The 57,656-nt window shown below is 39.5% G+C and overlaps 1 protein-coding gene across 2 annotated transcripts; it reads left to right on the top strand.

Annotated features, from left to right (window-relative positions):
• ANP32E (acidic nuclear phosphoprotein 32 family member E) lies at positions 19,535–33,802 on the top strand. 2 transcript variants are annotated; one of them, XM_005677690.3, is made up of 7 exons: positions 19,535–19,914; positions 22,880–23,029; positions 23,505–23,627; positions 24,366–24,525; positions 25,566–25,744; positions 30,210–30,270; positions 31,145–33,802. In XM_005677690.3, exons 1-7 carry the CDS (start codon positions 19,861–19,863, stop codon positions 31,213–31,215), a joined length of 798 nt encoding a protein of 265 aa, XP_005677747.1. In that variant the 5' UTR covers positions 19,535–19,860; the 3' UTR covers positions 31,216–33,802. The 2 variants fall into 2 exon arrangements, with proteins under 2 accessions (XP_005677747.1, XP_005677746.1); XM_005677689.3 differs by having other exon boundaries at positions 19,536–19,914; positions 24,366–24,531.

Here is a 57,656-nt window from a genome sequence, read left to right as displayed (position 1 = left end):
GAAAGATTGAAGGCAAGAGAAGGGGACGACAGAGGATGAGATAGTTGGATGGTATCAGTGACTTGATGGACATAAGTTTGAGCAAGCTTCGGGAGTTGGTGATGGACAGGGAAGCCTGGTGTGCTGCAGTCCATGGGGTCGCAAAGAGTCAGACATGACTGAGCGACTGAACTGAACTGGACTGTAGCCTGCCAGTTTCCTCTGTCCATGGGATTCTCCAGGCAAGAATACTGGAGTGGGTTGCCATTTCCTCCTCCATGGGATCTTCCCTCCTCCAGGGATTAAACCCAGGTATCTTATGTCTTCTGCATTGGTAAGCGTGTTCTTTACCGCTAGCGCCACCCTGGAAATTATAATAATTTTTTCCAGCTGCTCTGGTGGCCTCCTCATTCTGCCTGACTTTTCCCTTTTCTTTTTATTCTTTACCATTCATCTAATTCAAGTGAAGGTTGTGTGTGACAACCCATACAAAAGACACTAACACTTAAGCTGCTTCCCTTCAATAGTGAGAAGATTCTTGTTAAAGATATTTTTTCTTTGATTTTTAAAGAATTGTTATGTGCGAATTGCTGTAGGAATGGGAATCAGAGAATAATATAGCAAAATGAGATCTTGTGACCGCAGGTAGCTTATTACTGGCTTAGTGCTGTGCTCAATCGCTTCTGTCGTGTCTGACTGTTTGTGACCCTATGGAGTGTAGCCTGCCAGGTTCCTCTGTGGGATTCTCCATGCAAGAATACTGGAGTATGTTGCCATGCCCTCCTCCAGGGGATCTTCCAGACCTAGGGATGGAACCCTTGGTTCCTGCATCTCCTGCATTGCAGGCAAACTCTTTACCTCTGAGCCACTGGGATGCCCCTATTACTGGCTTAATCATTCCCCAGATGATTAGTCTGTTCTCAGATCAGATTGTGACAAATGATTTGGTTTTCTTTGAAACCTTAAAGCAAAAGAACAGGCTGTGCTTTCACTGACATTTTATTTGCTTCTAAATATCTATACTTTTTTTTTTTTTTAAAGCATGAGTTGAAGGGTAAAATGACTTGGCTGGGGTCATATAGAAATATTACTAGGACAAAGAATCAAGCTCTGACAGACTCACTGCTCAAAATGCATTGAGACTTTAAAAACAAAACCAAAAATTTTAAACACTGGTGACATTTTTGACTCTGGCTACTTCTTCGTATTCCTTGCAGCTGATGGGGAGGCATTGCTTTGAGGAGGAAATGCAAAATCAACAAACCTTTTTTTTTAAAGCTTCAAGTCATTTCTGGGCAACATCTGCAAACGTGAAATGCAGTTATTAATTCTCCCCTTTTTCCTCACTTTCTACTATCGAATATGCTTATTGTTTCATGTGTTTGATTTAAATAGCGCTGTCACAAGTTGGTTACAAATCCACACACATGGGGAAGAATTGACTGTTTACTCCTTTTTTAAAAAATGAAAAGGAAATGTTGGAGTTGACTCCAGAATGGTAGAGAATATCAGATCTTAGCAATGTCTTGTCTCTTTTCCTCTTAAATATTATTTTAAAAAATAATTCCTGATTATTTTAAGGAAAAGAGAAGATTCAAAATAGCAAAAAAGAAAAATAACGTCACTCAAAATTCTCCCAATTAGAGATAAGCCTATTACCATTCTGCTATCTTACAATTTTTTTCTGTGAAGCTATAACTAAATGCACATATTTTGTGTGTATACATTTTTGTTTTACAAAAATAGGACCAAACTATATACATAATTGTAACCTTTTCCCTTGACACTATTTGGTGAACACTTTTCTGTATCAGTAAGTGTATATTTCTGTCAGAAATTTAAACTGCAAAGTATTGTATAATAGAAACCTGTTTAAACAATCCTGTGGCTTTGGAGTGGTAGTGCTTGTTTTTTTTCTCAATTTTTACCTGTGACAAACAATACTTCAATTAGAGTATTTTTGTTCATATATATTTACACATTTGTTCAACTATTTTCTAGAAGTAAAATCAAAAGAGGGTGTATCCTTTAAAAAATTATGAAAATTTCACACTCATTTTTTTTTTGTTAAAGTCAGGTTTCTGGAGGTATAACTTATGTACAGTAAAATTCACTAAAAAGTGTAGAGTCCTATGAGTTTTGACAAATACATAAAGAAGTGTAAGCACCACCATAATCAAGACATTACCCTGTCCCTGACATAATTCTTGACCTGTTTCGGACCTTACATGTTTGCCTTTCCCAGATTGTCATATGGGTTAAATTATGGTGGCTCAGATGGTAAAGCGTCTGCCTGCCATGCGGGAGACCCGGGTTCGATTCCTGGGTTGGGAAGATCCCCTGGAGAAGGAAATGACAATCCACTCCAGCACTCTTGCCTGGAAAATCCCATGGACAGAGGAGCCTGATAGGCTACAGTCATGGGGTCACAAACAGTCGGACACGACTGAGCTACTTCACTTCACTTTGTAGCTTTTGACACTGGCTTCTTTCACTTAGCATTCATTCATGTTGCGTATTAGAAGTTTGCTTCATTTTACTGCTGAGTTTTTCCATTATATAGATATTCACAGTTGGCTTATCCATTTACTAGCTGAAGAATCTGTGGGTCGTTTTTAGTTTTCAGCAACTGCAGGTAAAACCATTCAAGTACAGGTTTTTGAGTGGACACATGTGTTTATTGTTCTTGACTAAATCCAGGGACCCCACAGTGACTGAGACAAAACTGTGTATGAGCATCTCCTGTGGAGGTACGGGTCAGCAGTGGACTGTCACACGGATAGGGGCCCTGGGTGCAGCAGACTTGGGTATGGCATAAGCCCTCTTGGAGGAGGTCGCGGTTAATCCCACCACAGAGCTGCCAGAACATACAGAGGACTGGGAAATAGACTCTGGGAGGGGACAAACAGAACCTTGTGAGCACTAGGACCCAGGAGAAAGGAGCAGTGACCCCACTGGAGACTGACCCAGACTCGTGAGTGTCCAGAAGCCTCTGGCGGAGGTGTGGGACGGTGGTGGCCTGCTGCAGGGCTGGGGGCACTGAGTGTAGCAGTACATGCTTGGGATCTTTTGAAGGAGGTCACCATCATCTTCATTACCTCCACCATAGTTTGGCCCCAGGTAAATAGCAGGGAGGGAACAAGCTCCACCCATCAACAGAAAATTGGATTAAAGATTTACTGAGCATGGCCCCGCCCATCAGACCAAACCCAGTTTTCCCCTCAGTCTCTCCCATCAGGAAGCTTCCATAAGCCTCTTATCCTTATCCATCAGAGGGCAGACAGACTGAAAACCACAATCACAGAAAACTAACCAATCTGATCACATGGACCAGAGCGTTGTCTAACTCAATGAAACTATGAGCGATGCCATGTAGGGCCACCCAAGATGGGCGGGTTATGGTGGAGAGTTCTGACAAAATGTGGTCCACAGGAGAAGTGAATGGCAAACCACTTCAGTATTCTTGCCTTGAGAACCCCATAAACAGAATGAAAAGGCAAAAAGATAGGACACTGAAAGATGAACTCCCCAGGTCGGTAGGTGCCCAAAATGCTACTGGAGATCAGTGGAGAAATAACTTCAGAAAGAATGAAGAGATGGAGCCAAAGCAAAAACAACACCCAGTTGTGGATATGACAGGTGATGGAAGCAAGATCTGATGCTGTAAAGAGCAATATTGCATAGGAACCTGGAATGTTAGGTCCATGAATCAAGGCAAATTGGAAGTGGTCAAACAGGAGATGGCAAGAGTGAACATCGACGCTTTAGGAATCAGTGAACTAAAATGGACTGGAATGGGTGAATTTAACTCAGATGACCATTATATTTACTACTGCGGGCAAGAATCCCTTTAAAGAAATGCAGTACTTGGATGCAATCTCAAAAATGACAGAATGATCTCTGTTCGTTTCCAAGGCAAACCATTCAATATCACGGCAATTCAAGTCTATGCCCGATTAGTAATACTGAAGAAGCTGAAGTTGAATGGTTCTATGAAGACCTACAAGACTTTCTAGAACTAACACCCAAATAAGATGTTCTTTTCCTTATAGGGGACTGGAATGAAAAGTAGAAAGTCAAGAAATACCTGGGGTAATAGGCAAATTTGGCTTAGGAGTACAGAATGAAGCAGGACAAATGCTACTAGAGTTTTGCCATGTGAGTGCACTGGTCATAGGAAACACCCTCTTCCAACAACACAAGAGAAGACTCTACACATGGACATCACCAGATGGTTGACACCGAAATCAGATTGATTATATTCTTTGCAGCCAAAGATGGAGAAGCTCTATACAGTCAGCAAAAACAAAACTGAGAGCAGACTATGGCTCAGATCATGAACTCCTTATTGCCAAATTCAGACTTAAATTGAAGAAAGTAAGGAAAACCACTGGACCATTCGGATATGACCTAAATCAAATCCCTTATGATTATACAGTGGAAGTGACAAATAGATTCAAGGGATTAGCTCTGATAGAGTGCCTGGAGAACTATGGATGGAGGTTCATGACATTGCACAGGAGGCAATGATCAAGACCATCTGCAAGAAAAATGCAGAAAAGCAAAATGGCTGTTTGAAGAGGCCTTACAAATAACTGTGAAAAGAAGAGAAGCGAAAAGCAAAGGAGAAAAGGAAAGACATAAACATCTGTATGCAGAGTTCCAAAGAATAGCAAGGAGAGATAAGAAAGCTTTCCTAAGTGAACAGTGCAAAGAAATAGAGGAAAACAATAGAATGGAAAAGACTAGAGATCTCTTCAAGAAAATTAGAGATACCAAGAAAACATTTCATGCAAAGATGGGCACAATAAAGGACAGAAATGGTATGGACCTAACAGAAGCAGAAGATATTAAGAAGAAGTGGCAAGAATACACAGAAGAACTAAACAAAAAGATCTTCACAACCCAGATAATCACAATGGTGTGATGACTCACCTAGAGCCAGACATCCTGGAATGTGAAGTCAAGTGGGCCTTAAAAAGCCTCACTACGAACAGAGGTAGTGGAGGTGATGGAATTCCAGTTGAGCTGATTCAAATCCTAAAAGATGATGCTGTGAAAGTGCTGCACTCAATATGCTAGCAAATTTGGAAAACTCAGCAGTGGCCACAGGACTGAAAAAGGTCAGTTTTCATTCCAATCCCAAAGGAAAGCAATGCCAAAGAATGCTCAGACCACCGCACAATTGCACTCATCTCACATGCTAGCAAAGTAATGCTCAAAATTCTCCAAGCCAGGCTTCAGCAATACATGAACCGTGAACTTCCAGATGTTCAAGCTGGTTTTGAAAAGGCAGAGGAACCAGAGCTCAAATTGCCAACATCCACTGGATCATCAAAAAAGCAAGAACGTTCCAGAAAAACATCTATTTCTTCTTTATTGACTATGCTAATGCCTTTGACTGTGTGGATCACAATAAACTGTGGAAAATTCTGAAAGAGATAGGAATACCAGACTACCTGACCTACCTCTTAAGAAAACTGTATGCAGGTCAGGAAGCAACAGTTAGAATTGGACATGGAACAACAGACTGATTCCAAATTGGGAAAGGAGTACATCAAGGCTGTATATTGTCACCCTGCTTATTTAACTTATATGCGGAGTACATCATGAGAAACACTGGGCTGGATGAAGCACAAGCTGGAATCAAGATTGCAGGGAGAAATATCAATAACCTCAGATATGCAGATGACACCACCTTTGTGGCAGAAAGTTAAGAAGAACTAAAGAGCCTCTTGATGAAAGAGGAGAGTGAAAAAGTTGGCTTAAAACTCAACATTCAGAAAATGAATATCATGGCATCCAGTCCCATCACTTCATGGGAAATAGATGGGGAAACAGTGGTAACAGTGAGAGACTTTATTTTCTTGGGCTGCAAAATCACTGCAGATGGTGACTGCAGCCATGAAATTAAAAGACACTTGCTTCTTGAAAGAAAAGTTATGACCAACCTAGATAGCGTATTAAAAAGCAGAGACATTACTTTGCCAACAAAGGTCCATCTAATCAAGGCTATGGTTTTTCCAGTGGTGATGTATAGATGTGAGAGTTGGACTATAAAGAAAGCTGAGCACCGAAGAATTGATGCTTTTGAACTGTGGTGTTGAAGAAGACTCTTGAGAGTCCCTTGGTCTGCAAGGAGATACAACCAGTCCATCTTTAAGCAAATCAGTCCTGAATATTCATTGGAAGGACTGATGTTGAAGCTGAAACTCCAATACTTTGGCCACCTGATGCGAAGTGCTGACTCATTTGAAAAGACCCTGATGCTGGGAAAGATTGAAGGCTGGAAGAGAAAGGAACAACAGAGGATGAGATGGTTGGATGGCATCACTGACTCAATGGACATGAGTTTGAGCAAACTCCGGGATTTGGTGATGGACAGGGAGGCCTGGCATGCTGCAGTCCATGGGGTGTCAAAGAGTCAGACACGACTGAGTGACTGAATTGAACTGAAATAGGTAGTTCTGGGTTGTGTGGTAACAGTATGTTTAGTTTGCAAAAACTGCCGAACTGTTCTTCCTAGTGGTTGTACTATTTTTCATTCCTGCCAGCAACGTATGAAAGCTCGTTACTCCAGCACTTGATATGTTGTTGTTGTTCAGCAGCTCAATTGTTTCCAGCTCTTTGTGACCCCATGGACTGCAGCACACCAGGCTTCTCTGTCCTTCACCACTCCCAGAGCTTGCTCAAACTCATGTCCATTGAGTTGGTGATGCCATCCAACCATCTGGCCCTCTGTCATCCCCTTCTCCTCCTGCCTTCAATCTTTCCCACACTAGGGTCATTTCCAATGAGTCAGTACTTCACCTCAGGTGGCCGAAGTATTGGAGATTCAGCGTCAGCATCAGTCCTTCCAATGAATATTCATGATTATTTTCTTATACTATTGACTTGTTTGATTTCCTTCCAGTCCAAGGGACTCTCAAGAGTCTTCTCCAACACCGCAGTTCAAAAGCATCAATTCTTTGGTGCTCAGTTTTGTTTATAGTCCAACTCTCACATCCATACATGCCTACTGGAAAAACCATAGCTTTGACTATACGGACCTTTTCTGGCAAAGTAATGTGTCTGCTTTTTAATACGTTGTCTCGGTTTGTCATAGCTTTCTTCCAAGAAGGAAGTGTCTTTTAATTTCATGGCTGTAGTCACCATCTGCAGTGATTTTGCAGCCCAAGAAAATAACGTCTGTCAGTGTTTCCATTGCACTTGATATAATCAATTGAAAAAAAAAGAGTAACCATTCTGGTAGGTGTGTAGTGATATTTCACTTTGGTTTTAATTTAGGGTGTGTACTTTTTAAGGATACTTGCTATATTTACTGCCATAGTGCCTTCATTAAAGTTATACTCCTCCAGAGATATAGACACAAATTGTCATTCTCTTTTTTTTTGGAGAGATAAACAAAGGACCCTGCAATTGGTTTTCCCCAACTAGGCAAAAATTCAGTATTTTTTCCCTCTCTTGTGACCTTTTAGCTATCACACAGACATAAATTTCACTTGTATCATGGCTAAATTTCTGTGCAGTGAATCTTATCTTCTTATGGACTTTGAGTATAAAGTGAGAGATGTGCTCATTTGGAGAAAATTTTAGCTTAAAGACGAGTAAAGTCTACATTAGTGAGTATAGCATGCTTTTCAAATACACATATTGAAAATACCCATCATGCTATAAGAAATCATAATACTATATAAATTTATACTAATGCAAACAGTGCTGGTCAAAATAGCAAGCAGGAGAAGGTGCTAATTAAATAAATCACATTCCACCGGTCACCCAGCTTCTATCATATTTCAATATATTTCAGTAGGATTGCATTCATCCTTTGATTAGTAAGATTTTGATATTTTGTGAAAGCCATGGGTTTGATGAGCTGAAGTTAAATAGAAACACAACCATAGCCTTGGCAAAAATTTAAACTGTATTAAAAAAATTAAGAAACAAAGGAACATAGTTTTTGAAACACATGGCAGAAGAGTATACCAGCATCCTGCCCACAGTTCTCTATCTTGTAACTGTAAGTTTAGATAAGGGAATCTAAACTTCTGCATAGCAAAATATGCCTATATTCTTTTTTCTCTTTTTTATTTTTTAAATTATGAAAGTATGATAACTCATTTACAGAACACTTGGAAAACACAGAACAAAGTTATGTATCAAAGTGAAAGTGTTAGTTGATCAGTTGTGTCTGACTCTCTGTGACCCCATGGACTGTAGCCTGCTAGGCTCCTTTGTCCATGGGATTTCCCAGGCACAAATGCTGGAGTGGATTGCCATTCCCTTCTCCAAGGGATCTTCCCAACCCAGGGATTGAACCTGGGTCTCTTGCATTTCAGGTGGATATTTTACCATCTGGGCTGTGGGGAATGCCCCCCAAGTTACATATGATTCTACTATATATTACAATTATTTTTTAAGTAGATAAATTGAGACTTTTAGTTGGAGTTTCAATATCAAACTCTCAAAAATTAATAGAAAGACAGAAAAGTAGAAGGATATATTAATAGTAGACCTGGAAAGCACTATGAACCTATTCAACATAATAAAGATTTATACAATTTTCACACAACAGCAGGATACAAATTCTATTCAAGTTCCCATACACTATAAACCAGGAGACACTAGAACATATCCAGGGATATAAAGCAAGGCACAAAAATTTAGTGGTCTGAAAGCACTGAAATAATCGATTCTGCTCTCTTATCACTGTCAAAATACACCTATATTCTTATCTTCTACCACATAATAAGAAAAGCAGATACTGGTTTGAAGATAGCTGATCTGCTCAATATGTTTTGTTGTGTTTCTAGATAGTTCACAAGTCAGTTCTTAGCTACCTTGTATTATTTGTAAATTTAGTTTTTATTTTTATCAGAATAGTAAGATACAGTTTTAAAAGTCAAATAGATCAGTAAAAGTCACAATAAAACATTGTTTCCCCATGTCCAATTCCTACTTCCTAGAGACAATCACTGCAACTTTTAAACTATTTCTTTTAGTTCACAACTCCAAATTTCCAAAAATACGTTTATAGAGCTATTTTTTGATTTTTCAGTTTTAGATATTATCTGTGCGCTTTCAACTATGAAAGATAAGGATTTACCTCTTTTACACAACACTCTCTCCCCTATACATTTTTTTTACCCTGTCCTCCTGATCCAATTATTAAACCACAGTTGTAGTTAAATCAGCATTTAGTGTTTAAATTATCATCAATAGTTACAGTTGTGTCAAGGAGTGTTTTATATTTCCTTTCTTGTACAACTTTTAATCTACCCTTGAATTGATAATGATTTTTTTTCCATTTAGTTTAGTTTCCTAGTTGCTTATTCATCTCGAAACTCACTGTTGAAAGTGTAACGCCTTTCTCATTATTCTCAAACATATAAGGTAATTTATCATAATGTTTTAAAAAGAATTTTCCTCTTTGAACCCTCTATTCTCCGGTTCTGAATTAGATTAGCTTCTCTTTCTTGGGAGCTTTTTAATTTCTTTCCTTTATCCTAGATTTTCTGTAATTTCATGTTAGCATATCTTGGTCTTTTTATTTCTTGGAAGGATACTCAAGAGGCTCATTTGTTTAAAAGTTTATATACTTAAGCTCTGGGACAGTTTCTCATATTATTTCTCTAACAATTTTGTTTTATATGTTCTCTATCTGAGGTGCCTGTCAATTGTATGTTGAATCTTCTGGACTGATCTCTAATACCCTTAACTATTTTCTTCTATTTTTCCATTTCTTTGCTCTTTGTTCTACTTTCAGGGAGATTTCCTTAACTTTATCTCTTCCTTTCTTTTGAATTATTACATTGTGTTCATATTTTTAATTTTTACAAGCTCTTCTAAGAATGTCGTTTTTTTTTTTTTTTTTAAAGATTTGCTTTTTGGATGTAGACTATTTTTTTTTAAGTCTTCATTGAATTTGTTACAATATCGCTTCTGTTTTACCTTTCGGTATTTTGGTCATGAGGCATGTGGGCTCTTAGCTCCTTGACGAGGGATCAAACCCATACCCTCTGCATTGGAAGGCAAAGTCTTAACTACTGGACCACCAGGGTAAGTCCCAAGAGTGTTTTTCCTACAGCAGTATTTTGTTTTATTTTCATGAATACATTATCTTTTATGATATTAACTTAAGCTTTCTTTTGAAAATTGGTTTCTTCTGTATCCTTTCCTATTTTCTTTGAGTTCTTTTTCCTGTTTGTTTATTTTTGTCTTTTTTTTCATGTTAAGGGGCTTTCTAAAATATCTGTGATCTTTACCTATCCATTCACATTTAAGAGTGAGGCACATTAAAAACACTTATAAGGCGTGTGTAATCATGTATGAAAGTTGGTAGACTGCATGGCGGTGAGGGGATGGAACAGGTAATTGGGCCATTTCCTACCATTTTGTCAGGATATCTGGACTTGTGTCTTAGGCTAATCAGTTTCTCCAGAGAGGAAATCTCTAACTTTTTTACCTGAAGTTGCATCCAATTGTAAGATGGAGAAAAGAAAGGGGTTGATTTTTCAAGGAGAGTTTTCATTGAAATATAGATTTTTCTTTTTTTTTTTTGCCAGTTTTCATTACATCTAACCTACCTTAGTTATGCCTGGTATCTCTGAGTTTAGAGTATTTTATTTTGACCTCTATGGGCCAGAGTCGGGAAGGGAATTTAGTTGTTTTTAACATGACCTTTTGCCATTTCTTCTGTTTTAGCCTTACATTCACTCTCATCTTCAAGTGTTCTTAGTGTCTCCAAATTCAGTATCTTTGTGGGGTTCTACAGTGTAAATCAGATTGTCTTTCAATTTCCTGCAGACAGTAAAGTTTCAACTTTCTCCTCTCTGCTAGGGCAATTACCTCTAGTCTAATGGGATTTCTAAGCGGAATCTCCATAATAGCATTCCTGGACATTCCTGAACAAGTTGAGAAATGAAGCAAGAAGTCAACATGGAGGTCAATTATTACTTTTAGAGGCCTTGTTACTGTCAGAGGCCAGATTGGCGGGTGCAGCTTGGTGTGAGAGTCTGAGGGCCTGCTAACTGTTTTCCAGAGCCAGGCAGCCTGGACTGGGGCAGACCTCAGTGTGGAGGAGCACAGCAGAATGGGTGTGTGCTGATGAACAGGCTCCCTCTCCCAGGAGAACAGAGGATGGGAGAAGTGGGACAGCCCACTGAGGGTGGATGAACAGAGGGCTGGGAGAGGCCCAGCTACACTAATTGAGCTCTTTTTGTCCTAAGAAGGAAAACTTCAGAAGTGAGGAAAATGCATTTCTGAACTACATGGTCCATCAGCTTTACAGATTCCAAAATTTTGTTGTGCTCTCTCATCAACTCTTTTCTCCTTGATCAGTCTTTTTGTTCTTTTGGGTTTAGGTTTATCCATCTAAAGTCATTTTAATAGGTTTGGGAAAGAATGGAGTTAAGCAGGTACTGTATTAAATTCTCCATGTTTAACAAGTTTAAAGTTATTTTTTAAATGTTACCTTGTTATTGAGGTTACATATTTTTTTTAAGGCAAATATTTATTTTCTATGCTACTGGAGAAAAGCAGTGATGTAATAATTCTTAGAGTGCAAGATCCCTAAATCATTTCTATTTGAAAATCTATTTACAATATGGATTTATTTCTAGGAGACTTACTCTCCTAACTTTGTTTGCCTTTGACTAATGTTAAAACTGATTTGTACTTTCTTAACATGTAAAGAGGTGACTCAAACTGGGAAATCTCAACCTAGAATTTTAATCTGTTGCAGATATTTCACAGAATTTGGTATTCACACACCAGTAGTCAAGAATTTATTGATATGTATGTTTCCCTCTTCTCCACTCACTGATAATCCCTACAGAGAAAAGAATCCTAAATTTAAAAAAGAAGGTGATTAGAAAAACCTAGAGAATGCATGGTAGTTCAAAGATTATATAGTACTCATGGTACCAATCAAAACCTCTTCTCAGAAAAGTCTGATAAATATCTTCAACTAAGTTTTAATAGAATGATTAACTATACTTATTAATTATCCTATAGTTTTTGCATTTCAACACGGGTCATAAGATTGAATATCTATGTGCGGCATTTTGAGCATCAATGGTGGGTAAGGATATCTTAGGGAACAGGATATTTGTGTACATGAATTAAACATGATTATAATGGTTGCCTTTGAAAATAGATTTGAAGTTTGATCAGAGGAACTGGGTTTGGGATTCGTCTTCATGAAGCGCTAATCATAAGACCTTGGGTATATCCCTAGTTTTAGTTATTTATTGCTATTATTTAGTTATCTATTGCTAATAAATCACCCTAAAACTGAGTATTTTTAAATAACAACCATGCTGAATTCCCTGGAGGTCCAGTGGTTAGAATGCCCTGCTTTCAATGCTGGGCCTGGGTTCGATCCCTGGTGGGGGAACTAAGATCCTGCAAGCTACATTCCGTGGCTGGAAAAAAAATAAAACTATAGCCATGTATTATTTACTCAAGATTTGGAAATTAGGGCAGGGCATGGCAGAATGGCTCATCTCTGGTCCATATGGTGTTGGCTTGACAAGGACTGAAGGATCCAAGATGGCTTCACTCACATGGCTGGGGCCTTCATTGGGCTGGGAGAGTTGAGGGATGTCTGGGCTCTTTCTCTTTATAATCTCTCTTTCTCTAGGGCCTGTCTCTATATATGGGCTCCCTCTCCGTCAGCATGGTTGAACTTCTTTATATATATAACAACTTACTTTGCCTTGGAGCGTGTTGACCTGGAAGCTTTCCATAGAATATCAAAACGCTGGGCATTGTAGAATTATGTTCTTTCAGTATTCATCATCTATGCTGTTGTCAAGAGGGGAAGTGGTGACCCTGTTGGATAGTTTTCTGAAAATTTTCAGAGGTATGGGCAGGAAAATTTTCTGGTGGTTCCAAATCAGTCTGAACTCTGGAGAAAATGCACTTGCAGTGGTTGTACCAGCTTAGTTTTGTCTTAAGGCTGCAAGTAAACTAGTTTGGAAAAAGGAAAGGGAAAAAGTTAAGAGAAAGTGAAGTTCGAAGTCTTCCTTAACTCCTTTCTACGCTGTCACCTATGCCCCAAGCAGGCATTAACCAAACTCTATTTTCTAATGGAAGTATGCATTTAAATTACCATCTGCGGGTTGAGACATGGTCAATTACTAAACATGTCTTGAGGACCCACCTTGTGCTCAGCCCTGTGCTAAGTCCTGTGAGTGATGCCAGAGGAAGCTGAGCTATTGACTTGTTTTCTCTCTGGAAAATTCCACTTTGGTTGGGCAAACCAGAATTAAATAACACCTATGAGTAAGAAATGGCAACCCACTCCAGTATTCTTGCCTGGAGAATCCCCATGGACAGAGGAGCCAGCAGGCTACAGTCCATGGGGTTGCAAAGAGTTGGACATGACTGAGCGGCTAAGCACAGCACATGGATAGGAAATGGCAACCCACTTTAGTATTCTTGTCTGGAAAGTTCCATGGACAGAGGAACCTGGCAGCCTATAGTCCATTGGGTTGCAAAGAGTCAGACATGACTTACAAGGCAGCATAGGATAAATGTTGAATAAGTAGTTTAATAAGTTCTAATGATTCAGGGGAGGTAAAAATCTTTTTGGTTAAAGTAGGAGAAAAGCCGGGTGGTTTAGTCACTAAGTCGTGTCTGACTCTTGCAACCCCATGGACTGTAGCCCACGAGGCCCCTCTGTCCATGAGATTCTCCAGGCAAGAATACTGGATTGGGTTGCCATTTCCTTCTCCAGGGGATCTTCCCCACCCAGGAATCAAACCCGGGTCTGCTGCATTGCAGGCAGATTCTTTTCCAACTGAGCTATAAGGGAAGCCCAGAAGATCAGCCTAAGCAAAACTAAAAAGAGAGAATGACTATCAGCTGCACAGAACAAAAGGATACTAGTGAGCCTTGATCAGAAAAATGTGATCTATGGGGTTATTCAGGGATTCCCAGGTGGCGCTGTGGTGAAGAACCCAGCTGCCGATCAAGGAGACGCAGGAGACGAGGGTTCAGTCCCTGGGTCGGGAAGATCCCCTGAAGAAGGAAATGGCCAACCACTCCAGTATTCTTGCTTGGGAAAACCCATGAACAGAGGAGCCTGGTGGGTTACAGTCCATGAGGCTGCAAAGAGTTGGACACAACTGAGCTAGAGCTAGAGAGGGGGTTGTTCAAGCCACTGTTGCTGTATGACAACTCCAAATTGGGAGGGTTAAAGCAGTAGTGATCATTTCATTATTTCTAATGGCTTTGTGGGACAGGAATTGGAGATGGGCTCAGCTGGGTGATTCTGGCTCAGGATTTCTTTTGTGACTGAAAATCAGACAGTGACTGGAGCTGGAAAAATAGGGTCCTGGAGAAGTTGAGGGCTGGCTGGGTACCTCTCACCTCTTCATGATGGCTGGAGGCTTCTCCATGTGATTTCTCTCATGGGTTAGTTTGGGCTTCCTCAGAGGCCCCAACTTCCAAAAAATACTTCAGTCTTACTTTCCTCCAGACTTTTGATTTCCTGCCAGCACCCCTCCCCCATGGACCAAATACAGGAAGTCATAGGACTTGATGCAGTTCATGCGGTTTTGGGTCACAGAGCAGTTGGAGAAGGGTGAAGAGTGGATCTGGAGAGGCCACAGAAAATATTCAGCAGCTGATAATTTTAGTTTTTGAACATTATAGACATACTGAGTTAGATAATATCCTGATGTATCGTTCTTATTGGTGGATTAAAGGAGTGTCTGAACCGCCCTCTCATTCATTCCACTCCTTTGCTCCTAAATACTTAGTCTCACTCTTCACTGGCCACTTAAACCCCACCTCTGAAGCTCAGTTGTTGCTCAGTTGTGTCTGACTCTTTGAGACCCCATGGACTGCAACACACCAGGCTTCCCTGTCCATCACCAACTCCTGAAGCTTGCTCAAACTCATGTCCATCAAGTCAGTGATACCATCCAACCATCTCATCCTCTGTCATCTCCTTCTCCTGCCTTCAATCTTTCCCAGTGCCAGAGTCTTTTCCAGTGAGTCAGTTCTTCACATCACGTAGCCAAAGTATCGGAGTTTCAGCTTCAGCATCAGTCTTTCTGATGAACCTTCAGGACTGACTTCCTTTAGGATGGACTAGTTGGATCTCCTTGCAGTCCAAGGGACTCTCAAGAGTCTTTCCCAACACCACAGTTTAAAGGCATCCATTCTTGGGCTCTCCACTTTCTTTATGGTGCAATTCGCACATCCATACATGACCACTGGAAAAACCATAGCTTTGACTAGACAGACCTTTGTTGGCAAAGTAATGTCTCTGATTTTTAATATGCTGTCTAGGTTGGTCATAACTTTTCTTTCAAGGAGGAAACATCTTTTAATTTCACCATCTGCAGTAATTTTGGAGCACAAGAAAATAAAATCTGTCACTGTTTCCGTTGTTTCCCCATCTATTTGCTATGAAGTGATGGGACTGGATGCCATGATCTTAGTTTTCTGATGTTGAGTTTTAATCCAGCTTTTAAAGCATTTTTTAAGTCACCATCTGCAGTAATTTTGGAGCACAAGAAAATAAAATCTGTCACTGTTTCCATTGTTTCTCCATCTATTTGCTATGAAGTGATGTGACTGGATGCCATGATCTTAGTTTTCTGAATGTTGAGTTTTAATCCAGCTTTTTCACTCTCCTCTTTCACTTTCACCATGAGGCTCTTTAGTTCTTCTTTGCTTTCTGCCACAAGGGTGGTGTCATCTGCATATTTGAGGTTATTGATATTTCTCCCTGCAATCTTGATTCCAGCTTGTGCTTCATCCAGCCCAGCATTTCGCATGATGTACTCTGCATATAAGTTAAATAAACAGTGTGACAATAGACAGCCTTGATGTATTCCTTTCCCAAATTGGAACCAGTCTGTTGTTCCATGTCCAGTTCTAACTGTTGCTTCTTGACCTGCATACAGATTTCTTAAGAGGCAGGTAAGGTGGTCTGGTATTCCCATCTCTTTCAGAATTTTCCACATTTGTTGTGATCCACACAGTCAAAGGCTTTGGGGTAATCAATAAAGCAGAAGTAGATGTTTTTCTGGAACTCTCTTCTTTTTTTTGATGATCCAACGGATGTTAGCAATTTGATCTCTGGTTCCTTTGCCTTTTCTAAATCCAGCTTGAACATTTGGAAGTTCACGGTTCATGTACTGTTGAAGCCTGGCTTGGAGAATTTTGAGCATTACTTTGGTAGCGTGTGAGATGAGTGCAATTGTGTGGTAGTCTGAACACTCTTTGGCATTGCCTTTCTTTGGGATTGGAATGAAAACTGACCCTTTCCAGTCCTGTGGCCACTGCTGAGTTTTCCAAATTTACTAGCATATTGAGTGCAGCACTTTCACACATCATCTTTTAGGATTTGAAACAGCTCAAATGGAATTCCATCACCTCCACTAGCTTTGTTCGTAGTGATGCTTCCTAAGGCCCACTTGACTTCACATTCCAGGAGGTCTGGCTCTAGGTGATATCTGCCTCATTATTTCAGCTTAAAATGTATTTCAGTTCATGAATTTGGCTTTTTCCTTAACTATATTCCTTAAAAAAAATTAATTAATTATATTTTTGGCTGTACTGGGTCTTTGTTGCTGTGCATGGACTTTCTCTAGTTGCAGTGAGGGAGGGCTACTTTTTGTTGAGATGTGCAGACTTCTCACTGTAGTGGCTTCTCTTGCTGTACAGCATGGATCCAGAGTTGTGGCTCAGTAGTTGTGGCACACCAGCTTAGTTGCCCTGTGACATGTGGGATCTTCCTGGACCAGGGATTGAACTTATGTCCCCTGCATTGGCACGTGGATTTTTAACCACTGGACCACCAGAGAAGTCCTTTTCTTCATTTTTTTAAAAATTAAAATTAAAAAAATAAAGTATGATTGATTTACAATGTTGTGTTAGTTTCTGGTATACCGCAAAGTGATTGTTATACTGTACATATATAAACATACTCTTTTTTAATATTCTTTTCCATTGTGATTTATTATAGGATATTGAGTATACAGTTTCCTGTGCTATACAATATGCCCTTGTTGTTTATTCATGCTGTATATAATAGTTTGCATCCCCTATTCCCGAACTCCCAATCGGTTCCTCCTCTGCGCTGCCTACCCCTTGGCAGCCACAAATCTGTTCTCTATTAGATATAGTCTGCTTTCGTTTTTTATATAATTTCATTTGTGTAATATTTTAGAGTCCACATAAAAGTGATATCATATGATATTTGTCTTTCTCTGTCTGATTTACTTCACTTAGTATGGTGATCTCTAGGTCCACCCATGTAGCTGCAAATGGCATTATGTCATTCTTTTTTTATGGCTGAGTAATATTCCATTATATTATATATACATAATATACATCTTTATCCATTCATCTTTTGATGGACATTTAGGTTGTTTCCATGTTTGACTGTATTTCATTCTTTTATCCTTCACTTAAGCTCCATGCACTTATCCGCCAGCTTGGTGGTATTCTTCATTCAGCCGCTTCCTAGGCACCTTTCTTTCTGTGCACCAGCCTTATGGGGAATCTTTCCTCTCCAGCATCTTGTTTATCCTAGCTTCTTGACTGAGTCTAGAAAGTTTCAAGGTATTGAGATATAAAGATGAAAGATGATATGAGGAAGGGGATAACAGGTATGGGGGTAAGGTCCACTTTCAGAATCCTTGTCTCGGCTTACCATGGCCTTTCCTCTCGTTCATTATTTCTAGCCCACTCTCCCATTCTATCTACTGTGTTCTGATAAAAAAGCCCTACTGTTTAACCCCAGTAATCATCTATCCCCTGAAACTCTTTGGCTTGCATACATTTCCCCCCTACAAATTCACCTCCTTCTTTTCTACTTGCTCCTTAGCTTCTCTGACAGCTTTGGTAGACAACTTAACGTCTGTCTCCTCAACCATGCTTTGTTCTCCTTTCCCTGATAAGTCTTATATACATTCTCTGTGGACATCTTATTTTGCTCTCATGCCCTCAGCTATCACTCATATATGGATGACTCCCTAATCTGACTCCTTCCCTGAACTGTCTTTGGGATTCCACTCAGAGTTTCAGATTGCAACGGCTAGTGGGATCAGAATACAGAACTTCCTAAGCTGGTACTAAAATGTGTTTCTTTATAGTCCCCTTTTTCCTTGTCTTGCTTTAGAAAAAAAAACAAACTCTTCTTGAACTGTTCCTCAGTTCATTTTGATTCATTCTTGTATCATCTTGACTTCCTTTGGCCTGGGTTCAAACAAACAAATAAAGACTAACTCCAAATACCTGCCCCTGTCATATCATTTTATAACAAAATCTCTCCCTCTTCCGCTGTTTTTATCTTCATAAAACCTCCTTTTCAGGGAATTCAAAGGGAACACTTGGCAAGGAAAAGGCAATCACTATTTTGTTTTCTTTTATTTAACGTGACAAATTCCAAATATTTACATTTTAAATGCAAGCCTGTTTCAGGAGCTGTGTGTCTTGTTAGGGAGAAGTATGGAAGGTGGGGCAATGTGGAGCGGTTAGAAATCTAATAGGAAATCCTAAGGTCTCTAACCTGAAAAGCTGGAAAAATAGTAAAGAAACAGTTCTGGAAGTTGGACTAAGTCACCTACTTCCTTCCCCAAAGTAGTGGGAATTTATCCTGAGAAAGGTGTAAGGGAATGGAAAGAACAGAATTTAAGCAAGAACTAAGAAAGGCTAAACTCTCAAGACAAAAGTTTAAAAAATCATTCTTATACCGCTTTTATATTCCGCATTGACAGACTTTTAAAAGCACATTTATACTACAGATTTCCTTGGAAATTGACCATAGGGATTTTAGAAAAGAGAGGTATTGCGGTACTATTTCTATGCGCATTAATGTCTGATTTTCGTTAGCCCAGCATTGTTTTCCCTCCAAGGTCTTAGTCTTTATTACAGCAACAATTACCTCAAGAACCTCTAGGGTAGTTTTGTTTAAAAGTGCCTAACTTATCATACTTCACCCAACTACTTTCAACTACTTTCAAAATCGTTTAGTCCTTCATGCTGAAAGTTAAAACTACTATCTTTATCCCTGTTCTGGTTCTGCACCAGAAGCCTGTCTCCTGCAGGACACTGCCACGAAGGCATGCTTTTTACGTGGTGAGCACGTTGCTGTTCACCTTGGCTGCAAAGCAAGAGCTGCGTTTTAAAATCGCCAGGAGCGGGTGGGTGCAGTGTGCTGAATTATCTGTCTTACAACTTCCGCCCGTAAGAATGATGTTTTCTTCCTTCCTTTAACATTAAAAACAGACAAAACAAAAACAAAAAGAAATCCAACAAGCTTCAGAACCGTCCGATCGCCTAGGGAAAGCGCGCCAATCACACAAAGAAAAGGAGGGGGGCTGCTGGGATTCAAAATCATTTCTCCGGGACGAACACCTTCCTGAACCTATCGGAGTTAACTGCGCGCTTGGTCGCAGCCAGTAAACACGCTGTTTCTGGTTCAGGTCCGCCCTAAAGACTGATCGACATTTATGTAACCCAATGGAGTAGTGAGATGCTGAGGAATCCACCAATACATTCGGGTGGTGGGTGGAGTGTAGGCCAGGGGGTTGGCGGTGCCGTGTCATGGAGGCTCAGTCTCCGAGCAGCCATTGAAGGGGAAGGAACTGAGGGTGTGTGTATGTGTGTGCGTGTGAGTGCGCGCGCGAGTGTGTGGACAAGGAGGTGGGGGCAGCCGAGTTAGAGTCCCAACTCCTTGGACTCCATTTGCGATTCTCTTCTTTCTTCCCCATACCTATCTGGTGGTGGTGGGCGTTTATATTTGCCTTTCTTTTCATTCATTTCCAAATCTTTTAAAAATTTAGGGTTGGGGGTAGTGGGAAAGGCAGGAAAAGGTAAGGGAGGAGAGTAGTAGCAGAAGAGCAGGAGGAGGACATGGAGATGAAGAAGAGGATTAACCTGGAGTTAAGGGACAGAGCCCCGGAGGAGGTGAGATGACTCAGCCCCCTCCCCTTCCTCACCAGCCCTGTATTCGGAGGATCGGGTTTCTGGGGGTCCTGGTGGGTGTGTGGGGAGGGGTAATGAATTAACCCCCATCTGGGTAGGGCTGGAGGGAAATATTCAATTTTAACTTTTAAATCATTAAAATCTTAAAATGGCGAAGGGTTTAAGTTTCTAGGGGGCGTTTTTGTGTGTGCTTGGCGGCTTAGCCCCTTCTCCCCTCGAGTCAGGCGTCGTGGCCTCGTGGGGGCGGGAAGCGGGGTGTTGGGGATGGTTCAGCGGCTTCGCTGCCCACGTTCCTGCTCCTTAGGGCCGGCGGCGTGGGCGCGACCCCCCAGTCCCATTCGCCTCTGCCGCAGCCATCGTCGCCTGAGAAGTTAGTCCAACTTTTCTGCAGTGCTGCCAACTCTTTTTTGGGGCCAGGGGGCGTCCCCGGCCTCGAGGCCCCTGGGCGTTCGACGACATCGCGCCGGGCGCTGGCTGGGGTCGCTTGCGTAGTCGGAAGGACCGCGGGCTGCCGGCGGCGCCCACTCCCCCGGGAAGCGGCGCGCGCCGACCGCCGCCAGGCGGAATCTGGGTCAGCGGCTGGTTCTCTGGCCGCGAGGAAGTTTTGGGACTCGTCGTAGTGACCGGAGGTGGGGAGGGGACACGAGACTTTATCCCCTTCGTCCTTCCGCGGTGTAACAAAATTCGGCTCTGCGTGTCTTGTCGTGGAGGCTGCAACTCCAGTTTTGATCCCGGGAGACCGTTTCACAAAACTAAACAAATGGGTCGTAGAAGTTTCGCGTCTTTAAGATAGGTTCGGCGAAACTAAATGATGCGCTCTCGCTGCTGTCGCCTTAGTTAAAGAGACAGGCTTGGGAGGGGCCACGTGAGGCGGGTCGCGGTCAACTTTTCGGGGGTCGGGCGGAAGGCGTTTCCGCCTCCTTTTTGGAGGGAGCCTTCTCGACTTCACCCAGTCCTCCCCGCCCGGGGCGGAGGCACTGGGGGCGTGCGGGCTGGGAGGCGACCCCTTTTTTCGTTGGGGAGTCCCCGCCCCTTCTGGGGTTTCCCGTCGGTCGGAGCGGCAGGTCGCGAAAGCGGGGCCCATGGCCAGCGAGGAACCTCGCGTTTCTGGTCGCAGTGGAAAACGTCTAGAGTCTTGCTAATTGCAGCCTTCGAAATAAACCCTAGAATTGCAATATAAGGGGTATATGTTTTTCGGGAGGGGTAAAGGGGGTGCTTGTGCGTACCAGCGTAGGGTCCTTTCGGTAGGCTGTAGCGGCGTGAGGAGTGGGAATCCGAGATCTTTTAAGTACTTTTTAGAAAATATCTTTCCATGAAATTGGTGGGGGGCAGGGAGGAGGGAAAAGAGTCACTACTATCATCCCACAGATAACTGGAAGTTTCCTAGGGCCTACTCTTTAAGGACTTAAGGAAAAAACAAAACCAAAGTTAAAAAGCTGTCTCGCAGAAGCACACATTTCGAATGCGCTTTTATGTCTTGGTTGGAAAAGTGGGTTTGCCCCTCCTCCCCCATTTTTATACCTGTCCTATCCCTAGTAATTTTCTCGCCAGTTTTGGGGAGTCCCGGATGTCACTTGTGCAGCCTCTCCTCCTTCCCCTGTGGTGTAATAACGGTCTCTTATATTTGAACAGCCCTTTACAGTTTACAGGGCGCTCTTCGTGTTTGTTATTTACTCTAGTACTTCCGACCAACTTGTAAGGTGGATGGTATTGTTTTAGAATCCAAATTAGCAAACGGAGTCTCAGGGCAGTGAAGTTACTTACTCAAGTGGAAAAACTGGTTTTCGGACACCAAATCTAGTGGCCCTTTCCTCCACTCAGCTAGACTAGGAGTCTGAGGCTTGACAGTGCCGCACAGCTCTGCCCCACCTGTGACTGGCTCCAGGCAGTCATGCTAACCTTCTAGGCCTTGACTTCTTCCGCTCTAACCAGATTATGATGCCTTCCTTTGCTTCCTGAAATACCATGTCATGTTCAAATAGAGAAGGTGGCATTCCTAGTTGCTAACATTTATTTCTCAAAATACCTCAGACATATTTTTGCATTGAGAGTAGAGGGCCAAGGTTTCCTGCCCCCCTTCTAGGTTTAAGTCCATTTAGGCCCACACCAGAAAGTTTTGTGCTCCAGCTCTGACCGGATAGAGGATCCAGCATCTGCCCTTCCGCGACTGGGGAGAAGTTACAGAAATTCTACCAGGGTGGCAGGGGAAAATAACATTTAGTCGAGGATGTGTTGTTCTGGGTGATACTGATACTAGAACAAAGACCATCTGAAAGCTGGGCTCTCTGAGAAGGAGCTTTCTAGTGTTTCTTCATGAAAGGTAACAAGGTATTTTTGAGTTATGGTGACATCAACCAAAGATAAGGGGGTTTTAAAGTGAAAAAGTGAATAAAACAATTGCCTTTCTTCTCCCTGCTATTTTAGGGCTTATTTAAATCCTTTCTCAGTAACCTCGGTGTCCCCTTACTGCATAAATATATGCCCTGATGTTGAGGGTCCTTTTCACAAGTGTCAGAAACAAGTTTCACGTGGGAGGTTTTTCAAAGGTTTATTTCTTATGCAATTAAAAAAAAATTTTTTTTAAATTAGTGGGACATCCCTGGTGGTCCAGTGGGTAAGACTCTGTACTCCCAATGCAAGAGACCCAGGTTCAATCCCTGGTCAGAGAACTAGATCCCACATGCTGCAACTAAGACCCAGTACAGCTAAATAAATATATATTTAAAAAAATTTTTATTAGTGATTTGAAGCAGGCATTGAATGTCTTAGCCCAAGTTTAAATTTTAAAAAACTAACAAGATATCAGACTTTGTATTTCGATTTTGGGGGAGAATGAAAAGGATCTATATAAGGGGATTGGTGGTTTTAATATTCACGTTTCCAGAGTGTCAGGACCCAGGTCTTTTTGCTAAACAAACTAAAGAATCATTCACATTCTCTCTTCTAGGTAACAGAATTGGTCCTTGATAATTGCCTCTGTGTCAATGGGGAAATTGAGGGCCTGAATGATACTTTTAAAAAACTAGAATTTCTGAGTATGGCTAATGTGGAACTAAGTTCACTGGCCCGGCTGCCCAGCTTAAATAAACTTCGGAAGGTAAGTTGGCATTAGGCATGAGAGTATCATGACTTTGATGCCAAGGGGTACTATGCACATTTTTTCCCACATGAAATGATGATTCTGCCTTTTAATTAGAAGCCTCTGTGTTTCTAGAGGTAAGAAAATGGGTTGTGTAGCATTTTGAAATCCTCTGTAATATTGCTTTGGTTGTGGAAATTTAATAATGAAATCACTTTATGACATGAATTTTAACACCTACCAAATGTTTTTCTCTGAAGCGTAAAGTCCAACTATTATACAACTGGAACCAAACCTGGTTAGAAGTCCGTAGAGATTCTAATATTTTATTTGGTGGTCATAGATGGGAATTTGGAAATTAAAGACTTCTGAAAGTCTTTCTTGAAGACAAAGAGAATGACAATTGTTTTCTTTAAATTGATATATTTTAGAAATCTTTAATGTGTCCTAATCCTTTGCCATTCATTGTTTTCTTCTCATGTTGAATATATAGTTGGAACTTAGTGACAATATAATTTCTGGAGGCTTGGAAGTCCTGGCAGAGAAATGCCCAAATCTTACCTACCTCAATTTGAGTGGAAACAAAATCAAAGATCTCAGTACAGTAGAAGCTCTGGTAAGTGGAAAGGTTTGTCTCGGGACTTGCTTTTTTTGGTTGAATTTTCTGAGATTTGCTTGAGTTTTATCCTATTGACTTGTAATTCACTCTTGTGAAACTTTTGGCTTTCTTATATGTTGTTATACAGATGATACTGCTTTATTTTCCTTTGGAGTAAAACATTCAGATAAATGTTTAAATCTGTAGGAAATTTATTTTATCATCAACTTCAGGAGTTGAATATCTGGTTGTAAAATTTCCAGTATTTTCTTAAAGTCTGTTCCTTCTTTCTTATTTTTTGAGTTATTTCATTATTTGCTCCTCAGTTTCCTGGTATGAGGGAAGGAAAGGAGATGAAGTGAAACTCTGAAAACTTAAGGAAAAAAAAAAAAAGCTTGGGGGAGGTTGAAATTGTTGAAAATAAACTTGATTGTGGATTTAAACTAACCATGTTATTGTTGTTGCCTCTTTATGCACAGATTCAGTCAACAAAATATATTGAGTGCCACTACAGGCGAAGCACTAAGCCAGGTGCTCGAGATAGCAGTGAACAAAACAGAGTTCCTGCTCTTGTGGCGTTTACGCGCCAGGGCCTATTAGGAGAATTAACTGCTCGATAGAATAGCCCTTCATTATAAAATTCTAAACATCTGAAATTCTCTTGACTTTAAGTTCTATACATTTTCTGGTTCATGAATTAAAAAAGAATAAAGATTTTAAATCGTGAGTGTAATTTTTTACTTTTTACCTTTCTAGCAAAATCTTAAAAATTTGAAGAGTCTTGACTTGTTTAACTGTGAGATCACAAACCTGGAAGATTACAGAGAAAGTATTTTTGAACTGCTGCAGCAAATCACATACTTAGATGGATTTGACCAGGAGGATAATGAAGCACCAGATTCAGAAGAGGAGGATGATGAGGGTAATCATTCTTAGTACTATAAATGTGTCACAATTATAGCCTCTACCCTAGCTAGTAAATTAGATTGGACTTGGGTATTTAAGTGTGGGGGATAAAAGATATAAGACAAGAAAACCTTTAAACCCACAGCCCTAGTCCTGTATTTGTTCTGATTTCTGATTGCTTTGGGGAATTTAATGGTTATTATAATATTAAGCTCCATAAAATTTTATATTTAAACCTCACCACTACTCAGTAAAATGGTAACTTTTTTTTTTTTTGGTAACTTTTAAAATAGTATTAAAAACAAGCCAAAAACCATTCATCACATAATTATCCATAAAAGTCACAAAGTAGAAACAAGTATATAACAAATAAACAAAATGTGATATATCCATACAATGGAATCTTAATCAGCCATAAAAATGATTGAAGTACTGATGCATGCTGCAATGTGTGTGAACCTTGAAAACATTTTGCTAAGTGAAAGAAGCCATATTCAGAAAGCCACATATTGTATGACACTGTTTATATGAAATGTCATACAATATGTGTGGCATTTGCCTCACATTCGTAGGTAAATTCATAGAGACAGAAAGTAGAGTAATCATTGTTAGGGATCGGGGAGAGGAGAATGGTGAGTGACTATTAATGGATTTTCAGATAAATTGGTGACTAATAGATCAGATGACAGAACAGCTGTTATTAGTGATGGGACACTTGCTATTGGTTGAAAAATTATTCACTTGTAAGAAGAAATTTGATGGATAAACAGTGTTACAAAATGATGGAATGATTGTCAGGTTTTGAAGACTATGAAGTAAAATCAACTTGAGTACATGTAATGTTTTTAAGAGAATCTATACATTGGAAAAATTTTAATGTTTAGATACTGTATTTCTCAAATAGTAAATAGGGATGTTATAAAAGAGAAATCTTAAAAAAAAAAAAAAATCACCCTGAGATACTTTCTACCCATTGGCTTAAGAATCTGAGGGGCCAGGGCAAAAATAATTTGCCCAGACGTTTGCTCATCTTTTAAAATATTCTAAAAGATGGAGATGAAGATGATGAAGAGGAAGAGGAAGATGAAGCTGGTCCACCTGAAGGATATGAGGAAGAGGAGGAAGAAGAGGAGGAGGATGAGGATGAGGATGAAGATGAAGCAGGCTCAGAACTGGGAGAAGGAGAAGAGGAGGTGGGCCTCTCATATTTGATGAAAGAAGAAATTCAGGTGAGTAGACCTTATATGCAGTGAAAATTAACTCTTTAGGCATAGCGTTAAGTAATATAAAAAGTAAGCTGTGTAGAAATTTGAGAGTTTTTTTCACAATTCTGTGTTGTATCCACCTGCTTTTTTCTCCCACTGTCCCCCAGTTTATACTATATCCAGATAATCATAAACCGTATGATTTTGCCTCCCAGATATCTTTCAAATCCATCTTTCCCTCAGTAGCATGGTATAGTGGAAACATTGCAAGTGTGTCTGAGCCTCAGTTTCTGCATTTATACAACTGAGATTTATACCAACTTCATAGAGTCGTTAAGGATTTAACAAACTAATATGTGTGAAGTATCTAGTTGCTGGCACGTTGTAGGCACTCATGGAAACTTTCCTTTCCCCTAATTATTTTTTGCTTATGCTTTTCTAGTAGTTTTCTAAATGGTCTCTCTGAGAATAGCATTACTACTTAGGTGTATCCTCCACAATGCCTGCCTGTGTGGTCTGCATGCAAATGTGATTGTACCACTAGCCTGCTTGAAACCCTTTAATGTTTCCCTGTTGCCACCACGATATACAAGGCCGTCCATTATCTAGCCTCTGCTTCCTTCTCTAGCTTCATCTCCCTTAGTACCAAATTAAATCATCACATGAAGCTATTATTGCCTTTCTGTCTGTACACACATTGTTTACTTTATCCGAAATGACTTGCTAGCCATGCCTTCTAATGAACTTTTCTTTTTTCTCAGGTAAACATGAATATACTAAAGCATGTAAAGTGGACCGATTTTATGTACAACTCCATGAAATACTATATATATACACACTTGTGTAACCACTACTCAAATTGTGCCTCATGATCCTTTTAAACACTCAGCTTTCTGTAATTTTAAAGGGACAGCCACTCCTTCCTCTTTTACCTTTGAACCTATAGACATTTTGTAAAAACTTATTTGGCCACTTTCTACTAGATGGCTCCTTTAGGGAAGGGCTATTCATCTTTGTGTCTCAGCATCTAATACATTAATTGGGACATAGTAGGTTCACAGGAAATGTCATTTGACTAGAACGAATGATCTGTAGTCGCTAGGAGTTTAGATAAGTTATTAAGTTTTCTCTTAATGTAAAATTATTGAGTTTTGTTTTCATCATTCATAATTTAATATTTATTATTAAAAATAACCTTATTTAGATTAGAAAGTGTATTTTTGTTTTCCTAATGACTTTTACATTACTTAAACAGTATCACTGATTAATGATGATTTTTCTCTGATACCATTTTAAATATGAAACTAGTGTAGGAAAAAAATGGCACTTAAATTTGCTTGGGGCCTTAGTGAGTTAGGATCTTTACAATAATGAAGAATAGAACTTTTAAGTATTCAGGGAGAAAGGCAACCTATTCAGTTTTTATCAGCATACAACTTGAATATTTTCCCCATAAATTTTAATTTATTTAGTAAAATAATAGATTTGTTATTTTGTAATTTGACTTTTTTTTGCCTTTGGCTGCACTGCTCCATTTGTGCGACCTTAGTTCCCTGATCAAGGATCAAACCCATGCCCCTACTACAGTGGAAGTACAGAGTCCTAACCACTAAACCACCAGTCCTTGCAGCTGACTTTTATTTTCTGTGCCAATAATTCTTCTTTAAATAGTATTAAGTCATTTAAAAATGACCTTCAGCTAACTTTGAATGTTTATATTCATCCTTCTGTTGAGTATTGGGAAATATTAACTAAAAATGATGTGGTGAAGTATAGAGCAAACATCTCTAAGATAATATATACAACATTAAGTCAGTGTGGTACCCAGGTAGCTGAGTCCTGAAGTTTTCAATCATGGTGAGGTAATTTGGGTGTTTTTTTTAAATGAAGTCTTGTTTTTAGAAGCTAAGAGCCAGAGAACCTTCAGAAAGTAAGATTTTAAAACATCAGAATGAAATAGAAGTGATATTTGATTAGCTACTTTTTTGTTTGAGTTATTTCTATTTCAGCTGCTCTTCAGATGTAAGGAATTAATATGTATAAAGAAGGACTTATATGTAGTATACTTCATTAAAAATGGAGATGGAGGATTTAGGAGAATTGGGAATTACCGTGTTTTTGCACTATTCACAGTATTAACACAAATGAGGAAACATTTTATAAACCACTAATTAGGAAAAGACCATAATCTTTACAGAGCAAATATCTGGTAATCTAATAGATTATATATGTGTGTGTGTGTATTTAGCTGTGCTGGGTCTTCACTGTAGTGCATAGGATTTAGTTTCCTGAACTCCACGCTCCCTGCCTTGTAAGCACTGAGTCGTAGCCAAAGGATCACCAGGGAAGTCTCTAGATGATATATATATATTTAAAGGCATAAAAAGATGATATATTTTTTTAAAAGGCATAAAAACATGAATTGATTAATCATGTTTTATATAAAACAAAATCCAGAGAAACAGTTTGCTTTTTAAAGTTGAGCTTTTCTAAGTTACCATAGAATACATGTGATTAGTATTTCATGTGGTTTGATTTTTTAAAAAAATTTATAAATATTTAAATACCCTCATTTGTCATTCCTTGAAGATTTGAAGTGTTTAAAAAAATGTTCTTTACTTTCTCCTTTTCCTCTCCCTTTCCCTGATCTTCTCTCCCCTCTCTCCTCTACCCCCTTCTCTTCCTTTTCTATGTAGGTGTAAGCCCACATATTTTCCTAATTTTTACTGTAGTTGCTTAGTTTATTTGCTACCTCATCAATTGCTTATGCTTTTTGTAGCTTGGATGTCCTGGTATGGAGTGTTTTAAGGTTTGAATGGACTAAGAACAGTTTCTGATACGTGTCATGTAGTTTAGTTTCTCAGGGGCTTCAAGCTAAATGCGGGAAAAATAGGTTCTGATTAATGTTTCTAGATACAAGTGGAGCTGTGGTTATTTTGAAAAAGGTGGGTCGTCCAAGTTTTTCTTAACTACCAAGCAGTTTTTAGCATTTGCCATTTTAAACTATTTTAAGGAAGTGTACACTGTTTTGAAGTTGGAGGGGGCCCCTAGATTGATTGCATTTTTAAAAATATATATTAGAACTTAACCATCTGGAACACAACCAAGCACAAGGCAGTAATGTTTAAAATGTAAAAGTGTAAAAGGTCTAAATAACAAAAGACGTTTTCTTTGTAGGCGAATATTCAAGCTGTTACTCTAAACCTATTTTCTATATTCAGTTCTTTGGTAAGCTGCTTGATGTAGTTTCTGAATCCATAGCAGATTAAAATTGAAATAGTAACTGTAAAACAGCAGGCATTAGGAAAAGATACAACTCAAAGTAGAGGCCAAGAGTCACTTTAAAAAGGAGAAAACCATCTTACCTATATTAATAGTCTTTGAGGAAATTGGCATATACTAATTAGTATACTGCTCATCATCAAAATGGTGACTATGATAATTCAAGGAAAAGGTTTAGCATAAAATGTTATTTGCTTAAAAAAAAAAGGTTATGATGTTTGAAGGCTGTGTTTAAACCTTAGTTATCCAAAATACCTCATCCCACAAGAGTTATAGATCAAATTTTATTGTGATTTTTATTGATATTTGCTATTTTGCTGTGCAGATTTTTAGATGTAGAAAGAACTTAGAGATCTTTCTAGATGAATACTTTTTTCATTGATTGGAAAACCGAAGTCCAGAGAGATTAAGTGACTTACTCCATACGTATAACTGTGTTGGAGCTACAATTCAGGTGATTCCTTCCGCAGTCTATGAAACAGAAGACTGTGTCTTTGAAATAGTCAATAATTACTCTATTAGCCACTGGGCACATTTGCTTATTTAGTTAAAGTAAAATAAAATTCAGTTCCTCATTTGCACTGGTCACATTTCAGATGCTCAGTTGCCGTGTGTGGCTAGTGGTTACTGCATTGAACAGCACAGATACAGAACATTTCCGTTGTTGCAGAAAGTTCTTTTGAACATTGCTGTTCTCAACCATAACTTATTTTCATGAAAAAACTAGATTTAGTTAGGCTTTTAAAAAGACCTCTGTAAGTTAGGCAGAGGTTGTCAGAACATAGGATGACCATATATTTTTTTCCTGTTGGAATGTATTGTTATCAAAGAGTGAAAAGCCCATGTCATGGGTTGTTTATTCTCAAACTGAATTTTTTCTTTCAGTTGAAGTATAGTTGATTTCCAGTGTTGTGTTAGTTTCTGGTATATAACAAAGTGATTCAGTTTTATATATATATACACACACACTTAATCTTTTCCATTTTGGTTTATTGCAGGATATTAGATCCCTGTGCTATACAATAGGACCTTGTTGTTTATCTATTTTATGTATATAGTAGTTTATAGCTCCTAATCCCAAACTCCCAATTTATCCCTCCTTCATCCCCTTTGGTAACCATAAATTTGTTTTCTGTGTCTATGAGTCTATTTCTGTTTTGTGAATAAGTTTATTTGTGTCATATTCAAACAATATTTGAATCTCAAGGATGAAGAAGATGATGATGACTATGTTGAAGAAGGGGAAGAAGAAGAAGAGGAAGAAGAGGGTAAGTTACATTAGCCATTCAAAAATCCTAAAAAGCTTTTATTCATGGGTTTTAAAGAATGTGTCTGTAATTCAAATTATCACTGATCTCTTTGATATTCATAACATATCACACAATTCCTTGAAAGGTATAAAACCTTTTTAAAGAGGAATTTTCTCAGGACATTCATTAATTCCATTTAAAAGGAAAAAAAACAGCTTATAACATTTGTTTCAAAACAGGAATGAAGAGATAATGGGGCCATAAGCTCAATTTATTATTTTTTTATAGACTTTCATTTTGAAGAGGGTGAAACCTTATTTATGAGAGAAGAGCAGTTGAACTCCAGATAATGCCTGCTTTAGATTTGCCCTCTCGTTGGGCTTCCCTCGTGGCTCAGAGGTTAAAGTGTCTGCCTGGAATGCACAGGGCTTTGATCCCTGGGTCGGGAAGATCCCCTGGAGAAGGAACTGGCGACCCACTCCAGTACTCTTGCCTGGAGAATCCCATGGAGGGAGGAGCCTGGTAGGCTACAGTCCATGGGGTCACAAAGAGTTGGACAGGACTGAGCCACTTCACTTCACTTCACTTCACTCTCTTTACCTAGGTCTTTTAAGAAATTTAAAAATTTAGTAACAGTTCCATTAATGTTTCTTGATCTGTACTTCATGATTTGACCACAAGGGTGCATAGCAAGCTGTCATTATTTATGGCTTTCTAAGTCTTATTAAGGTTGTTTCAATACTGAACTTAAAAGTAATGGAGAGGGGAAACCTAACCTATAATTTTCTTGTGCCATTAACTTTAACTAAGATAGATTCAAAATTTTGTAGCCTAACAAATATTCATCTGTTAAAATTAAGTATTTTCAACAGTTTTCCTTTTATTTTTTCAGAAGAAGAAGGTCTTCGAGGGGAAAAGAGGAAACGAGATGCTGAAGATGATGGAGAGGAAGAAGATGACTAGATCATTCTAAGACCAGATTCCCTAATGTTCCTGGGTGTGCAATAGAGTGGTCACATCTTCTTTGTTTCTTCTTGTATGATAGCTATCCCTACAGAATATAATGTGTAACTTTTTATAGGAAAAGTGTGGTTTTACTATTTTTGCCTTATCATTCCAAATAAGATTAACTAGTCTGTTAATGATCATATTGTATGTAGAGAAAAATTTTCATTGACCCCCCCCATTGTGAAATTCCCTAGCAATTTATTTAGAATCTTAAATTTTCTAATTAAAGCTCATTGTATTAGTCATTTTTAGCATAATTAAAATATGATCGCTTTTACACAGGCATAGTATGGTGCATTTCATTCATAGGGTTTTTAAGTTATTTATAAATTCACTGAAATCACAGTTGGCTGAAATCTGGAATGAAAATAGTCTCTTGAATGCTAAGTTGGTTATTTTTTTAGAGGCAACCCAGAGATCTTTAGTTTGAAGGCAGTGCCTTTTTTTTGGCTGAGGGTAGTTGAGTGCTTTTTTGTCACACGAGTAGCTTGGAAAGTAGGGGCAGAATAGTAAAGGTTTTATTCAACAATATAGCTCATGGCATTTGTGGAGCCTTCTAAAACCCTTTAAGCTAGGTGACTAAGAAGATTTTTGTTTTCAAGGAAAAATTGCTTATACTGAGTTGAGAGACATGTAGGTGAGCCCTTTCTTGTTTCAGCTGAAGATCATGGCCTGCCAACGGTTGTTATTTTAAGTGTGCACTCTTGTTTTCCTCTCAGTGATTCTCTTATGATCACCTTTCTTTCTTGTTTCACTCCTTTCCCTCTTCTCAAAAAACAATTGGGAAACAGGTACACCTAGGATGACTCTGTTTTATACCTCAACCACCTTTTCAGACCTGTGTCAGTCTTAAACAAGCTAAGTGAAAGAAACTGAGTATTTTCTGAAATATGGATATTATTATCAATACAGTTTTATGCAACAGACTCTGCTTACTGTAAATCTTTCTTGACAGGATGTACAGACTGTATTAGGAAGATGGAGAAAGAAAAGAATAGAGGAGACTCTTGGAAGCAGCACTGTGTTCCTCAAAATGAAAGTGAAGTCGCTCTTAGCGACCCCATGGACTGGAGCTTACCAGGCTCCTCCATCCATGGGATTTTCCAGGCAAGAGTACTGGAGTGGGGTGCCATTGCCTTCTCTGAAAGTCAGAACAATTGCCTGGTGATAATGAGACATTCAAATCAGATTAGCTTTCCGAATGATTTAGATACTACTCTGCAAAGCATGGGCTTCCCAGGTGGCACTAGTGGTAAAGAATTCACTTGCCAGTACAGGAGACGTAAGAGATGTGGGTTTGATCCCTGAGTTGGGAAGATCCCCTGGAAGAGGGCATGGCAACCCACTCCAGTATTCTTGCCTGGAGAATCCCAGGGACAGAGGAGCCTGCGTGGCTATAGTCCATAGGACTGCAAAGAGTCAGACATCACAGAAGCAACTTAAGAATGCACACACTGCAAAGTAGTTCTAATTTTTCTGAGCAGAACCTTTATTCTTTGTATAGTTTTAAAGCATTATTACCAGTTATAGCATTTAATTGGAATACACTGGACAGCTGGGAAAATATTTGAAACTAAATCAATATTAAGATTTGTTTTCAGGTAGATGTCTATTAAAAATAGAAACATTTGGGATAACTGAGTGTGTGTTTCCTTATACAACTACTAAATATAATATGAGTAGGCAAGTACATCTTTTTTGTTGTGGAGGCTCCATGTTCAAGGCAATTGCTTTCTTAATTTTAGCTAGCTAAAAATTTTTTCCCCTTTGTTTTGAATATGTGTAAGTTTTTAAAAAGTATCAGCAAATTAGTTGGTTACACTTGCATACTGGGACACATTTAAATTACTGAGAATAGTATTACTTCTTTCTTAGTTTAAAATGTATGACAGGGTTTTAGAGTAAAAAATTACAAAGTTATTTCTGGATAAACTAAAAAAGCTGCATAACTAAAATAAAACTGTTGGAATTAGTTTAGTTGGGGGGTTGGAATCTCCAAAGGCTAACATTTTACTCCTTTTTAACAATTATAATACCCTGTTTTAATTCCTGAGAATTCTTATTACAAAATATGCCAGATTATAAAATACTTTAAAAGTTAAATCTATATATTGACTTTCTTATCAATCATCTTATTGTGCAATCAAAATGATCAAAATTAGAGTTCTTTGGTTTGAAAACAACACTTAGAGCCTCCAGATAACTTTTTAAGAGTTATTTAGCTTTGTGGGTGATATTTTCATGCAAATAAGTAAGGGTGGGTTTTATATTTTGTAGAAGTTTTTGGTCCTATTTTAATGCTCTTTGTATGGCAGTATGTATATAGTGTGTTAAATTCCTCAAGACCCTCCTTGAAAACTTTGAAGTTAATACTTTTGTGCAACTGTGTTTTGAATAAAGCCATGACAGTGTTAAAAACAAACAAAAAAGGCAGTACTGATTATTATTTTATTGTTTCTGACCCCTGTTTTTTTCTGTGACTGCTGTAATTTAAAGTTTTTGAAAGTGAATTGCTTCAAATAAATTGAAGAGTTGTTACTGATTAGTTTCACTGTATGACATTTTTTGAACATCACCATTGAAGGTCTTTCCTAAAACAGAATCAGCTTGAAATTTAACATTCAAATACGAATGTGATATGAGATAATACAGTGTAATAGTTTAACTCATTAACTTTTCCCAAGGGGTTGAAAACTGAGCCAGTACTTTTTGTATTTTGATTTGAAGTAATAATATCTACAGTTGAAGTAACTATTGTTTATAGTTACCCAAAGTGATTATAAACCTCTTGTACAGCAAATAGTTTTCTAAAATGAGTCTAAAGTCTCCATTAGTACTGTGTTTATCTTCAGAGTCCTTAGATAATATAAATACAAATAATTCTTGCATGTTTATCTTGAGTAAATCCAACCTGAAACAAACTTTATCTGCTCTCAGTTTGGTTTTCCTATGATAAGTGGTTTTTTGAAAGTTTCATTTGTAGGCAACTCTGGAATTTGATAAAGTCAAGGCACAAGTATAAAATAATGTTTTCATGTATTTTAATTATGGAACTCTGCCTCCTGAGAGATGGAAAATACTGAAGTACATTTCAACTGCAGGGATTATTGAAATTAGTATGGTGTTTTCTGGTTTTATGGCTTAAAACAATCCAAAACTTATCCCTTCTGGTTAAAGATGATGGTAGTAATAACACTAGTTTTTGGTGGAGATGTTAGATAATGAAGCCATTCTTTGAGAGAATGGGATTCAAAAACACTTTTAAGTATTGTTTATTCTTTCCCTCATAGTTCAGTCAGTAAAGAATCTGCCTGCAGTGTAGGAGACGTGGGTTCCATCCCTGGGTAGGGAAGATCCTCTGGAGAAGGAAATGGCAACCCACTCCAGTATCTTTGCCTGGAAAATCCCATGGACAGAGGAGCCTGGTGGGGTGCAGTCCATGGGGTTGCAAAGAGTTGGGCACGATTGAGCAACTAACAAACACAACTTCATTCCTTGTTCTATATTTTAAAAAGAGGCTTTGGAACATGTGACATTTATTATTCCCATGGCTGAAAATCTTCCGTCTGTTCTTCCTAGTACTGGATGCAATGATATTTTACAGCTGTTGCTTAATAATAGCATTCTACTCCTGCATTCCTTTTTCATGTACTAATCAGCCTAAGATTTGAGAACCTGGCTTGGATAATTTGGTTTTAGGCAGCTACTTGTGTTACTAGTCTAATGAAGAGCCCTAACATGGAGAACAGGTTTTACCACAAAAGTAGGAGACAGATTGGATCCCTGTGTCAGGAAGATCCCCTGGAGGAGGAAATGGCAACCCACTCCAGTAGTCTTACCTAGAAAAACCCCACGGATAGGATCTGGGCAGGCTACAGTCCATGGGGTCGCAGAGGTAGGACACACATGCCACCTTTCTGTGTGGTAAGACCGTGTGGTTATCCCATGACAGCAGTTCTGCTTGAGAAAGAATCAGAAGCGAGCCAAGTTAATGACTCAATTTTATGCGTATTTGCAAATAATTTATTTTTTTGTTAAAGCATCACTTGAACCTGGTTATTTATAAAATGAACATGTCCACATTACACATCTGCAGGCCACCAAATTAGGCATACAACGTTGGTGAAAACTCATTCTAGCTGTTGAAGAAGTGATTTTGACCCGGTAAATAGTTTCCTAATTTCTCAATCTCCTATTCAGTGCTCAGACTGCACCATCTTGCAGATGAAGGCCATGACCTGCGCCCTCCATTTTAGTTGTTAACTTTTCCTGGACAGACTCACTCCCACAGCTCCAGAATTAACAGAGGCTACAGGGTTTCTCCACTAGGAGGCATTTCCTCCCACAGTCCTCTTCTAAGCACGAAGAAGCCAGTAACTGCTCAATGGAGCTCAAGGCCATTTATAAAGACTAGCTCTGTCTGAGCAATACTGGGGTTGGTAGAAGAAAATATAAATATTATGGAACGAACTGGAGTTGGGGCAACTTTTATTTATTTATTTTTAAACTAATGACAGCAGCAACAGAGGAAGCTAGCGTCTGCAAGGGAAGCAACAAGTACCATCACAGTGCAACTCAAACAGAAACCAGTGCAGGTCGTTTTTAGCGGTGCACCCCGCCCCCGTTTTCTGAAAATATTCTGAGTTAAGAATAATCTCACTTGTGCAGTGTTGAGGATTTATTGTTTGTAGGAAATGAGTGAAATCTTTCTGAATAGGATTCCACATTTGAGGGGAGGGGGCGGGATGTGTGTCTTATTCTCACCACGCTGTCCATATTGGGATATGTGGAGGGAAATTTAAAATTGTTTTGACATATTTGGCATTTTATCCTTTTGCAGTACTGCTTGATTCCCCACTGCGAAGGTTCCTGGGCTGTTTTGGATTCTTGATAGCAGTCTGGAATAAACAGCGGTAGATTTTACTTCCATGTTTCTACTGAAATAAAATAACCTCAGGGTATATCTTTGAGGTTATCTGTTATCGTCTTTGCCTTAATTTTTACCTTTAATTTCTCTAATCTCTACCACTGCGCTATAAAGTAGTTTTTCTTTCCTCAGTCAGTTCAGTTCAGTTGTCCAGTCGTCTCCGACTTTTTGCGACCCCATAGACTGCAGCCCATGGTCTGCAAGGGAAACTTCCTAGGGGACTTTTTACAGCAAGACACCCTCCAGCGATTCTGGAATCTCGCGCGGTCGTAATGACTAGAGCGTGTTCGCGAGAGCAGCAGGACTTGAAACTACAGAAATAACAGCCTGGTTACAGGAGAAACGAAATGAAAAGCGCTAATCACTTTCGAGTGTGCCCCTGACTTGATTTAAGAAACCCACGGTAAAACGTTCTGACAAACTAGTTTCTTAAATTCCAGAGCGAAGTCGAAACGGCAGGAATTTAAAAAGAGGTCAGCACTCCGGGCCAACCGGGGCTACCCACATTGCTCTGCAAGGGCGCTTTCCAAAGCGCCTCCGATTGGGCCAGAAATGCCGCATTCCGGTCACGTGCCTTCGCCCCGCCCTCCTCCCCGCGCCTCTACGTAAGCGGGGGCTACTTCATGCCCAGCTTTAAGTCAGCGAGTTGCGCATGCGTGAGGCGTGGCGACAGCGGTCCTCTGTGAATGGGTCCCTCTGCCTCCGCCCTCTAATGAGCAGAGAAGCTCGTCCGTCGGTCCTTAGGATCTTCCTATTCTTTAGTCACTCGTATCTTACAGCTCTCGCTTAAAAGTTTACAGAGCTGTGCGTTCTAAGTCGCTTCAGCCGTGTCCGATTCTGTGCCACCCTATGGACCAGGTTGCCATGCCCTCCTTTAGGGAATCTTCCCAACCCAGGGATTGAACCCGCGTGTCTTAGGTCTCCCGCAATGGCAGGCGGGTTCTTTACCACTAGCGCCACCTGGCCAACAGAGCTTCTGTTTCCTTTCTAATTTTCAAATATTGAATGCTCTTAGCCCCACATTTGCGAATACCATCCAATTTAATGACTATAAACTGAGTTGTGTTAGGTGCTATTCGAGCTGAGGCCACTTTGCTTCTCCGTCTCGTTCGTGCCTTTCTGCTTCAAGTTTGCACTTGAATAACGTTTGTTCAGTGGTAACCTTTGCTTCTCCTCAGTAGCTAGCTAGCCTGCTCTGCGGTTCCTATTCCCATTTTCTTTATGTTGAAGCCAGAATTGCTGGATTGATCTGAGCCTTAATAGTTCAAGTAGGTACCTAAGGACGAGTCAATTCTGGAGAATATTAAAGCAACCAACTAGCCGGAGGGAAATCACTGAAAAATGATGCGGAACCCGCGTGTCAAATAATAAAGAGCTGTAACTAACATACGATCTTTTTCTTCTCTCCTACAAGGGAAGGGAAATACTGGGGAACTTTTGTGAAGGTCAGTTTGCAGGCTTTTAAAGTAACGGAACTGTAGTTTGTTAGAACTGTCTCAAACTTTTGGAGAGAAATTGTCACCAATTTATACTTTTAATAGTTTTATTGGAATCAGTAAGTCACCTTTCAGGGATTGTTTCCTTCAGTCTTGTACACCAGAAAGGCTTTTTTTGAGCTATAGAAGGTGTCAGCAAACGAATTCTTGGGTACACAATTTTTATAAAAATGTTAAAGGATGGGTTCTTGTCTTATATAAAAGTAGCAACTATAAATAATTAACTTCAGTAAAACTAATGCCAGTAGTTTCTCAGGCATTTTCAATGGCTTTTACAAAACAACCACAAAATTGGGTAAAACAAAAGCCATCTTCATTTGAAATAAAAGATGAGAATATACTTGGGTTTTTAGAAGCCAAGATTTTCTGATGGGTAGCAGCATTTCTCAGAAAAGGATTTTCCTTTTGTCATAAATTAATATGTAGGAGAAGTTTTTAGATTGTTTATTTCTCCTTATGTTGAGGGATGTTGTCTATTTTCAGCATTGTTTTGATGCTGCTATGGTACTTAGAAACAATTATCAGAGAAAGTTGATAGTGTTTTTTTTTTTTTTAAACAACCCAGAGGACATTGAGTAGCCACCTGCTGAGAAAGGGGCTATTGCCATCTGGTCTATGTTATGAAGCCAAATCTTTACACTGATCCTGTAAAAACCTCCTTTTCTTTTTGTGTCATCTATTTTCCCTTCCACCACTGTTTTATATCAGCCTGCTGGAGTTCAGGGACAAATAAGAGGTCCTATAATGTAGGTCATTGCATAATGATGAAATATCAATTCTGTACTTGGTCTCTAAGGCTCTGTCCTTGATAATATAGTGTGCTGTGATTGTTGTAAAGCTTTCACTCCATATTTGATATTAGTTCTCATGGCTGTAATGTAACCACTTTCTTTCAGGTTTCTATGTGTTCAAACTTTATTAGTTACAATTAACAGATGAAGAAGTGAAGAGATAATCTACAAATTCTTTTCAAGGCAAGGAGGCCTGTAGCTATGATCAAAGGCATAAGATGTGGAAGAATGTTCATTTAACAAACTTTTTAATATCTTCGTTTAAGGCACCTAACTGCTAGGAAAACAAAGATAAATAATACACAGCTCTGCCCCTTGAAAAACACAGCCTAAACACAACATTATGAAACAGGAGAGAAATGATGGAAGCTAGAGAAATGATGGCGCTGACAACTTGTGCCCAGGAAGCTCAGAGGATGCCGGAACCTAGATTTGCTCACTTGAGTGAAGGTCTCATCTCTTTAGCAGGGCTTCATTTTGTCAAAGTCAGCCAGCTAGTGAGGGACATACCTGTGCCGTGAAAGCTCACAAGAAGCTAATGTTCTAAATCAGAGTGAAAGTGAAAGTCACTCAGTTGTGTCCGATTCTTTGCAACCCCATGGACTATATAGTCCATGGAATTCTTCAGGCCAGGATACTGGAGTGGGTAGCCTTTCCCTTCTCCAGGGGATCTTCCCAACCCAGGGATCAAACCCAGGTCTCCTGCATTGCAGGTGGATTCTTTACCAGATGGGCCACAAGGGAAGCCCTCTAAATCAGAGATCGGCTTATTGCTTTATATGGAGATTGTATGATTATGTTGACTGCAGCATTCTTATTTATGTATTTATTTTTGGTTGTGCTGGGTCTTCATTGCTGCATGCGGGCTTTCTCTAGGTGTGGTGAGTGGGGTCTACTCTTCATTGTGGTGCACGGCTTTCTCACTGCAGTGACTTCTCTTGTGGACCACAGGCTCTAGGCGTGGGCTGCAATAGTTGTACACAGGTTAGTTGCTCATCAGCATGTGGACTCTTCCTGCGCCAGGGATTGAACCCATTCCCCTGCACTGGCAAGTGGATTCTTATTCACTGTAACATCAGGAAGTCCACTGCAATATTTCGTATTCATTTAATTTTATTTTGGGTTGCACTGGGTCTTGCTGCTTGCAAGCTTTCCCTAGTTATAGCTCAAGGGCTTAGTTGCTCTGCCACATGTGGGATCTTTCCCAACCACGAATAGAACCCATATCCCCTGACTGGGCTATTGCAGGGGATAGGTGAATTCCTATCCTATTGTTAGGTGAATTCTTAACCGCTGGACCACTAGGGAAGGCCCTGACTGCAGTATTCTGTTCAATAAAAATATAATGATATCTGCAAATGTGAGCCAGGAAGTAATTTAAAATTATTTTTAGCCATATTAAAAAAATAAAAATAAGTAAAATTAATTTTTACAACATATTTTATTTAACCCGATTTATCCAAAATGCTATTTAATTTTAATATAGTCAATATAAAATTATTACTGAGATTATTTTACTTTTTTTTTCATACAGAGTCTTCAAAGTTTCAGATGGATTTTAAACTTAACAGCACATATCAATTTGGATTAGCCACATTTCATGTAGCTATGTGAAAGTCTACGATATGCCTTTCCTAGAAGAGGTTAACTGGGAGGCCAAGTTAATAATCAGAAGTCTCTCTGATGAGCACAGAATCAGAACAGGGGCTGCTGGTTGGTCTTCGGGGATATTTTATTGACCTGACAAGTATGATGAACCTACCCTGATCCAGTAGAGTATACTTTTTTGGTGGTTTTACAGTTTGTTGTATTAAATAGTTTTGCATTAGCAGTAATAGACTGATATTGCCAAATTCATCTTTTGACCACTTTTTTCTATTAATATTAGCATATTTTATTCAAAAAAGTTAAAATTTTTTAACCTGTTTTATATTTAGTCATATTTGAATATGTGTGTAGACTGTGTGTGTAGACTGTGTGTGTGACTAGTGCATATTTGATTTGTATGTCCCTAATTTCTTCACTTAAGCAGTTACTTTCTTTCATGGGGTTAATATGTTCTGTGTATGCATGCTAAGTTGCTTCAGTCATGTACAGCTCTTTGTGACCCTATGGACTGTGGCCTGCCAGGTTCCTCTGCCCATGGGATTCTCCAGGCAGGAATGCTGGAGTGAATTCCCATGCCCTTCCTCACTTAGGGATCAAACTCGCATCTCCTGTATCTCCCGCATTGGCAGGCAGGTTCTTTACCAGTAGCACCACCTGGGAAGCCCTAATACTCTCTACATTTAGCTAATTTCATTCATGATGCGTTTTTTTAAAATGAATAATAAATTTATTATAGGTATATTTTAAGAATTATACATTAATACCATATTACTGACAATTTGGAAAAGAGAAAAAAATTTGCCACAATGCAATAGTTGCTTATTACAATACATATTTTTATTTAGTTTGACTCATAGCCTATAAATTTACATTGTATTTTCCCTTCATGTAATAATACATATAAAAGCATTTTCCCACATTATTAGAATTTCAAATGAAATTTCAAATGAAATCTAATTTTAATCTGTGAGTAGGCAACCCACTCCAGTATTCTTGCTTGGAATCTTCCACAGACAGAGTTGTCTGGTGGGCTACAGTGCATCAGGTCGCAAAGAGTCTGACACAACTGAGCATGCATGTATGCAGGCATGGCATAATTTATCCAGTGTTTTTGAATATCTATTTCTCTCTCGTTTATTATGATTATTTTTTGTATAAATAGCACTCTAGTGAAAAGCTTGACATTGTGATTACTTCCCATATTTTAGAATAGTTACTTAGAATGAATTCCCAAGAGTGGAATTTATAGGTTAAAGGATTATTAATATTTTTATGACTTTCAATTCTGAAAGGATTTTTACATAGTATCATGAGACTAACAGTTTTACGTTACCTGTGCTTGTAATGGTTATATCTTTCTTCATACGCTTACTTAATAGGCTTATCCATTTAAGCACTTGCTATGTACCAGCAATGTTCTAAGCACTCATGACACAACAGTGAATAAAACAGACAAAAATTCCTGGCATCATAGGTCCTCTTGGGTGAAACAATCAGCTGGATAAATAAATGAAATATATGTGCTAAAGGAAATAAAGCAAGAAGGAGAATATGAAGTTTCGTACGGGTGAGCATTTTAAAGTAGCTAGTAAAGTTCTCATTAAGTAAGTGACATAATTTTAAAAAATATTTTAAATTTTAATCACAAACCTACAGAAAACTTGCAAACATAGTGGAAAAATCTTTTTTTTCCTGAACCATTTGAAAATCAGTTACTTACCCATATAATGTTCCACCTCCCCATATAACTTTAGAGTATTCTTTCCTATAAACAAAGACTTTCTTTTATATAACCAAAATGTAACCATCAAAATAAGAATATTAACACTGATACATTGATAGTGTTTTATCCTCATACTGCCCCCCCTCCATCAAATGTTGTCAACTGTCTCAATCAGGGCCTTCATAGCAGAAAGATTCAGTTCTACATTGTGAGTTGTTGCATTTAGTCTCTTGTCTCTTTAGACTCCTTCAGTTTCAAATAGTTTTTAAGTGTTTTTTCAACTTTTATGACCTTGACACTGTTGAAACCTTCAGGCCACTTGTTTTGTAGAATATCCCTTAATTTAAGTTTGTCTGCTGTTTCCTAATGATTAGACTTAAGGTTATGTATTTTTGGCAAGAATATCACAGAAGCAATGCTGTGTTCTTATTGCATCTTATCAGATGGCACGTAATTTCTATTTGGCCCATTACTGAATAATGTTTACTTTGTCTCTTGATTTAGATGGGATCTTCCAAACTTTTCTGCTTCTTCTTTTTGTAACTAAGTATTTTGTGGGGGCAATACTTGATCACATTTCTCCTCAAACTTTGTTTATTTGTCTATGTCTATGATGCTTTTGAACTGTGGTGTTGGGGAAGACTCTTGAGAGTCCCTTGGACTGCAAGGAGATCAAACCAGTCAATCCTAAAGGAAATCAGTCCTGAATGTTCATTGGAAGGACTGATGCTGAAGCTGAAACTCCAATACTTTGGCCACCTGATACAAACTACTGACTCATTGGAAAAGAACCTGATGCTGGGAAAGATTGAAGGCAGGAGAAGGGGACAACAGAGGATGAGATGGTTGGATGGCATCACCAAGGCGATGGACATGAGTTTGAGTAAGCTCCAAGAGTTGATGACGGACAGGGAAGCATGGCATACTGCAGTCCATGGGGTCGCAAAGAGTCAGACATGACTGAGTGACTAACTGAACTGATATGAGCTCATAGTTTCCTATTTTAGTCAATGAGTTAGTATCATTATTTTGGTGGTCAATTTGTTCTCAGACTTTCCCATTGGAACATTTCAAGTTAAGCTTCTGTCTTTCCTCATGCCACCATCATTCTCTGAACTTGCTCTCTGGCATACCAAGATGTTCCAGGTTTATCTTGTACTTCCCTGCCCCAACTCTGGAACCAGGCATTTCTCCAAGGAACCCATGGGAATGCTATTTTGAAGCCATGCTCTGCATGCTAGGTATGCTCATTGCTAGTGGCATTTTCCTTCTTCCAGGTACTCTCAATGGACAGAATATTTGTGTATGTACATATAAGCAATATACACATATTTTTTCTATAAATATATTTATACTATATATTGGAAACCATGAGTTTATTTCAGTTTCAGTCCAACACTTCAGTTTTCATTCTAGTTTTATCCCTTTCCATCTTTGTACCTCTATACTCTATTAGTGAGAAATTAGCTGTCTTTATCATCAGTGTATTTACTTATTTGATCAAACCCTCTGTGTGTAAATAATCTCTTCCTCTGCTGTCACCATTTCCCCTGCTTCGATGCCCTCTGACTAAATATAGGCTCGATATGGGCTCTGCCACTGCATGTAAGCACCTCTTCACCCTGCTCAGGTCTGACACCCTATTCCAGGCCACCCCTCTGCATGGGTGCCCTCTTGGTCCTGCTTGGCTTCAGCACACCCCTGTGGGCCAGCGTACCTTATTCTGCCCTGACCCCGAATATCTTTAAGACTGAATTGCCAGAAAAGGAAGGAAAGGGAGGAGGAAGAGAAAGGCAAATTTTTAGTAAAGACCAGAAGGAAATTATAAAGTTAGCTATTTGATGTCTTCATAAGAGTATTTCAGATAAGGAATAGCGCATGCAAAGGCTCTGTGGTAGGAGCATGGCTCGAGTGAGTAGAACCAAGGAAACAAGAGGGGTATCAGTATTAGAGGAAGTCATGGAGATAGGGAGTGAGGTGGGGTAAGAAGAGAGTAGATCATGCCTACATTTTAAAATTTTGAATGAGAATTGGATTTTGCTTTGAATGGGAATGGGCCTCTGTTGGAGAGCTGAACAAAGGAGTGAGAGCATGTGCCTTAGGTTTTAGCAGTTTCACTCTGGCTACTCTTGTGAGAATAGTGGACGAGGGACAAGAACAGAAGCCAGAACATCAGCTGGAGGCTAATGTAGTAACCCAGGTGAAAGATGATGGTGGCTTAGATTGTGGTGGTGGTGATGGGTGTGTGTGTTGCTCAGTCATGTCTGGCTCTTTGCAACCCCATGGACTGTAGACTGCCAGGCTTCTCTGTCCATGGAATTCTCCAGGCAAGATACTGGGAGTGGGTAGCCAGTGGATAGGGGATCTTCCTGACCCAGGGATCGAACCTGGGTCTCCTGCACTGCAGATGGATTCTACTTTACCATCTGAGCCACCAGGGAATCCCCCTGATGGTGGTGGGGAAAGTAAAGTGAATTCTGGGTGTATTTTGGAGGTGGAGCTGACAGAAATTGTTGACTGATGAAATGTGGCATATGAGAGAGAGGAGTCAGGATGGTACCAAGATTTTTGGCCTAGGCAACAGAAAGAATGGTGTCATCAACTGAGAAGAAGGCTACAGGAGGAGCTGGTTTGGGGGAGAGAGGAATTTGCATGAAGTTTGAGTCTGTTGTTAAAAAATTCAAGTGGAGATGGCAAGTAGGCGGCTAGATATCCCAATTTGGGTTGGAGATACAAATTTTGGGGGGCTTCCCTGGTGGCTCAGTGATAAAGAATCCCTGATTCAATCCCTGGTCTGGGAAAACCCCACATACTGCATTGCAACCAAGCTCATGCGCCATGACTAATAAGCCGGTGACCTAGAACCCAGGAGCTGCAACTACTGAAGCCTGTGACCTAGAGCCCGTGCTCCGCAAGAGAAGCTATCGCAATGGGAAGCCTGTGCACCACAACTAGAGAGTAATGCCCGCTCATGGCAACTAGAGAAAGGCCTGTGCAGCAACGGAGACCCAGCTCAGCCCCTCAAAAACCCCTTTTTTAAAAAATTGATAAATGGATTCTATTTAAAGCCACGACACTGGTTGAGATCATTAGGCAATGAGTCTAAATACTATTGAATTCCTAGAGTACTTCAACACACAGAGATTGAGGAGAAGAGCAAAACAGGCTAAGAAGGAGTTGCCAGAAAAGTACGGGGGGAAAGTAGGTAAAATGGTACTTTGTTGTTGCTTTCGTTTGCATTTCTTCGGTTCTGGTTGCGTGTTCTTGTGTAGATGGTTTCTAACCTTTATCAATTAGGCTTCAGTGATTTGATTTTTAAAAATCAATTGTATCAATTTTTATGTAATAGGGATTTTAAGCTTTTGTCATACTAGACAAAAATATTTCTCCTCTTCTTTGCCTTTTTGTTGTTACAGAAATGTTTAAAGTATGTAGGTAAATAATAAATTGATTAGTGTTTTTGATTTATCTTCTTATGAAACCTAGAAATTTGTTTCACCCTTCAGAGATTTGAAGATCATTTAATTCTGCTTGATTCTAGCTTTTCATTGTCTTGATTTATTTTTATTGACCTTTTAATTTTTTGTTAACTTCATTTTATTGATCTTATTTTATTTACTTTCTGGAGTTTGTTTTAGTGCATCATGTGAGGTCAGGGTTTAAACTCATTTCCGCCAAGGGCTCAGGCGGTCATCAGCCAGCATTATTTGGTTCAAGCAGGAATTCATAAACAGAAGGGTCAGCAGACTGCAAGGGCCGTGCACTTACCATCCAGGAGAGCAGTGTACTAGCTTGAGTGCGCCAGGTGTTCTGTGGGCAAACATGGGAGTGGCCTGAGAGTGGAGCTGAATTTGGGTGTCATATAGCCTAACCTTGGGTGCCAGCTCTTCCGAGAGCTGCTGGAAACACTATCTTTCCAGCACTTGGAGACTTTGGTGGAAGATGAGATGAGGCTCCTCCAGATACCAGTCAGCTCATTATCAATCACCCTGGGAGAGCCCCTGGGCCCATTCTTTGGACCTCTTTTTTGTCTCTCTCTGCTCATAAATTGTTAGTTTTTCTAGAACTATTTATTATGAACACATCTCTCCCTTTGCTGATGATTTTTGATATCTCCTTTTTAGCATATATTAAATTCTTATGTGTAATATTTTACTAATATCTAATTACTTTTAAATATTAATGCCATTCACATCAGGATATTAAAATTCATGAACTCAGATTTTAAACATATATGAATTTGATATGTAAAACATATACTGTCATTTAATACAGGAACAAATTAGCATTAAAAGAAAGCATTATTATGTATATTTATTGTTTGTTTTTCTCAAAAGCCTCAATTTTATCTCTATATCAATAGAATTTTCTCTCTCTAGCTTTAGTGCTATGGTTTCTGTATAGTTGAGAATTTTCAAATAAAGACAATGCTTAAAATAACGGTTTTCTATTTAATTAAAGCAGATATTTGCAAGTAGGTTTATTTTCACCTCAGGGGCTTCCCTGGTGGCTTAGATGATAAAGCGTCTGTCTACAATGTGGGAGACCTGGGTTCGATCCCTGGGTTGGAAAGATCCCCTGGAGAAGGAGATGGCAATCCACTCCAGTACTATTGCCTGGAAAATCTCATGGACAGAGGAGCCTGGTAGGCTACAGTCCATGGGGTCGCAAAGAGTTGGACACGACTGAGCGACTTCACTTTATTTTCACCTCACTTTTGGATACACTGAATTGTTGTATACTCTTTTTTTTCTTTTCTTTTCTTCTTTTTTGTCTACTCAGCATTGGGATCTTAGTACCCAGACCAGAGATCCAGCCCATGCAGTGGCAGCACGGAGTCTAAACCACTTGGACCGCAGGGAAGTTCCATGTTGTTATAATCTTAAAGGTGAGGCATTTGCTTATTGTTCCTTTATAATTGTAAGTGACTGCCAACATTCTGGTTCATCTTTTAAAAATACCTAAAAGATGCCCTCTCAGTCTGAAAATAAAATTATCCATTGGAAAATAAAACTAGTAAGATTAATACCAAATACTAAAAATAAGTCTTGTCTATAAATACAGACTTCAAATCTTAAATAAAAAGACAAGCAAGTAAATATTACAATAAATTGAAAGAATAATTACAATTGAGAAATTGTGGAGAGTTCTGATAAAACATGGTCCACTGGAGAACGGAATGGCAAACCACTTCAGTATTCTTGCCTTGAGAACCCTATAAACAGAATGAAAAAGCAAAAAGATAGGACACTGAAAGATGAACTCCCCAGGTCAGTAGGCATCCAATATGCTACTGGAGATCAGTGGAGAAATAATTCCAGAAAGAATGAAGAGATGGAGCCAAAGCCAAAACAACACCCGGTTATGGATGTGACTGGTGATGGCTGATGCAAAGAGCAGTATTGCATAAGAACCTGGAATGTTAGGTCCATGAATCAAGGCAAATTGGAAGTGGTCAAACAGGAGATGGCAAGAGTGAACGTCGACATTTTAGGAATCAGCGAACTAAAATGGATGGCAGTGGGTGAATTTAACTCAGATGACCATTATATCTACTGCTGTGGGCAAGAATCCCTTTGGAGAAATGGAGTAGCCATCATAGTCAATGAAACAGTCCGAAATGCAGTACTTGGATGCAATCTCAAAAATGACAGAATGATCTCTGTTTGTTTCCAAGGCAAACCATTCAGTATCACGGTAATCCAAGTCTATGCCCCAACCAGTAATGCTGAAGAAGCTGAAGTTGAACAGTTCTATGAAGGCCTACAAGACCTTCTAGATTTAACACCCCCAAATGATGTCCTTTTCATTATAGGGGACTGGAATACAAAAGTAGGAAGTCAAGAGGTACATGGAGTAATAGGCAAATTGGGCCTTGGAGTACAAAACGAAGCAGGTCAAAGGCTAACAGAGTTTTGCCAAGAGAACACACTGGTCATAACAAATACCCTCTTCCAATAACACAAGAGAAGATTCTGTACATGGACATCACCAGATGGTCAATACCAAAGTCATATTGATTATATTCTTTGCAGCCAAAGATGGAGAAGCTCTATACAAGTCAACAAAAACAAGACCAGGAGCTGACTGTGGCTCAGATCATGAACTTATTGCCAAATTCAGACTTAAATTGAAGAAAGTAAGGAAAACCACTGGACCATTCAGATATGACCTAAATCAAATCTCTTACGATTATACAGTGGAAATGACAAATAGATTCAAGGGATTAGATCTGGTAGAGTGCCTGGAGAACTATGGATGGAGGTTCATGACATTGTACAGGAGGCAATGACCAAGACCATCCCCGAGAAAAAGAAATGCAAAAAGGCAAAATGATTGAGGAAGCCTTACAAATAGCTGAGAAAAGAAAAGATGTGAAAGGCAAAGCAGAAAAGAAAAAAGGTACCCATTTGAATGCAGAATTTCAAAGAATAGCGAGGAGAGATAAGAAAGCCTTCCTCAGAGATCAGTGCAAAGAAATAGAGGCAAACAATAGAATGGGAAAGATTAGAGATCTCTTCAAGAAAATTAGAGATACCAAAGGAACATTTCATGCAAAGATGGGCTCGATAAAGGACAGAAATGGTATGGACCTAACAGAAGCAGAAGATATTAAGAACAGGTGGCAAGAATACACAGAAGAACTATACAAAAAGATCTTCATGACCCAGATAACAACAATGGTGTGATCACTCACCTAGAGCCAGACATCCTGGAATTCGAAGTCAAGTGGGCCTTAGGAAGCATCACTACAAACAAAGCTAGTGGAGGTGATGGAATTCCAGTTGAGCTATTTTAAATCCTAAAAATGATGCTGTGAAAATGCTGCACTCAATATGCCAGCAAATTTGGAAAACTCAGCAGTGGCCACAGGACTGGAAAAGGTCCGTTTTCATTCTAATTCCAAAGAAAGGCAATGCCAAAGAATGTTCAAACTACCACACAATTGCACTCATCTCACACGCTAGCGAAGTAATGCTCAAAATTCTCCAAGCCAGGCTTCAACAATACATGAACTGTGAACTTCCAGATGTTCAAGCTGGATTTAGAAAAGGCAGAGGAACCAGAAATCAAATTTCCAACATCCATTGGATCATCGAAAAAGCAAGAGAGTTCCAGAAAAACAGCTACTTCTGCTTTATTGATTATGCCAAAGCCTTTGACTGTGGATCACAACACACTGGAAAATTCTGAGAGAGATGGGAATACCAGACCATCTTCCCTGCCTCCTGAGACATATGTATGCAGGTCAAGAAGCAACAGTTAGAACTGGACATGGAACAATAGACTGGTTCCAAATAGTAAAAGGAGTACGTCAGGGCTGTATATTGTCACCCTGCTTATTTAACTTCTGTGCAGAGGACATCACGAGAAATGCTGGGCTGGAAGAAGCACAAGCTGGAATCAAGATTGCAGGGAGAAATATCAATAACCTCAGATATGCAGATGACACCACCCTTATGGCAGAAAGCAAAGAGGAACTGAAGAGCCTCTTGATGAAAGTGAACAAGGAGGGTGAAGAACTTGGCTTAAAACTCAAAATTCAGAAATTTAAGATCATGGCATCCAGTCCCATCACTTCATGGCAAAAAGGTGGGGAAGTAATGCAAACTGTGACAGACTTTATTTTTTTGGGCTCCAAAATCACTGCAGATGGTGACTGCAGCCCTGAAATTAAAATTGCTTGCTCCTTGGAAGAAAAGTTATGACCAACCTAGACAGCATATTAAAAAGCAGAGACATTACTTTGCCAGAAAAGGTCTGTTTAGTCAAAGCTATGGTTTTTCCAGTAGTCATGTATGGATGTGAGAGTTGGACTATAAAGAAAGCTGAGTGCTGAAGAATTGATGCTTTTGAACTGTGGTGTTGAAGAAGACTCTTGAGCATCCCTTGGACTGCAAGGAGATCCAACCAGTCCATTCTAAAGGAGATCAGCCCTGGGTGTTCTTTGGAAGGACTGATGCTGAAGCTAAAACTCCAATACTTTGGCCACCTGATGTGAAGGACTGATTCATTGGAAAAGACCCTGATGCTGGGAAATATTGAAGGCGGAAGAAGGGAATGACAGAGGATGAGATGGTTGGATGACATCAGTGATTCAGTGGACTTGAGTTTGAGTAAGCTGCAGGAGTTGGTGATGGACAGGGTAGCCTGCTTGCTGCAGTCCATGGAGTCACAAAGAGTTGGACACGACTGAGTGAGTGAACTGAACTGAACTGAGAAATTATTATCTCAGAAACTTGAGGATGGTTCAACAATAAAAAATCTAATTTTAAAACTTTGAAAAAGTTTTTTAAAAATACAAGATCTTTTCAGATGCTGGAAAGATATCTGATAAAAGTAAATATTCTATTTTAAGTACTTAATGGCACCCCATTCCAGTGTTCTTGCCTGGAAAATCCCATGGACTGAGGAGCCTTGTGGGTTGCCGTCTATCTGGTTGCACAGAGTCGGACACGACTGAGTGACTTCACTTTCACTTTTAACTTTCATGCATTGGAGAAGGAAATGGCAACCCACTCCAGTGTTCTTGCCTGGAGAATCCCAGGGACGGGGGAGCCTGGTGGGCTGCCGTCTCTGGGGTCACACAGGGTCGGACACAACTGAATCGACTTCGAAGCAGCAGCAGCAAGAGGAATGGAATAGAAGGCTACCTCAACACGATAAAAGTCTTTTTCAAAATAACAGTAGTATTCTTTCTTTTTAAATTGAAGTATAGTTGATTTACAATGTTGTCTTAATTTGTAGGTTTTTATTAATTTTAAAAATAGCAATATTATTCTTTTCTTGGCTGTGCAATGTGGCATGTGAGATCTTAGTTCCCCAACCAGGGGTCAAACCCACGTCTCCTGCATTGGAAGGCAGATTCTTAACCACTGGACCACCAGAGAAATCCCACCAATAGTATTATTCTTAATGGCAAAAAAATTAAGGATGTTTCCATTAAGATGAGGAGCAAAATTAAGGAAACCTGATATTGCCTGTGCAAATATATGAAGACCAACCAATTGAGAAAAGCAAAGCCTATTTTTTCTGAATTTGCTATAGCAAAGGAGTCATCCTGGGTTACCTGAGTTTTGTCAATGACTCAAAGTCAGGTGCAGAAATGGGAATGCTTCATAGTGGATAAAGGGAAGGCTTCAGGTGTGCCCCAGTTGGAGGCTATTGGCATGGAGAAACTTGTAGACAGTTTCTACAAGAAATGGAGGAATGGAAAGGAGGATGGAAATGGAGCATCCTTTGTGATTGGTTAGGAGTATATATTTGGCTTTCTATGGTTGGTCCCACATCAGAAGTGGGAAACAAAATGAAGGAAACTGTCAGGTATTAATCAAATCCTGGCCATTTTGAGCCAGTTGTTACAGAATTTATTGTTTAGCTTCTTGGATTGTCACTATAGATAGCAGCTTGGCTTACTCCAAGTCTGACATAGCAGGCTGGCCTCCTGGGTTGTTTATTGTAAATAAGGAGATGGTTTCTTGGGCATGTGGCTGCAGCTTGTGGGTCAAGATTCTATTTATTATATGGTCTGGACATTATGCACTTGCATATTTAGTCTCTCAGTCACTATAATTGAAAATTGTTTTGAAATTTTAGATCAATGCAATAAGATAGTAAATGAATAAGTGGTTTAAATCCTAGAGGGAACTACATGATGGAATTTTCATGTGAACTGAACATTTGAATTAACAAAGTAGTTCAGGAAAAAAAATCATTCTACTATTCTCGCAGTAATTAGGTAGGAAATGTAATGAAAAATATCTCAGTCATTATATCAACAAATGAAATTCATAGGCATGATTTTATTGAAGAATGTATTTGACCTATATAAATCAAACTATCAAATTATTAGCAGAGAGAAAAAATATTGGGTGTTCCCAATAGAAAGGATGTTTATGGATGTTTCTATTAAAGGGTATTCTCTTTAACAGAAATATCCTAATTTTTTTTACCACTGAATGAAAGGAGAGGCATGCTAAGTTTTTGATGGAAGCCCTAAACATTTTGAAAATTTTCAGGCCATCTTAAATCAACTTAAAAGCTCAATATAATTCTCATTTATATTCCCTATGGAGTTTTTTTGGGGAAACTGAAAATATTTTATGAAGTTGTTCAAAAAGAATAAAAAGAGCAAGACTAATTTATTCATTCAATAAGTATTGATGTCTATGTTCCAATCCCTAAGGATACATCAGTGAATAAGATATTACAATTTAAAAGTAATCAAGTGTAAGTAAAATGTGTTACTTTCTTTTCTTTCGAATTGTTATTATTAACAAATGTAATTTTGTGAAGATAAAATATAGACCTGATATTTAAAAATTAGTGATAAAATTTTAATGAAATAAACTTTAAAAAGATGCTATATTTTTCTTATTAAATTCCCATTATAGCAAAATACTGCTTTTAAAAAGCAGGTATATTAAAATGATAATTTAAATTTTCCTTAGATTAACACAATTAAAAAAACCCTGTTATTGAAATATATTTAGATAGGATTATTTCTAAGAAGTTATTCTAAGGAAATAATCTGTAAAACGAACAGTGAGCACACTAGGATGCCTATTGCAGGGTGATTATACTAAGGGAAACTGGAAGCAACCTAAGTGTCCAATAGCAGAGTAATAGTAAATTATTCATTACTCATACGTAGAATATTACGATGCTTTGAAACAATTTAAATGAAAAAAGGAAACACTGGAATTGAAAGGAACATTGGTAATCATAGCCTCTTCATTTTACTGATAGTCTGGAGAGGTAGAATGATTTGCCCAAGGACACTTACAAAGTATACATTGTGGTTACTAGAACAGGCTCTAGAGTAAGCTGCTGCTGCTGCTGCTAAGTCACTTCAGTCATGTCCGACTCTGTGTGACCCCATAGACGGCAGCCCACTAGGCTCCTCTGTCTCTGGGGTTCTCCAGGCAAGAATGCTGGAGTGGGGTGCCATTGCCTTCTCCAATGCATGATAGTGAAAAGTGAAAATGAAGTCGCTCAGTTGTAGCAACCCCATGGACTGCAGCCTTCCAGGCTCCTCCGTCCATGGGACTTTCCAGGCAAGAGTACTGGAGTGGGGTGCCATTACTGACCCGGCTTCAAATCTTTAGCATTTACTGGTCTTATGATCCTTGAGACTTAATTTTCTTTCTTTTTTTTTTTTATAATTGTATATTTATTTTTGGTTGTGCTGGGTCTTGGCTGCTGTGTGCAGGCTTTCTCTAGTTTTGGAGAGTAGGGCTCTTTTGTTGCAGTGCTCACGCTTCTCCTTGTGGTGGCTTCTCCTGCTGCAGAGTGCAGGTTCTAAGCTCAGTCGTAGCACACAGGCTTAGTGTTCTATGTGGAATCTTCCTGGACCAGGGATCAAACCCATGTCCCCTGCATTGGCAGGTGGATTCTTATCTACTGGGCCATCAGTCAAGTGTAAAAGTCTTGACTGATTCTTATCTACTGGGCCATCAGTCATCTGTATAATGGAGATGATAAAATAAGACTTTGTGAGAAAAATGTACCTGTTGCCTATCAAGTGAAAGTGTTTATCGCTCAGTTGTGTCCGACTCTCTGTGATTGTAGTCTGCCAGGCTCCTCTGTGCATGGTATTTCCCAGGCAAGAATACTGGAGTGGGTTGCTGTCCCCTTCTCCAGGGGATCTTTTCGACCAAGGGGTCGAACCCTAGTCTCCTGCATTGCAGGCAGATTGTTTATCATCTGAGCCACCAAGGAAGGCCCATATCAAGTCCTTACTAAATATTAGTTATTAATACACATGGGCTTCCCTGGTAGCTCAGCTGGTAAAGAATCTGCCTTCAATGCAGGAGACCCTGGTTTGATTCCTGGGTCAGGAAGATTCCCTGTAGACAGGATAGGCTACCCACTTTAGTATGCTTGGGCTTCCCTGGTGGCTCAGATGGTAAAGAATCCACGTGTAATTTGGGTGACGTGGGTTCGATCCCTGGGTTGGGAAGGTCCCCTGGAGGAGGGCATGCAACCCAGTCCAGTATTCTTGCCTGGAGAATCCCATGGACAGAGGAACCTGGTGGGCTATAGTCCAATCCATGGGGTCACAAAGAGTCGGACATGACGGAGTGACTAAAGCACAGAACGTTAGTATGTGTATAATAAGCAATATATCCACTCTTTGTCTCCAGTTCCTGGCACAAGCTTCAAAAACTTGGAATTTCCGAAATATGTTATTCATTACAAGCCCATTTCTACCATACCTAAATTTATGCTAATGAAGTGACTCTTACTGGGTCTTTAGATAAATTCAAGTGAGGGACTGGACACAGCAGAAAGACCGAGTGCGCGATGAAAGGATTAGAACTTTCAGCCCCGCTGCCCTAACCCCCGGCCCCAAGCTCCTGGGAGGGGAGACAACTGGAAATTGGATTCAGTCACGTGGCCAGTGATTTAGTCAATCATACTTAGTGAAACCCCAATAAATATTCTGGATCTGAGGCTCAGTGGAGCTTCCTGACTCATAAACACATTAATGTGTCAGTATGGTGATGTACTGGATTACATAAGGAGAAGGGATGGAAACTCTTGTGTTCCCCTCCTCCACTCCCCCACCATAGACCTTGCCCTAGGTTTCTTGAATTGTATTTTTAATAATAAAACTGTAAGTACAGTGGTTTCAGAGAATTCAGTGAGTTGTTCTAGCAAGTTGTTTATCAAACCCAAGGGGCTGTGAGAAGCCTGAGAATTTGTAGTGGGCAGGGCAGATGCCAAGTGGCTGGGGGACCCCTGACATTTGTGGTGGTGTCTAAAGTAGGGGCAGTCTTGGGAAGGACTTTGCCCTCAACATGTGGGGTCTGCATTAACTCTAGTATAGTGTCAAGAGTTGAAATGTAGGACACCCAGCTGTTGTTAGAGAAGTGGTGTTAAAGTGTAATACAACTAACATAATAATGATAATAACTGTACACTAGCCTCCTAGTCCCCAAATTGCCTTACCTTATTTCTTATCTCCTATGACCAATCTCTCTTGTATGTCCTATTCTTTATAAACCTTATGAGACCATTTTATTCAAGGTATTACAAACACACTGTAGCTAAAGTAGCTCTCTGACTTTGCCTGTTATTTTTTCTTTTTCTATAATGAGTTTTACATAATCCTGACAAATTAATTTCCCCAAATGGATTGTTTCATTACTAATACTTTAAAAAAAAATCTTTTGTTACTTTTTTATTAATACTCTTTTACTTAAAAATATTCTGCAGGGGAATTCTCTGATGGTCCAGTAGTTAAGATACTGGGCTCTCACTGCTGGGGCCCGAGTTTGGTCCCTGGGCAGCAAACTAGGATCCTGGAAACCACGGGGCATGGCCAAAATAGAAAAAAGAAATTATGAAAAAAAATTCTGTGGCACCTCTACTGCTTACTCATCAAAGTCTTCTACAACTCTTTCCTGGGTTATTTTCATTCTTCCCCAAGGTGTAGTCTACTTTCTAGCCACATTGAACTTCTCATTACCACATATTGTGGGCTGAATTGTGTCCCCTGAAAAACATGTCCAAGTTCAAACTTGCAGTACCTGTTAGTGTGACCTTATTTAGAAATAGAGTCTTTGTAGATGTAATCAAGTTAAAATGAGGTCATCCTTGATTAGGGTGGGCCCTAATCCAATATGACTGATAAATCTTATAAGAATAGGAGAAGAGACACAGACACCCAGGGAAGACCTTCAAGAGAGACACACACAGGAGAATGTGATGATGGAGGAAGAGACTGGATTCATGTCCAGTAAGCCAAGGATTTCAGGCAACCATGAGAAACTAGGAAGAGGCAAGGAAAGTTCTCCTCTGAGTTGGACTGTGAAGAAGGCTAAGGGCCGAAGAATTGATGCTTTTGAACTGTGGTGTTGGAGAAGACTCTTGAGAGTCCCTTGGACTGCAAGGAGATCCAACCAGTCCATTCTGAAGGAGATCAGCCCTGGGATTTCTTTGGAAGGAATGATGCTAAAGCTGAAACTCCAGTACTTTGGCCACCTCATGCAAAGAGTTAACTCATTGGAAAAGACCCTGATGCTGGGAGGGATTGGGGGCAGGAGGAGAAGGGGACGACAGAGGATGAGATGGCTGGATGGCATCACTGACTCGATGGATGTGAATCTGAGTGAACTCCAGGAGCTGGTGATGGACAGGGAGACCCCGCGTGCTGCAATTCATGGGGTCGCAAAGAGTCGGACGCGACTGAGTGAACTGAACTGAAAGCCTTTAGAGAGAGCATGGCACTGCTAACACCTTGAGTTTTTACATTTAGCTTTCAGAACTAAGGGAGAATAGATTTTTGTTATGTTAAGTCACTTAATTTGTGGTACCTTGTTACAGCACCCCTTGGAAAATAATATACCATATCTCTCTGGTTTTGGTCAAACTTTCCCCTTTGCCTGGAACATCCCTCATCTCTGCTCACCAAGATCCTGCCCATCATCAGGGAAGTTTCTTTTATGGATCCCTGGGGATACAGTCTTTCTCTGACCATATCCTTGGGTTGCTTGTCTAGTGCTCCCCCACTATATGGCTTATAGTCTCTTATCATCCATCTTCCTGTCCCCACCAAAGCGAAAACTCCTGGAAGGCATGAATTATCTTTGCCTCTTGCACCTTTTGCACCAGCGCCTTGCTTATAATGCCTGTTTAGATTTTTAGAATCCCCTTTAGTTATCAGGGCTTCCCTGGTGGCTCAGACGGTAAAGTGTCTGACTCCAATGCGGGAGACCGGGGTTCAATCCCTGGGTCAGGAATATCCCCTGGAGGAAGAAATGGCAACCCACTCCAGTACTCCTGCCTGGAGAATTCTATGGACAAAGGAGCCTGGTGGGCTACAGTCCATGGGGTCGCAAAGAGTCGGACACAATTGAGCGACTTCACTTTACTTAGTTATCAGTTGCCTCATTACAGAAGTACAAGAAAGGAAAAGTTTTAAGTATAGGTAAAAATGGCTAGAGTTTACTTTTCTTGAAATATTTTCCCTTAAACTCACAGTTGACTTGTTGTTCAGACATAAAGCATAAAGTTCTCTGGAAGCATTTTACCACATCAAAGAAGGAGAAAAATAGTATAAAACATTCTACACAGGAAAACTACAATGAAATCTATCAGTTACTATACATATGTAATTCATATATTGCCAATTCAGATTAAACTGCTTAGTACAAAGGACACCTTAATGCCCAAATTGATACCACTGAAAATAATGAGAATATTCTGTAATAACTAATTTACTCTGTAGACATTATTTTAAAAGTCAATATATTAAATGACTGTTGGTTGAAGCTAAGAAATCGACTCATGCTGTATGTAGTTGAAAGGCCAGATGATGCTGAAACCTGACAGGAGGAGATGAAGCAAGAGAATTTCTGAAGCTTACTTTCCTAAACTACAAGTGCTAAGCTAACATAGGGCTTCCCAGGCAGTGCTAGTGGTAAAGAACCTGCCTGCCAGTGTGGGTTTGATTCCTGGGTTACCCACTCCAGTACTCTTGCTTGGAAAATCCCAAGGACAGAGGAGTGTGGCAGGCTACAGTCCATAAGGTCGAACAGTTGGACATGACTAAAGTGACTTAGCACAAGCTAAAATAAATTCTTACATTTCAAATCAAGGAATACACATTTCGGCTGATTTAGGCCTATTAAAAATAAATAGCAGGTATAGTTTAGTAAAATATGATAGTTATTAGCAACCAGAGACAGAGAAGGCAATGGCACCCCACTCCAGTACTCTTGCCTGGAAAATCCCATGGATGGAGGAGCCTGGAAGGCTGCAGTCCATGGGGTCGCTGAGGGTCGGACACAACTTAGCGACTTCAATTTTACTTTTCACTTTCATGCACTGGAGAAGGAAATGGC

The sequence above is a fragment of the Capra hircus genome, chromosome 3, assembly GCF_001704415.2.
Source record: "Capra hircus breed San Clemente chromosome 3, ASM170441v1, whole genome shotgun sequence".
Classification (NCBI taxonomy): domain Eukaryota; kingdom Metazoa; phylum Chordata; class Mammalia; order Artiodactyla; family Bovidae; genus Capra; species Capra hircus.
Note: the sequence above shows the minus strand (reverse complement) of the source record. Positions and strands in the feature narration are given on the sequence as shown.

Coding starts and splice junctions, on each gene's coding strand:
- ANP32E (XM_005677689.3), top strand. CDS start 19,861: ATGGAGATGAAGAAGAGGATTAACCTGGAGTTAAGGGACAGAGCCCCG. Junction 23,628..24,365: donor TCAGTACAGTAGAAGCTCTG/GTAAGTGGAAAG, acceptor TTACCTTTCTAG/CAAAATCTTAAAAATTTGAA. Junction 25,745..30,209: donor TGATGAAAGAAGAAATTCAG/GTGAGTAGACCT, acceptor TTGAATCTCAAG/GATGAAGAAGATGATGATGA.